Source organism: Carcharodon carcharias, chromosome 12, assembly GCF_017639515.1.
Source record: "Carcharodon carcharias isolate sCarCar2 chromosome 12, sCarCar2.pri, whole genome shotgun sequence".
Taxonomy (NCBI): domain Eukaryota; kingdom Metazoa; phylum Chordata; class Chondrichthyes; order Lamniformes; family Lamnidae; genus Carcharodon; species Carcharodon carcharias.
Genome location: NC_054478.1, coordinates 27307459 through 27379547, shown reverse-complemented (window position 1 = coordinate 27379547; position 72089 = coordinate 27307459).

Here is a 72089-nt window from a genome sequence, read left to right as displayed (position 1 = left end):
AGCAAATTTTTATGGTTTGCTTCTCTGGTTCAGATACACCTGAATCAAGAAACCACTCCGTTCGCTGTTTAAACATTTTGAATTTAGATAGAAGGTCGGCTGCATCCCAATTGAAACTGGAGAATTTTGTGGACATTTTTACAACATCCCTTTAACTTTCCTTCTCCTATAGTACCTTGGATGAACGTTGCTTTGGCACCTTTCATGCGCTTTTCTGAAGCTCCGCTATTATAATCGCAACCTTCTCTGGCTTGATTTTTATGATGGTTTTGCTTTTTTTTTTGTTTGCATCTCCCTCGCTCGCTTTCGATCCAGCCCACACCCCATTCACTCGCCTTTCCCGACCGAGCTAGCCCGGCGCTGGTCCTCTAGATGCGCTGTCCCGCTCACTAATTGACAGGGGCTGCAATCTCACCACGAGGGTTCCACCTGCTTACTGTCTCTTTACTCGGGCACTGTCCCGGCGCTGTGTCTTTAAAGATTTTCTGCACAGTCACCACGTTGCGGTTTCAAAGCTCTCTGATGCTTCGACTTTGCTGTGGTATGACCAAAACGTCAAGGGTTGCCTCATGCCGTATAGAATGATCAAAGGCTGTTCACCATGTCATACTGGTACTCAATCTTTGCTAGCAGGCTGAGCACCATGCCGTTTAGAAGGAACCACTGCTGTGCCCAGGTCATGATTTTATAATGAGACAGCAAGGCACCAATCACTCCAAAGGGATTGTGGAAACACATTGTGGGTTCATTTATCGAGGCTAGGCACATGCAAACGGATATACATGGATATAAGGCTTGAAGACATCAGAGCTGAAAGCAAAAGTGAAACTAAAGCTGATTGCACACACTTCCTTTCTAGTGTTGCAACACTACAGTCCGTTAGCGGCCTATTACAATTCAGGGTAGGAAGGAAAGTGGAGCAGCAGCCACAATCAGATCAGCCCTGATCTTACTGAATGGCAGAGCAGGCTTGAGGCGGCCAAATGGTCTAGTCCTGCTCCCAATTCATATGTTCATACGTATGTACATGGACTCTCTGTTACCTGCCATAATGAAGGTCTCCCGACAGATGATGGAATTAAGCAAAGAATTTTGACTTTGCCAACTTTGTTCTTACTTACATGATATAATCATGCCCCAGAGATGTGAAAGAAGACAAGAACAATCATAAAAAGACATACGTGCATTGATTTTAATCTTATTTAGGCTGTCGGGGTTGATTTATATCAGACAGGAACAAAATTTGTATTTGCGAGCTACGCAACATGGTTGCGAGAATTTGTCCCATGAAAATTCTGATGGATAATCATGTTGGCAGAACATTGGAGTGTGGATAATGGAGGTTACACCGCAGTAGTAATTTGTACAAGCTCAAAGATATTTGTATTGCTCTGTGGCTTTCAGCTTGTTAGGTCTAGTGAGCTGTGGAATAACATGATATGCTTTAATGAGTCTTTTACCCAAAAGAGATACCTCAATGCCATGCTTTGCTGTCACATTAGGCAGATGGCCTGTGAATGTATATGTACAAATAGGAAAAATGTGCACTATCAATAAAAGTCTTCTTGTCTTCATGCAGAAGAATGTATGAGCTAATGCTGTGAATAATTCAATTACAGTTAATGTTAAAATAACCTATTTAATATGTGCACGATTCTCAAAAGAATGCCCATCATTTCATGTGGCAAATTATGTACCCCGTCAGTCTAATTCCCACTTGCATGGGGGAGTCCAAAGCTAAATGTCAACAATACAAGTCACCAATAAATCCCATCAGGTGTTCAAGTGAAACACTCAGAACAATGAGAATGTGAATCTCGCTACCACAAAATGGAGTTGTGCCAATTAGCATGCATTTAAGAATAAATTCGATAGGTACATGAGGGAGAAAGAAATAGAAGAATATGTCGATAGGGTGAGATGGAGTAAGGTGGCAAGATGCTTGTGTGGTGCATAAATACCGGCATGGCCTGTTTCTCTGCTGTGAAATTCTAGGCAGCGCAACATAAGTCCATGTAATACTGCTGGCCATAAATGTAAGGATGGAGAAAAATAATAGTCTCGAGGAAAGGGCTTTTTATACTACTGCTAAATTATGGGGGCACATGATATCCTTCTTGGTCCCTGATATCAGTGCAGCTAAGATGATCTATTTAGATCTGAAGGTCTCACAACATTATTGGCTTAATGGAACAAATAAGGGTGAAAACATTGAGTGAGCGCGCAGGCTCTTCTTGTGCAGAAATTGCTGCATTTTGATGCCGTTAAATGTAATGCTATCAAAAAGTGATAGATGTTGAAGAACCATATGTGTTGTCAAAAATAATGGGGAGATCCAGTTTGACAGACAAGGACCAGGAGATATATTGGGCTACAGTGCCATGTGAGGAGGTTGAAAGAGCTGGAGATATTCCAAGTGAAAAGCACAATTAATTTATGATTTGTTTCAGGCTGCAGACTCAATCAGGTAAGTTGCAGAATTACAGGATATTGAGCAGCATATTACACTTACCTGTCAAATTAAAATGGAGCTGTGATCTGGTTAGCCATGAAGGCTGAAATAAGGATCTCAGGCTTGGGATATAGTGAATGTTTGAGTGCTAGCAAAGGTACCACTTATACAGTGCATTTGGTACAATTGCCATACTGTGTAGCTGTACATTTCACGGCTCACTGCTCCATCTATTCTTCTCAGTACAGGAGCTTCAGAAACTTTCCTATTAGTCTCTTATTTTCCAGTCCATTTATCCTGCTGCTATTTACCTGAGAGAAGCTGCAGGCGATATTATTCAAGTATTAAAGATACATCAGGGGAGAGATAAATTGAACTCGAATAATACGTTTGAGACCGCCGCAAACTTTAGGAACAGGGGGTAAAAACTAACATTAAGAAAATGGAGGGTGCGCAGACGGTTTATGTTTTAACAAAATTATATATAGGGAGGTGAACCAGACTGCTCAGGGGTGCAGTGAAGACAGATACTGTGAAAAAACTTTAGGGAAGAATTGCTTTAAAGAAAGAAAGAAAGAAAGAAGTCCATTTATATAGCAACTTTCACAGCCTCAGGGCCTCCCAAAGTACTTAATAGCCAATTAAGAATTTTTGAATTGTAGTCATTGTTGTAATGTAGAGAAAAAATTGGTGATTCAACGGCATTAATTCTTGATCTAAGCCAGATGGGCTTGTAAAGTCTTTTCGGCTCTTCCATTGACTATGTCAGGTGCATGTTCCCATAGAGAATGCTTCTTTATAAATCAGTACAGAGTTACATATATTTAAAACCCTCACTTGGTAACTTTCTTATTTTCCTTCTCCATCAAGTTTTGCTCCTATATTTTCCCATTGGGAGGGTCAGATGATTAAGCCAACACACATGTCTCCATGGAGATCATAATACACATTTAGCTAATCCACCCACAAGACATGCTAGAAACCTCAGCAGTTCTGGTAGCATCTGCGGAGAGAGAAAAGCGGACTTAATAAGCTTCAGAACCTGAATGTTGAAATAAAATGCGGGACCCGAGCCTGCACTTGCTAGCAGCAGGAAGAGTTTGGCACTTTTGATGGAGGTAGTCTCTGAATTGACCGCCTTTGGTCCTGACATCCACTTAAGGATGGGTGGGCACCTGGTACTGCAGACCCAGTCAGAGGGCTAGCAGGCCTGAAGCCTCGGCAGTCCCACCAGGAGAGGTGGGTGCTGCTGAAGATGGTATGGAGTGCCTCAAAATGGGGGTGCTCTCGGAGAGGTAGGAGGAATTATTGCTTTAAAAATTAACGGGGTCAAAGGCCAAAGGCCCTGTGGATTGGAAGGAAATAGGTTGAGGAGGGGGTGTGTTTGAGCTGAGGAGTGGCCTTTTTTTCCATTTCCAATGGCCCCCTCCAGGCTGCGCAGGGAGGCTTCCTTCATGGGATTGGCAGCCTTCCCATGCATTGGGAGTCCACTCCGCTACTGGCAAAATGCTGCCGGCCGCACTTAATGGCCCCTCACTGGGGATTTTAATATGTAGCTTGACTGCCTGCCTGTATTAAGTGGGCCAGGTCTGCCACCTGCCACCACAGGGAAACTTCCCCAATGACAGGGCAGCTGGGGAAATATCTCACTGTGGATCATCTCTATTTTATCAACGCCACCCGCTCCCCGCCCTACCTCCATTCCAGACACCCTGGAGGGGCCAGTAGCGTTTAGGCCATTGTTTCAGGTTCATGAACTTTCACCAGGATGTCCACAGTCTTTTGCTATTGCATCAGATATGCTTGACTGGTGTGGATAAAGACTACTTCAAGTGTTATTCCTCCTTCTTAAAAATTAAGCGCAACATTCAACTATCATATGGGAGGGAATATTCAGTTTTAATATACTGCTACCATTGGGTCAATAAAACAACTTAATTTCAATATTTGCGGGTTAGGCAATCTTATTGAATTCTCCAGGAAAAGAACCTAATCTTGTTTTATTGCTGAAGAATTGTAACTCTCGTTCTGAAGGGCACATCTCTGGAAATGCCTTCTCTCACATCTGCAGTTATCTCCATTGCGTTCCAAAGTACCATTCATGGATCCTCCTCTAATTGAGCTACTCACTGTGTGTGTTTCTCAGAAGTTAAGTTCATAGCAATATTGGTACAAAAATCTGAGGCACTGCCCACCCTAGCAGATGTGCAAAGTGCAGGAGCCAAGGAAAATTACAGAATACAGAGGGCACAGCTAACCATTAAATGAATACTTTACATCTGTCGATACCAAGGAAGAAGATGCTTCCCAAGCCATGATGAAAGAGGAGATAATTCAAACAGTAGAAGGGTTTAAAATTGGTAAGGAGATGGTATGGGTTAGGCTGTCTGTACTTAAAGTTGATAAGGGACAAGGACCAGATGAGATGTATCCAAGGATACTGAGGGAAGTGAGAGTGGAAATTTTGGAGGCACTAGCCATGATTTTTCTGTTTTCCTTGGACTCAGAGGTAGTGCCAGAGAACTGGAGAATCACAAATGTCACACCCTACAGGCCAGCCAGATTAACTCTGGTGGTGAGGAAACTTCTAGAAACAATAATTAGGGACAAAATTAACAGCCACGTGGACAAATGTGTGTTAGTTAAGGAAAGCCAGCATCTATTTCTTAAGGCAAAATCATGTTCAACTAACTTGTTGGAGTTTTTTGAAGAGGTGACAGAGAGGGTTCAAGAGGGCAATGCTGTTGATGTGGCGCACATGGGCTTCCAAAAGACATTTCACATGGTGCCGCACAACAGGCTTTTAAGCAAAGTTATAACTCATGGAATAAAAGGGAAAGTAGCAACATGGATACTAAATCGGCTGAGTGACAGGAAACAACAAATGGTGGTTAATGGATTTTTTCGGACTGGAGGAAGGTTTGTGGTGGATTTCCCCAGGGGTCAGTGTTGTGACCCTTGCTCTTCCTGATTTTTATATTAGTGATCTAAACTTTGGTGTAGACAGCACAATTTCAAAATGTGCATATAATATAAAACTTTGAAGCATTGTGAACTGTGAGGACGATAGTGTAGAACTTTAAAAGAACATAGACAAGCTGGTGGAATGGGCAGACATGTAGAAGATAAAGCTCAATGCAGAGAAAAATGACGTGATACATTTTGGCAGGAAGAACGCGGAGAGACAATATAAAATAAAGGGTCACTCTAAATGATGTGCAGGAGCAGAGGGAGCTGGGTGTATATTTGGATACGTTGTTACAGACAGGAGAGAGATAGGCAAACTGCAGTGATTTCCTCTCACCATCTGTCCATAAGCAGATGTTTTGAATTATTTTTAAAGTATGCAGTGGCATGTTTTGTGTGATCTAATTTACGAATAACCTGCTGAAAACTCGTGTTATGATTAACTTAGAAAGTTAGTTTATATCACATTTAAAACCCACTCCACCACACACACATACGCACACACACTCACACACACACACATACACACACACACAAAAACAGTTCAAGGACCACAGAAATGAATATTAGTCAAAACTAAATCAAAAATTTGAGCAATAGATGAAGCTAGCTGTTTCACGCTGCCACTATGCAGCAGCAACATGAGTGGTATTCACCACTAACAGGATGTTGCTGTCAAGCCAAAAAGACGTTCTGCCTATCACACAAATGAGCAATGCAGTATAGGAATTTTAGTGCCAGTGTGATGCTAGGTATGTAGGTCATACATCCCAAAGACAGGCGGACCATATGTAACAGTATGTCCCAGCTGCTGTTCACAGCAGGCAAGGTGCAGACTGTACCCAACCACCCATGCTTGCAAAACTCAAAACACGGTGCCCAACATTAGATGTGATTCCGCGTTTGGACAACATCTGCTAAATAATCCTCAGTGTGCTAAGAATTATGCTGAGAATGAATTTAAGTAAGCACACTGAGATGGGTTGACTCTGCAGACAATGGTAGGAAATCTTCCAGCAGAGACAGGCTTTGGAAGCTGACAGATGTTATCTAACTGCTTGCTCAGCTGGGCAGCTGGAGTTCTTTCCAGTCGATATTAAAACAGCAGTCTGGGGATTTCTCAGTTCATAAAGACATAGAGAGATGACAAAATGGTTAGTCTAGTCATGTGACCTTTTTTCTCCACAATCACTGCCAAAAGGGATGTTTATCCAGAGTCTGGAACTGGCTTTGATTTCAGGACTGATAATGTTCCAGTCATTAGTTGTTGAAAGAAGTTACCATCCATATTGATGGTCTGGTGTAGGGAAGCCATTGTCTAGGCAAACACATTGACTCTGCTAGGAAGGTGAGCTTATCAGATGCAAATGGCGTCCCTTTGGCTCCTTTCTGAAATGGGCTTAGGCAGTCCCAGGTGTGATACGAGTCTGTTAGCAGCTCTGCAGGCATAACAAGTTTTGAGGTGCAAGTCTCCTGCTTTTCATGATTAGAATAGGCCTGTACAATGAGCTGTGAGATACAACTGGCTGAGAAAAAAATATTTTGTTCTTGTAACTTCTGGGGGTAGCTCCCAGACAAAGGGCCAACCCCATGGCCATGTGACTTATAGCAGCCATCTTTTTGGATCAGCAGCAAATCCATTTTTTATTTTAACTTGTGATAAGAATAAAGTATTTGATTTCTTTTCATATCCCAGGGACCCAACAAAGTCATTGAAGGTGACAGGACAGATTGAGAGCACAATTAATAAAGCATACTGTATCCTAGGCTCTATTAACAGGGGCGTAGAGTACAATAGCAAGGAGGCTATGTTGAACTTGTAAAAGACACGAGTCCAGCCTCAATTGGAATAATGCATCCAGTTTTGTGCACCACACTTCAGGAAGGAGGTGAAGGCATTGGAGAGAGGGCAGAAAAGATTCATGAGAATGGTTCCAGGGTTGAGGAACTTCAGGTATGAAGATAGATTGGAGAAGTTGGGGCTGTTTTCCTTGGTGAAGAGAAGGCTGAGAGGAAATTTGTTAGAGGTATTCAAAATCAAGAGGGGATTGGACTGGGCAGATGGGAAGAAACTGTTCCCACTCATGAAAGTATCGAGAATGAGAGGGCACAGATTTAAAGTAATTTCCAAAATGAAGCAAAAGCAGTAAGAGGAAAAACTGTCCAGGCAGCAAGTGGTTAAGGCCTGGAGTATTCTGCCTGAGAGTTTGGCAGAGGCAGGTTGAACTGAAGCATTCAAAAGGGAATTAGACTGTTATTTGAAGAGGAAGAATGTGCAGGATTCTGGGGTGAAGGTGGGAGAATAGCACCAGATGAATTGCTCATTCGGACAGCCAGTGCAAACAGAATGGACCGAATGCCCTCCGACTGTACTGCAATAATTCTGTGATTCTTAGATACCTTCAAAGCGGAAAACCACAGCCTAAAACAAAAAGACAAAGTGCTATGGTTTTGAAACATAACCCAGATTTTATAGGTATATTAAAAAAGGAAAAAAGCATGGCTGTCTCTTATAATCACTTCACAATATTGAAGAGCTAATTTTACTTGTTCAGTAAAAATATTTATATTGTTTCAAATCCTTTCAGCAATAAGAACTGCTGTATGAAGAGGCCCAGTTTGCAAGAACTGGTAGATATAAAATGTTATATATAAAGCATGACTTCTTTTTGACGTGCAACATGGTAACTGCTATAATTTATCCAAGGACCCATCACCTTACTTTGTAATTAGGCACTATGTTTTGCCCCAACACAGACATTGCCATAGTGTCCATAAGTCGGTAGAAAATCCACTCTCGTTACTGCAATGCAATCCAAATGCAAACAAAAAACTGTTCCTTGCTGGAAAGGTTGAGTCCATCACCGTATAATGTTACAGAGGCAAAATGCTGTAGATGCCGGAAATCTGAAATCTGAACAGAAAATCCTGGAAATACTCATCAGCTCTGGTGACATCTGTGGAGACAGAAACAGAATTAACATTTCACATCAGTGAGTGATCTTTCAACAACAAAAACTTATATTTACACAGCACCTTTAACGTGATGAAATGTCGCAAGGTGCTTCACGGAGGCATATAAGGATCCATATAGGTCAGATGACCAAAACCTTTCTTTTCATTCATTCGCGGGATTGGGGCTTCGCTGGCTAGGCCAGCATTTATTGCCCATCCCTTGTTGCTCTTGAGAAGGTGGTGAGGAGCTGCCTCCTTGAACGGCTGCAGTCCATGTGGTAATGGGACACCCATAATGCTGTTAGGAAGAGAGTTCCTGGATTTGGATCCAGCGACAGTGAAGGAATGGCGATATATTTCCAAGTCAGGATGGTGAGTGACTTGGAGGGGAACTTTCAGGTGGTGGTGTTCCCATCTATCTGTTGCCCTTGTCCTTCTAGGTGGTAGTGGTCATGGGTGCTGTCTAAGGAGCCTTGGTGAATTCCTGCAGTGCATCTTGTAGATGGTACACACTGCTGCTATTTTGTGTTGGTGGTGGAGAGACTGAATGTTTGTCGATGTGGTGCCAAACAAGCAGACTGCTTTGTCCTGGACGGTGTCCAGCTTCTTCACTGTTGTAGGAGCTGCACTCATCCAGGCAAGTGGAGAGTATTCCACCACATTCTTGACTTGTGCCTGGTAGGTGGTGGACTGGCTTTGGGAAATCAGGAGGCGAGTTACTTGTCACATGAATCCTAGCCTCTGACCTGCTCTTGTAGCCACAGTATTTATATGGCTAGTCTAGTTTAGTTTCTGGTTAATGGTAACCCCCAAAATGTTGATACTGGGGGTGGGGGGGGTGTTCAGTGATGGTAATGCCATTGAACATCAAGGGGTGATGGTTGGATTCTCTCATGTTGGAAATGGTCATTGCCTGATACTTGTGTGGAGTGAATATTACTTGCCACTTGTCAGCCCAAACCTGGATATTGTCCAGGTCCTGCTGCATTTGGACATGGACTGCTTCAAAATCTGAGGAGTCATGAATGGTGCTGAACATTGTGCAATCATCAGCGAACATCCCCGCTTCTGACCTTATGATGGCAGGAAGGTTATTGATGAAGTAGCTGAACTTGGTTGGGCCTAGGACACTACCCTGAGGAACTCCTGCAGTGATGTCCTGGAGCTGAGATGACTGACCTCCAACAACCACAGACATCTTCCTTTATGTAGGTATGACTCCAACCAGCAGAGAGTTTTCCCCCTGATTCCCGTTGACTCCAGTTTTGCTCGGGCTCCTTGATGCCACACTCTGTCAAATGCTGCTTTGATGTCAAGGGCAGTCACTCTCACCTCACCTCAGGAGTTCAGCTCTTTTGTCCAAGGCTGTAATGAGGTCAGGAGCTGAGTTGCCCTGGCAGAACCCAAACAGGGCATCAGTGAGCAGGTTATTGCTAAGCACGCTTGATAGCACTGCTGATGACCCCTTCCATCACTTCACCGATTATTGAGAGTAGACTGATGGGGCTGTAATTGGCCGGGTTGGATTTGTCCTGCTTTTTGCGTACAGGAAACACCTGGGCAATTTCCCACATAACCAGGTACATGCCAGTGTTGTAGCTGTACTGGAACAGCTTGGCTAGAGGCATGGCAAGTTCTGGAGCACAGGTCTTCAGTGCTATTGCTGGATAATTGTCAGAGCCATCAGCAGCAGCACAATTGTACTTGAACACAACACCATTCATGACTGGATGTGGCAGGACTGCAGAGCTTAGATCTGATCAGTTGGTTGTGAGATCACTTAGCTCTGTCTATCACTTGCTGCTTGGTATGGAAGTAATCCTGTTTTATAACTTCACCAGGTTGACTCCGCATTTTGAGGTATGCCTGTTGTTGCTCCTGGCCCATAGCCTTTCTAGAATCCAGTACCTTCAGCCATTTCTTGCAAATTGAATTGGCTGAAGACTGGCATCTGTGATGCTGGAGACCTCCAGAGGAGACCGAGATGGATCATCCATTTGGTACTTCTGGCTGAAGATTGATACGAATGCTTCAGCCTTATCTTTTGCACTGCTGTGCTGGGCTCCTCTGTCACTGAGGATGGGACATTTGTAGAGCCACCTCCTCCAGTGAGTTCTTTAATTGGTCACCACCATTCACAATTGGATGTGGCAGGACTGCAGAGCTTAGATCTGATCCGTTGGTTGTGCGATTGCTTAGCCCTCTCTATCACTTGCTGCTTGGTATGGAAGTAATCCTGTTTTATAGCATCACCAGTTTGACACCTCATTTTTATGTATGCCTGTTGTTGCTCCTGGCATGCCCTCCTGCATCCTTCACTGATCTATGGTTGATCCCCTGGCTTGATGGTAATGGTAGAATGGGGGATATGCCAGGCCGTGAGGTTACAGTTTGTGTTCGAGTACAATTCTGCTGCTGCTGATGGCCCACAGTGCCTCATGGATGCCCAGTCTTGAGTTGCTAGATCTATTCGAAACCTATCCCATTTAGCACAGTGATAATGCCATGCAACACGATGGAGGGTATCCTCAATGTGAAGGCGGGACTTCATCTCCACAACGACTGTGCGGTGGTCACTCCTACCGATACTGTCATGGACAGATGCATCTGCGGCAGCCAATTTGGTGGGGTTGAGGTCAAGTATGTTTTTCCCTCTAGTTGGTTCCCTCACCACCTGCCACAGACCCAGTCTAGCACCTATGTCATTTAGGATTTGGCCAGCTCAGTCAGTAGTGGTGCTACTGAGTCACCTTTGGTGAAGGACATTGAATTCCCTCACCCAGAGAACATTCTGCCCCCTTGCCACCCTCAGTGCTTCCTCCAAGTGATGTTCAACATGGAGGAGCCCTGATTCATCAGCTGAGGGAGGGCGGTACATGGTGATCAGCAGGAGGTTTCCTTGCCCATGTTTGACCTGATGCCATGAGACTTCATGGGGTCCAGAGTTGATGTTGTGGACTCACAGGCCAACTGCCTCCCGACTGTATTCCACTGTGCTGCCACCTCTGCTGGGTCTGTCCTGCCAGTGGGACAGGACATACCTCCAAACTTATCAAAAGGTAGGTTTTAAGGAGCATATTAAAGGAAGAAAGTGAGGTGGAGAGTTGGGGAGGATCTAGACTCCCCAGCCAGAGGAAACATCATCCCTGCATCCAGTCTGTCCAGACCTGTCAGAATTTTATATGTTCCAATTAGATCCTCTATCATTTTTCTAAACTCAAGTGAATACAGGCCTAGTCGGCCAAATCTCTCCTCATATGACAATCCTGCCATCCCAGGAATCAGTCTGGTGAACCTTCACTGCACTCCCTCTTTGACAAGTGTACCCTTTCTTAGGTAAGAGTACTCCAATACTCTAGGTGTGGCCTCACCAAGGCCCTGTACTACTGCTATAGTGGGAGACCATCCTGGAGTGCATTGGAATAGTCATGTCTAGAGGTAGCAAAGGGAGATATGATGGATTCAGCAGTAGATGAGTTGGGCAATATTATGGAGGTGAAAATAAGTGGCCTTAGTTATGGCACAAATGTGAAGTCAGAAGCTGATCTCGGGATCAATTGAGACATCATTGTATTGAACTGGCTTAATGTCAGACTGTTGCCAGCAAGAGGGCTGGTGTCAGTCACCGGGGAGCAGAGTTTGGAGTGTGGACTGAAAATAAAGGCTTCAATTTACCCAATATTTAATTGGAGGAAATATCTATTCATCCAGTATTGGATATCAAAAAGAATCTGTTAATTAAGCAACGGTGGATGAGTCAGGAGAGGTAGAAATGGGTGTTGTAAGTGTACAAGTGAAAATTAATCCTGCGCCTTTAAATGATGTTGTCACGGGACAGCATGTAGATGAGAAATAAGAGGAAAGGCCAAGGCTCGATTCTTGTAGGACACCAGAGGTAACAGTGCAGTAGAAGGAAGAAGACATTGAAAGTGATTCTCTGACCACAATTAGGTAAGAATGGAACCAAGTGAGAGCAGTCCCACCCAGCTGGATAACTGTTGGAAGAGGATGGCGTGATCAACCTGTCAAAGGCTGCACAGAGGACTAGACGAATGAGGAACATGCTTCAGAACTTTCTATGGATTACAATTATCCCAGGCAATGCTTTTTATTTCATACAACGCCCTATCAATATTTTAGGACTTATTTTCTGCAAGTCCCTCCAAGATCGCTGCGTTCCTCTAATTCTTGGCTCATTCGCACCCACAATTTTAAATGCTGTACCATTATCGTCTGTGCCTTCAGCTACCTCGGTCCTAAACTCAGTTTATGGGCAGGATTTTCTGCCTGTCGGGCGGGCGGGCCTGATCCAATCTCCGGCGGGCGGGGAGACGATCCCCACCGGAGAAGCGGGCCCTGCCGCCATTTTACGTGGGCGGGCCAATTAAGACCCGCCCGGTGTGACATCCGGTGGGAAGCGCTATGCACTTCCTGTGCGGGCGGGGGGGATTCCCCAAAAGCGAGAGTGCTAAGTGCTGCCTCAGGCAGATCGCTTCCACGTTGAAAAATATTAAAAATAGCAAAAAGAAAATTCCCTAACATGTCCCCCTCATGTGACAATGTCACTTGAGATGGGGCATGTTCATAATTTACATAATAAGTTTATTAAACTTTTTTTAAACCCTACATAAAACCTCATCCCGCCGCTGGATGGGGTTTCATGTTTTCTCCATTTGCCGCTGGAGCTCCTGGCCTGCCAACCTTAAGGTTGGACGGGCAGGTCCTTTAATTGTTTAAATGATCCAGTCAATGGCCTCAATTGGCCATTGACAGGTCGGCAGGCCCGCAGCTGATTTTGCTGCACCCCCGCCTTCCTGAAAATTTGAATGGGGCGGGATGACATCGGGGGTTCCGCCCGACGTCACCATGTGTCATTTTACCCATCGGCGAGCAGGCTCCGCCTCCGCTCACCGACGGCAAAATTCTGCCCTATGTCTCCCTGAACTTCTCCGCCTCCCTATCTCCCACCTCTCCTAAGTTGCTCCTTCAAACCCAGCCCTTTGAAAACAAGGGTGGGATTTTCTGGCCCCGCCCAGCACCGGGGTCACTTGGTCCCACCGCAAGTCAACAGATTTTTGGCTGGACCGCTGAATCTCCTGCAGCGGGCTCTGCCACGACAGGGCCGAAAAATCCTGCCAAAGTTTTTGGTCACTTGTCCTAATTATGAGGGGTATAGACAGAGTAAATGTGAGTAGGCTCTTTCCACTTAGATTAGGAGAAATCAAACACGAGAGGACAAGGCTTTAGGGTGAAAGGGGAAAGGTTTAGGGGGAATATTAGGGGGAACTTCTTCACTCAGAGAGTGGTGAGAGTGTGGAACGAGCTGGCGTCTGACGAGGTAAATGTGGGCTCACTCTTAAGTTTTAAGAATAAATTGGATAGATACGTGGATGGGAGAGGTCTGAAGGGTTATGGACTAGGTGCAGGTCAATGGGACTAGCGGAATAATATTTCGGCACAGACTCGAAGGGCCGAATGGCCTGTTTTCTGTGCTGTAGTGTTCTATGTTTCTATGGTTCTAATATCTCTCTATGTGTCTCGGTATCAAAAATCATCTGGTAACACTACTATGAAGTACTTTAGGATGTTGTTACTATATTAAAGGTGCTAGACAGATGCAAGTTGTTGAGATGCATGAACTCAAAAGTCCAAATCAATAGGCTATAAAGATATTTAATGCCACAAATAAAGAAATCGTTCAAAGGATGAGTTTGAATAAGATACTAGTTTGTCTGAACAACTTATTTTCTATTCATAACTTGGAGAGTTAAAGAAGGCTAAAGCAATTATCATGTAGACCAGTTCAGTTTCGTGACCACAGGCTCCAGAAAGAGTGTTGCGATTATTCAGAAATATAAACCGTAATCTATAAACTGTTCGAAGATAATACTTTGTGTGACAACCAATTTACGTGATACGTTTATGAAAAGTTCAGTATCAAATTGCACAAAACTAATTTTACGCTTACCTTTCAATCTATTATTTTTATCATAGGCTTTAGGATAAACTATGATTGTGTGTCTCCTTTTGAGCCAAATGGAAAAAGTAAAAATCAATAATGTCATTTCATCACTGTTCATCACAAGTAGCAAAATGCCTTCGGTTTTGTTCAGTTCAATAAAAGATATTAGTCACTTCCAATTCTATGTTCAACTGGCGTCTTTCAAACATAGGTCAAATGATCCAAGATATTTCTGTGTCAAGGCAGCTGTTCTGTCTGTGTTCAAGGAGGGAATTGTAGGAACTTTTAAGAAAAAAGAAACCATCTATTGGGGTTGGGAAGTGGTATTGGTTCTTGAAGCATCTATTTTTCAGTAAGACAAGGGCAATGGGGACAAATGTCAGTGAGCAGTGCCCTATAACTGGTCTGCATCTGGGGTCAGTGTGTTTCAGTGGTGGCTGTCTGAAAGAGGTGTTAGGCTCCTTACTTATGGATATGCCTATGTCATGTTCCTGAAGGAAAACAGTGTCTGTAGTATGAAGCACATAATGGGTCTGCTTATCTAGTATTATCTGATCAATATGGAGTCTAACCAGTGGTTCTGAAACCTCCAATAAAAATGTAATTTTGTTTTCATCTACTTTCTTTACTGTCGAGCTGGAAGGTTGGTCACTGCCAGCTCCTGCCTGGTGTCCATCCTTCTCTTCGCTTTCCCTCTGAACTCAATCTCTTCACCCAGAATCACAGAATCACACAGTGCAGAAGAGGCCCTTCGGCCCATCGAGTCTGCACCAATACGTAACAAACACCTGACCTACCTACCTAATCCCATTTACCAGCACTTGGCCCATTGCCTTGAATGTTATAACGTGCCAAGTGCTCATCCAGGTACTTTTTAAAGGATGTGAGGCAACCCGCCTCCACCACCCTCCCAGGCAGCGCATTCCAGACCGTCACCACCCTCTGGGTAAAAAAGTTTTTCCTCACATCCCCCCTAAACGATCCTGCCCCTCACCTTGAACTTACCTCCACTTGTGACTGACCCTTCAATCAAGGAGAACAGCTGCCCCTTATCCACCCTGTCCATGCCCCTCATAATCTTGTACACCTCGATCAGGTCACCCTCAGTCTTCTCTGCTCCAACGAAAACAACCCAAGTCTATCCAACCTCTCTTCATAACTTAAATGTTTCATCCCAGGCAACATCTTGGTAAATCTCCTCTGCACCCCCTCCAGTGCAATCACATCCTTCCTATAATGTGGTGACCAGAACTGCACACAGTACTCCAGCTGTGGCCTCACCAAGGTTCTATACAACTCCAACATGACCTCCCTACTTTTGTAATCTATGCTTCATTTGATAAAGGCAAGTCTCTCATATGCCTTTTTCACCACCCCACTAACATGCCCCTCTGCCTTCAGAGATCTATGGACACAGACGCCAAGGTCCCTTTGTTCCTCAGTGTCATGCTGTTCATTGAATACTTCCTTGACAAATTACTCCTTCCAAAGTGTATCACCTCACACTTTTCAGGGTTAAATTCCATCTGCCACTTATCTGCCCATTTGACCATCCCGTCTATATCTTCCTGTAGCCCAAGACACTCAACCTCACTGTTAACCACCTGACCGATCTTTGTGTCATCCGCAAGCTTACTAATTCTACCCCCCACATAGTCATCTATGTCGCTTATATAAATGACAAATATTAGGGGACCCAGCACTGATCCCTGTGGTATGCCACTGGACACTGGCTTCCAGTCACTAAAGCATCCTTCTGTCATCACCCTCTGTCTCCTACAACTAAGCCAATTTTGAATCAACCTTATCAAATTACCCTGTATCCCATGCCTTCTTTATAAGTCCCCCATGTGGGACTATGTCAAAGGCTTTGCTGAAATCCATATAAACTACATCAACTGCACTACACGCCTCCTCAAAAAATTCAATCAAATTTGTTAGGCATGACCTCCCTCTGACAAAGCCATGCTGACTATCCCTGATCAAACCTTGCCTCTCCAAGTGGAGATAGATTCTCTCCTTCAGAATTTTCTCCAATAGTTTCCCTACCACTAATGTGAGACTCACTGGCCTGTAGTTCCCTGGCTTCTCTCTACAATTCTTCTTAAATAGCGGAAACACATTAGCTGTTCTCCAGTTCTCTGGCACCTCCCCCGTGCCCAGACAGGAATTAAAAATTTGGGTCAGAGCCCCTGCGATCTCTTCCCTTGCGTCCCTCAGCAGTCTGGGACACAAATCATCTGAACCTGGAGATTTGTCCACTTTTAAGCCTGCCAACATCTCCAGTACCTTGTCACTTCCTATATCAATTTGCTCAAGAACCTCACAGTGTCTCTCCCCGAGTTGCATACCTTCATCCTCATTCTCTTGGGTGAAGACAGATGTGAAGTAATCATTCAACATGCTACCAATGTCCTCTGGCTCCACCCATAGATTGCCCCCTTGGTCTCTAATAGGCCCTACTCTTTTCCTGGTTATCCTCTGCCCATTGATATACTTAAAGAATATCTTGGGATTTTCCCTACTTTTACCAACCCGAGCTTTCTCATATCCCCTCTTTGTTCTCCTAATTGCTTTCTTAAGCTCCACCCTGCACTTTCTGTACTCCACTAATGCCTCTGCTGATTAGTGCCCCTCGTACCTGCTAAAAGCCTTTCTTTTCTTTCTCATCTTATCCTGAATATCCCTGATCATCCATGGTTCCCTGGGCTAGTTAGTCCTTCCTATCACCCTAGAGGTGTATAGAACCTTGGTGACGGAACATTTTGAGGCTGTACCCTCCCAATTTCCTTTTTGAACACCTCCCCCCACCCCACCCCCCAACTGTTCCTCTGTAGATTTCCCCACAAGTAGCTGTTCCCAGTCTACCTTGGCCAGATCCTGCCTTATTTTACTAAAATCCACTCTCCCCCAATCCAAAACATTTTTATGCAACTTGTCTATTTCTTTGTCCATAACAAACTTAAATTGTACCAAGTTATGGTCGCTATCGCTAAAATGCTCCCCCACCAACACCTCAGCCACCTGTCCAGCTTCATTCCCCAGAATTAGGTCCAGCACTGCACCATCCCTTCTTGGATCCTCTACATGTTGACCTAAAAGGTTCTCCTGCACACATTTCAAGAAAGCCACTCCATCCAAGCCCTGAACATGATGTCTATCCCAATTAATGTTGGGAAAGTTGAAACCACCTAATGTAATTACCCTATTGTTATTGTTTTTACACACCTCCACAAATTGTGCACATATATGCTCCTCAGTTTCCCTCTGACCATCTGGGGGTCTATACTAAACACCTAACAATGTGTTTTTTTTATTCCTAAGCTCTACCCACAAAGCTTCGTTTGATGCCCCCTCCAAGATATCATCTCTTCTTACTGCAGTAACTGACTCCTTAGCTAATAATGCAATGCCTCCTCCTCTTTTAGCCCCTCCCCTGTCTCACGTGAAGATTCTATATCACGGAATGTTGAGCTGCCAATCCTGCCCCTCCGTCAATCATGTCTCAATGATGGCTACTATATCACAATTCCAGGTGTCAATCTTCACTGTTAATTCATCCATTTTGCCTGTAATACTCCTGACATTAAAGTAGAGGCCATCCAGCCTTGCCTTACTCCCTTGAAACTAAATGTAGCTGTACTCCCTTTCACTTGATTGTTTTACAATATTATGATGTGTCCCTATTCTGCTAACATTCTGTTTCCCCTTCCCCTGCCAGATTAGTTCAAACTCCTGCCAACAGCACTAGGAAACCCACCCACAATGATGTTAGTCCTGCTCTGGTTCAGAGGTAGACCGTCCCACTTGTACAGGTCCCACCTTCCCCAGAAATGGTCCCAGTGATCCAGGAATCTAAAACCCTCCTACTTGCATCAACTCTTAAGCCACGTATTCATCTGTGATATTCTCCTATTTCTGAGCTCACTAGCACGTGGCCCTGGGAGTAATCCAGAAATTACAGTCCGAGAGGTCTTGCTTTTTAGTCGACTGTCTAACTCCCTGAATTCTTGATGCAAGACCTCATCCCTCTTTCTACCTATGTCATTGGTACCAACATGTACCATGACCACTGCCTTATCACCCTCCCCCTTCAGGATACCCTGCAGCAGTTCAGTGACATCCCAGACCCTGGCACCAGGGAGGCAGCACATCATCCTGGAGTCAGGTTGACGGCCACAGTAGCGCCTATCTGTTCCCCTCACTATAGAATCCCCTCTTACTATTGCTCTTCCTCTCTTCCTCCCCTCCTGTACAGACAAGTTGCTTATGGTGCCAGAAGCTTGACTCTGTCTGCGCTCCCTGAAGGAACCAGCACCCTCATCAGCCTCCAAAATGGAATACCAATTTGCGAGCGAGACCCCAGGAGACTCCTGAACTTCCTGCCTTTTTCTTTTGGACTGTCTGGTGGTCATGCATTCCCTTCCTTCTTCAAGTCCCTTCAGCTGCGGTGTGACCACCTCTCTAAACGTGCTATCCACGATGCACTCAGACTCACGGATGCTCCACAGTGTCCCCAGTCACCGTTCCAGCTCTGAAACCTGAGCTTCCAGGAGCTGCAGTTGGACACACTTCCTGTACACATGCTGGTCCCGGGCACTGGAAATGTCCACTGCTTCCCACATGGAGCTTGAGGAGCACGCCACGGCTTTGAGCACTCCTGCCATGACTTATCCCTTCAAATTAAACCTTTTAAATCAATTACTCTAGGGATCTTCTTTCCTGATCCTCATTACTACAGAATATACAAACTATAAACCATAAAAAGACCTGAAACTATAAACTATAAAAGTAGTAAATACTTACCTAGTACTTAGCAGTGATTCCTTTCCCTTGTAGCCTCTACTGCTGTAGCAGGGCAAGACCACTCTGTGAAGATTTATGAAGTTGGATAGCAAAGAAAAGTTGCAAAGAGGACCTCTTCCCCTCTGCACCGAATTCCCACTGTGCACCAAATTGTCAATACCCACACACTCTGGCTGTGTCTCACTTATGATGAAGCCTCTCCCCTGCTCATGTCCAAGCACACCCCCATGACTTAACTGAAGGCCACTGCTGGGAGGGGCAGATGACTCAAAATGTATTCTGGAAAATGAAACAGCTGCCTTTGGAGGCATGACAGGCATTGATACTCGTCAGTATTTTTGTACTGAGGCCCAAGGTCTAATTTCTGTCAGCCTTTAGCTCTCCCTGTTTCTGCACATGCTGGGCACCCGCCATAAGTTTGCAGCCTGAAAGTAGGTCATGACAAAGTTATAGCTCATGGCTTCAATTAGTACTTTGCTTTTTGATAGATCAAACTCTCCTCCTCACCTCTCACCATGTTTATCAATCCCCCATGTCTAATTCCCTTCTGAACCAATTTATGTCATTTGTTTCACTACATCGTCCATGGAGTAATTTCTCATTTCTAACACCATTTTGGGTGAGAACAGTGGTATAACACTGACATCTGCCCTGGAATGTGGAATGTTTACCAGGTATGTTCTGTACGAAAAAGCAGGACAAATCCAATCCAGCCAATTACCGCCCCATCAGTCTATTCTCCACCATCAGTAAAGTGTTAGAAGAGGTCATCAACAGTGCTATCAAGTGGCACTTCCTTAGCAATAACCTGCTCACTGACGCCCAGTTTGGGCTCCGCCAGGGCCACTCAGCCCCTGACCTCATTACAGTCATAGTTCAAACATGGACAAAAGAGCTGAACTCCAGAGGTGACGTGAGAGGCCACATTTGACTGAGTGTGGCATCAAGGAGCCCTAGCAAAACTGGAACCAATGGGAATCAGGGGGAAACCTCACCACTGGTTGGAGTCATACCTAGCACAAAGGAAGATGGTTGTGGTTGTTGGAGGTCAATCATCTCAGCTCCAGGACATCACTGCAGGAGTTCCTCAGGGTAGTGTCCTTGGTTCAACCATCTTCAGCTGCTTCATCAATTACCTTCCTTCCATCATAAGGCCAGAAGTGGGGATGTTCACTGATGATTGCACAATGTTCAGCACCATTCACGACTCCTCAGATACTCAAGCAGTCTATGTCCAACTGCAGTATGACCTGGACAATATCCAGGTTTGGGCTGACAAGTGGCAAGTAACATTCATGCCACACAAGCACTAGGCAATGATCATTTCCGACAAAAGACAATCTAACCATCAGACATTCAGTGACATTATCATCACTGAATCCCCCACTATCAGCATCCTAGGAGTTACCATTAACCAGAAACTGAACTGTCTCATCATATAAATACTGTAGCTACAAGAGCAGGTGAGAGGCTATGAATCCTGCAGAGAGTAACTCACCTCCTGAATCCTCAAATCCTATCCACCATCCACAAGGCACAAGTCAGGAGTTTGATGGAATACTTTCCACTTGCCTGAATGAGTGTGGCTCCAACAACACACAAGAAGTGTGACACCATCAAGACAAAGCAACCCGCTTGATTGGCACCACATCCACAAACATTCACTCCATCCATCACTGAAGCATAATGGTAATAGTGTGTACTATCTACAAGATGCGCCGCAGGAACTCACCAAGCCTCCTTAGACAGCACCTTCCAAATGCACGACTACTACCATCTAGAAGGATAAGGGCAGCAGATATATGGGAAACCAACATCTTCAATTTCCCTCTGAGCCACTTAGCATCTTTAATTGGAAATATATTGCTGCTCCTTCACTGTTGCTTGGTGAAAATCCTGGAACTCCCTCCCCAACAGCACTGGGAGTGTACCTACATCACGTGGACTGCAGTGGTTCAAGAAGGTAGCTCACCACCACCTTCCCAAGGGCAATTAGGGATGGGCAATAAATGCAGGCCTAGTTAGTGAAACCCACATCCCACGATTGAATAAAAAAATTGCCTAATTTCTCTTCTTAGAACTAACTTTTTAATCTTAACGGTTGAACCCTTGCACAGGTACAGTATCCCAAATTCAGTTGCCTCAAAACCGGGATTGTCCAAAAACCAGACATTTTTCTCTCTGTCCTCAGAAAATGGTGAATGGAGGAAAAAAAAATGAAGAATTGCAAAATCTTTGAAATAAAACATGCGGGTGCTTACATAAGTCACATCCTTGAAATCATTGTAACCACTGAACGGTATTTTTGGTGTGCTCACTCCGAAGCCTGGATATTAAATACAGGGATTAAATGTAAGGAACGTGCCTCATCGAGATTATATCGCATGTTAATACAGGTGCCCAGGAGGGATTGCCAGCCTCGGAAATAAAATATGGTTCAGGCGGTTCAGAAACTTCAAAGTAAAATGAATATACGAACAGACAAACAAGGAGCAGGAGTAGGCCATTCAGCCCCTTTAGCCTGCTCCACCATTTAATAAGATCATGGCTGATCTGTTTGTAACCTTAAATCTGCATCCCACCTACCCCCTTGCTTAACAAGAATCCAACTACCTCTTCCTTAAAATTATTCAAAGTCTTGGCTTCCACTACATTTTCAGAAGAGAGCGCCAAAGACTCACAACCCTCTGTGACCTCAGCAGTCAGTGTAGAAATAGAGTTGGAGTTGAAAGCACGCATATAGTAGCTGCTGAGTACATTGTAAATAAACTTAATATTTTGATGCAAGAAGTGTGTGCATATCAACTCTTGCTTTACTATTAACAACTCACCCACCCTTACAACAAACTGGTGATGAGGATAAAACAGGTGTGAACAGAAGAAACCAAGTTAGAAAGAAATTGGCACTGTGCCTCACCCAGTGATTGTGAGAGTAGGCTCTGTTTGAATCAAAAAAAGAAATCACCTCTCAAAATGCTGCAATTTTGGGAGAATTGATCCTTTTAAACCAGCCACAGATGATTGATCTCAATACATAGAACACCTCATGTTCTTTTTTTTTTCCAAGCGAACGAGATGACAGGGGAAGAGAAGAGGTAAGGATCCTCTTGGGTACTTGTGGGATTAAAATCTACAGTTTGATTTCAAGTTTGACAGCAGCCAGTGCCCTAGATTCGAAGGATATTGATGAATTGATGAAGGGACATTTTCAACCAAAGCCCTCAGTCACGATGCAGAGTTTCAGGTTTAATTTGCAAAATAGAGGCCCCGGGTGAGACAATTGCGTGCTACGTGGCAAATTTGAAGCAGTTAACGGGATGTTGTGAATTCGATATGACTCTGAACAAGATGCTCAGAGATCGTTTAGTGTGCAGTGTGAAAGAAGACACTATTCAGACAAGATTACTGTCTGAAGTGAATCTGGATTTCAAGAAGGCACTATTGATTGCGCTGGCCATGGAAAGCACAGTAAGAGATTAAAAAAAAACATTTACAACGTGTGGAAAATGGTGCCATCCTCCACATTGGGCAGGAAACCCCAGCCGAAAAGGGTGCGAAAATGCAAGACTCCGCCAAGAGGCGGGAAACAGCTCCCGCTAGCCGAAGAATAAAGAAAAATAACTTAGCAGCAAAAGCTAACACTAATTTTAATAAAGGTGGAACAAAGCAGTCTTTTAGAGATTGGCAGGTTAAAAAAAATCAAATGCTACCATTCTCACAGAAATGGACACATGATGAGGCAGTGCAAGGAAAGATTCCAACAGGCTTGTAAACAAAAGAAGAAGCCCAATGAAATCTACAATGTAGAAGAGCCTGAAACAACAAATTCAGACATTAACTTGTTGTTTAATCTGAAAGTTGGAAAGACAGAATCAATATTTGTCACAGTGAAAGTAACTGGCAAATCTGTCAGAATGGAAATGGACAGGGGAGCATCCACTACAGTAACTGGGGAACATACCTTAAGGTATCTGAATAATGGTGAACATCAATTAAGTTTAGAAGAAACAGGTGCCAAGCTAAAAACACTTATGGTTGAAGACATTCACCCTGAATTAGCCAATTTTGCCCTAGAGGGCTTGGTCCTCTGCCTCTTAATGCCAACACTGGCAGCTTTTCCGATTGACTTCCATAATGGACAGTTACTTTGCTTATGCCTTTTACTTGAATGTCTTCACCCAGAATATCCAGAAGCAGCCGTTTCCAATCACGGCACGGCATTTACGAGTGCTGAGTTTCAGCGGTTTATCAGCCTCAGTGGTACCACTCATGTGAAAACTGCACCGTACCACTCTTCCTCAAATGGACTGGCCAAAAAGGTTCAAATGTTCAAGGCAGGCATGAGAAAGCTAACTGGTGATTCCTTAGCAACAAACTAGCATACTTTCTTTTTCATTACAAGAGCACCCCTCACACTACAACAGGTGTCTACTCCGGAAGAGGAGATTACTGACAAAGAATCTGAAGTTGTGGAACTGCGACATTCCACACATACCACACGTACCCGGAAACTACCTGAAAGACTGAACTTGTAAATTCCTTACTCAGTGTAAATAATATATTGTCTTGAAAAATTTGCACTTGTAAATATAATATATATAGCCAAGTTAAAGGTGGGGGGAGGAATGTAGTAATTATGGTTTTATTTAGTCTGTAATGTACCTTTAAGAATAATACATGTAAAGGAAGTTCGCATGATCTGTAGTGACCAATAGGATAGTAGCGCGAGCCACCTCTAGTGTCAGTGTAGATAAAGAGCTAGAGTTGAAAACATATGTACAATAGCTGCTGAGTACATTGTGATTAAACCTAATGTTTCCACCCAAGAAGTGTCTGCAGATCAACTATATCGTTAATAGTATCAACTTACAACAAACCCCTTATTTTCAAACAGTGACCCCTAATTCTAGATTCTCCCACAAGAGGAGACATCCTCTCCACATCCATCCTGTCAAGTCCCCTCTTAGTCTCCTAAACTCTAGTGGATACGTGTCTACCTGTCCAATCTTTCCTCATAAGACAACCTGCCCCTTCCAGGTATTAGTCTGGTAAACCTTCTCTGAACTGTTTCCAAAGCATTTACATCCTTCTATAAATAAGGTGACCAACACTCCAGATATGGTCTCAGTAGTGCTCTGTATAACTGATGCATAAACTCCCTACAATTCCCCTTGCAATAAATGACAACGATCTATTAGCTTTCCTAATTACTTGCTGTACCTGCAAATATGCCTTTTGCAATTCATGCACTATGACACCCAGATCCCTCGGCATCTCACAACTCTGCAATCTCTCACCATTTAGATAATATGCCTCTCTTTTATTCTTCCTGCCAAAATGGACAATTTCACATTTTCCCACATTATACTTCATTTACCAGATCTTTGCCCACTCACTGAACATATCTATATCTTTTTGTAGCCTCCTTATATCCTCTTCACAAATTACTTTCCTAATTATCATTGTGTCCTCAGTAAATTTGGCAACCATCTCTTCATCCAAGTCATTTATATAAATTGTAAACAGTTGAGGTCGCAGCACTGATCCCTGTGGCATTCCACTCATTACAGTTTGCCAACCTGAAAAAGTCCCATTTATGCCTACTTTCTGCTTCCAGTTAGCCAGCCAATTTTCTGTCCATGCCAATATGTTACCCCCCCCATACCATTAGCTTTTATTTTATTATACATGGTACTTTATCATATGCCTTCTGGAAATCTCAATCCAGTACATCCACTGGTTCCCTCTAACCACAGCACATGTTACTTCCTCAAAGAACTCCAATAAGTTGGTTAAACATGATTTCCCTTTCACAAAACCATGTTGACTCTGCCTAATTATCTTGAACCTATCCAAGTACCCTGCTATAGCTTCTTTAATAAAAGTTTCAAACATTTTCCCTACAACGGATTTTAAGTTAACTGGCCTCTAGTTCTAAAAACAAAAAAACTGCGGATGCTGGAAATCCAAAACAAAAACAGAATTACCTGGAAAAACTCAGCAGGTCTGGCAGCATCGGCAGAGAAGAAAAGAGTTGACGTTTCGAGTCCTCATGACCCTTTGACAGAACTTGAGTGAGTCCAAGAAAGGGGTGAAATATAAGCTGGTTTAAGGTGTGTGGAGGGGAGGGGGGGTTTAGGTGGGGGGAGAGATAGAGAAGTGGAGGGGGTTGGTGTGGTTGTAGGGACAAATAAGCAGTAATAGAAGCAGATCATCAAAAGATGTTACAAACAACAGAACAAAAGAACACATAGGTGTTAAAGTTGGTGATATTATCTAAATGAATGTGCTAATTAAGAATGGATGGTACGGCACTCAAGGTATAGCTCTAGTGGGGGTGGGGGAGCATAAAAGATTTAAAAATATTTAAAAATAATGGAAATAGGTGGGAAAAGAAAAATCTGTATAATTTATTGGAAAAAACAAAAAGAAGCGGGAAACAGACAGGGGGTGGGGATGGAGGAGAGAGCTCAAGACCTAAAGTTGTGGAATTCATTATTCAGTCCGGAAGGCTGTAAAGTGCCTAGTCGGAAGATGAGGTGTTGTTCCTCCAGTTTGCGTTGGGCTTCACTGGAACAATGCAGCAAGCCAAGGACAGACATGTGGGCAAGAGAGCAGGGTGGAGTGTTAAAATGGCAAGCGACAGGGAGGTTTGGGTCATTCTTGCGGACAGACCGCAGGTGTTCTGCAAAGCGGTCGCCCAGTTTACGTTTGGTCTCTCCAATGTAGAGGAGACCACATTGGGAGCAACGAATGCAGTAGACTAAGTTAGGAGAAATGCAAGTGAAATGCTGCTTCACTTGAAACGAGTGTTTGGGCCCTTGGACGGTGAGGAGAGAGGAAGTGAAGGGGCAGGTGTTGAATCTTTTGCGTGGGCATGTGGTGGTGCCATAGGACGGGGTTGAGGAGTAGGGGGTGATGGAGGAGTGGACCAGGGTGTCCCGGAGGGAACGATCCCTACGGAATGCTGATAGGGGGGGGTGAAGGGAAGATGTGTTTGGTGGTGGCATCATGCTGGAGTTGGCGGAAATGACGGAGGATGATCCTTTGAATGTGGAGGCTGGTGGGGTGATAAGTGAGGACAAGGGGGACCCTATCATGTTTCTGGGAGGGAGGAGAAGGCGTGAGGGCGGATGCGTGGGAGATGGGCCGGACACGGTTGAGCGCCCTGTCAACGACCGTGGGTGGAAAACCTCGGTTAAGGAAGAAGGAAGACATGTCAGAGGAACTGTTTTTGAAGGTAGCATCATCGGAACAGATGCGACGGAGGCGAAGGAACTGAGAGAATGGGATGGAGTCCTTACAGGAAGCGGGGTGTGAGGAGCTGTAGTTGAGGTAGCTGTGGGAGTCGGTAGGTTTGTAATGGATATTGGTGGACAGTCTATCACCAGAGATTGAGACAGAGAGGTCAAGGAAGGGAAGGGAAGTGTCAGAGATGAACCACGTGAAAATGATGGAGGGGTGGAGATTGGAAGGAAAATTAATAAAATTTTCCAAGTCCCGATGGGAGCATGAAGCACAGAAAATAGGAGCACAGTTAACGTTTCGAGTCTGAATGACCCTTCAACAGAATTAAGTAAAAATAGAAGAGAGGTGAAATATAAGCTGGTTTAAGGGGAGGGGTGACAAGAAGAGCTGGATAGAGGGCCCGTGATAGGTGGAGATAACCAAAAGATTTCACAGACAAAAGGACAAAGAGGAGTTGAAGGTGGTGATATTATCTAAAGGAATGTGCTAATTAAGGGTAGAAAGCAGGATGAGCAAGGTAAATAGCCCTGGTGGGGATGGTGTGGGGGGAAGGGATCAAAATAGGCTAAAAGGTAGAGATAACACAATGGATGGAAATACACTTAAAAATAATGGAAGTAGGTGGGAAAAGAAAAATCTATATAAATTATTGGAAAAAACAAAAAGGAGGGGGAAAATCGGAAAGGGGGTGGGGATGGAGGAAAGAGTTCATGATCTAAAATTGTTGAACTCAATATTCAATCCAGAAGGCTGTAGAGTGCCTAGTCGGAAGATGAGGTGCTGTTCCTCCAGTTTGCGTTGAGCTGATTATTTTTTATAATTATTGATAATTCATTTTATGATAGTTCCTCTAATGGACATTCAAAACTATGGACTGCATACAGAATGTGCAGAGATTCATCCTTTGTCACAGTGATATTTGTTACTAGAACTGGAGAATCAAAGTTAATGGGATTTGCATTTTCTCACAACAATAAGATGGTCCAAATGTGACACATGACAATCTCCAATAAGCAGCAATATTATAACGAACAGAAAACATGCTTGCTAATTAAGGAGATAACCTTCATATTCTTCTTTGAAATTGTGCCATGTAATCTTTCACATTCACCTGATTCAACAGATAGGGTGTCAGTTTAGTATCCCATCCTTTTAGACTGCACCTGTTAGGGCAGCAAACCCTCGCTATAGCAATGGAGTCAGTCTGTCTGTCATGTCTTACATCCGACCTCATTCTGAGAGCTGGCCACATTATGAACAATCTTTCTCCACTGATTTCTATTCTCCATTGCCCTCACTGCCTGTCCCATAGAGAAGCCATGCAACCTTCTGATATAAAAGCAAAAAACTGCGGATGCTGGAAATCCAAAACAAAAACAAAAATACCTGGAAAAACTCAGCAGGTCTGGCAGCATCTGCAGAGAGGAACACAGTTAATGTTTCGAGTCTGAATAACCCTTCAACAGAACTAAGTAAAAGTAGAAGAAAGGTGAAATATAAGCTGGTTTAATGGGGGTGGGGGGGGGGGGGGGGCGGGTGGGACGATGTCACAGACAAAAGGACAAAGAGGTGTTGAAGGTGGTGTTTTTATCTAAGGAATGTGCTAATTATGGGTAGAAAGCAGGACAAGCAAGGTATAGATAGCCCGAGTTGGGGTGGAGTGAAGGAATCGAAAAATCACCTTCTGATATTATCTATCCATGCCATCTTGGATCTTCCTTGTGTATGTTTTCCAGGTGCTTTGCCTTGCATTACCTCTTTTTTTCCAAATACTCCCCTTCTGGCTTGCATCACGTGCCCAAAGTATGTGAGCTCCCTTGATGTCACTGCCTCAAACAAATTCCTCTTAAAGCCAGCTTTCTTGGACACGCACTAGTTTGTCTGCTTGGCCGCCCATGACACAAGTAATATCCGCCTGAGGCCCTTTCATTTCAAATGCTCTTTTTTGAGCCCCGTCACTCTTCTTAATGGTCTAGATTTCACAGCCATACATTGTCACCAACCATAAGACTATAAGACCATAATATGTAGGAGCAGAAGTAGGCCATTCGACCCAACAAGTCTGCTCCGCCATTCAATGAGATCATGGCTGATCTGATAATCCTCAATTCCACTTTCGTGCCTTTTCCCCATAACCCTTGATTCCCTTACTGATTAAAGGACTTTCTATCTCAGCCTTGAATATATTGAATGACCCAGCTTCTACAGTCCTCTGCTGTAAACAATTTCACAGGTTGACTACCCTCTGAGAGAAGAAATTTCTCCTCAATTCTATTTTACATAAGCACCCCCTTACTCTGAGGTTATGCACTCCGCTGCGAGACTCTCCCACAAGGGGAAACAAGCTCTTAACCTCTCAGCAGCTACCCTGTCAAGCCACCTAAGAATCTAATATATTTCAATAAGGTTGCCTTTCATTCTTCTAAATTCCAATGAGTACAGGCCCAACCTACTCAATCTCTCCTCATAAGAAGTTCCCTCCATAACGGGATCAACCTAGTGAACCTTCTCTGGACTGCATCCAATGCCACTAAATCTTTCCTTAGGTAAGGGGACCAAAGTTATTCACAGCATTCTAGGTGTGGTCTAACTAGTGCCTTGCATAGTTTTAGCAAGACGTCCTATGTTTATAGTCCATACCCTTTGAAATAATGGCCAATGTTCCATTTGCCTTCCCTATTATCTGTTGAACTTGTATGTTAGCTTTTAGGGATTCATGCACAAGGACTCCCAAATCCTTCTGTGCTGCAGCCTTCTGCAGTCTTTCTCCATTTAAATAATATTCAGCTCCTCTATTCTTCCTGCCAAAGTGCATAACCTCACATTTTCCCACATTATATTCCATCTGCCAAGTTTTTGCCCATTCACTTAACCTATACAAAACCCCCTGTAGACTCCTTATGTCATCCTCACCACTTGCCTTCACCTATTTTTGCGTCATATGCAAACTTGGCGATAGTACATTGTGGGGTACCTTAGTGAAGGCCTTTTGGAAATCCATAGATATTACATCTACTGGTTTCCCTTTATCTATCCTGCTTGTTACCTTCTCAAAGAATCCTAATAAATGTGTCAGGCATGATGTCCCCCTTCATGAAGCCATGCTGACTCTGCTTGATTAGATTTTGTATTTCTAAATGCTCTACTATTACATCCTTTATAATAAACTCCAATATTTTCCAAATGACAGATTTAAAGCTAACTGGCCTACAATTACTTGTTTTTTTGTCTCCCTCCCTTTTTGAATAAGGGTGTTACATTGGCCGTTCTCCAATCCTCTGGGACTTTTCCAGAATCTAAGGATCCTTGGAAGATTACTACCAGTGCATGAATTATCTCTGTAGCTACTTCCTTTAATGTCCTGGGATGCAACCCATCAGGTCCAGGGGCTTATCTGCCTTTAGCCCCATTAATTTCCCCAGTACTTTTCTCTAGTGATAATTATTGTATTTATTTCCCGCCAGCCCATTTTTGCCCCTTGATAATTTTGTATTTTTGGAATGCTATTAGAATGTTCTACCTTGAAGACTGATGCAAAGTATTTATTCAACTCGTCTGCCATTTCCTGGTTCCTTATTATTATTTTCCCAGCCTCAATCTCTAAGGGGTCTATGCTCATTTTGACCTCTTTCTTCCTTTTTGTATATTTAAAGAGGCTCTTACTGCCTGTTTTTATATTACTTACTAGTTTATCCTCAAAGTTTATTTTCTCGCTCTTTATTTTTTGGTCAAATTTTGTTGGTTTTTAAAACTTTCCCAATCCTCTGGTTTACCACTCATCTTTGCTGCATTATATGTTTTTTCTTTCAATTTGATACTGTCCTTAACTTCCTTGGTTAACCATGGTTTGTTTATCCCCTTCCTTGAATCCTTCTTCCTTACTGGGATATATCTTTGTCTACTACACAAGGACTTTTAAAAAATGATTTTTTGTTGTAATTGAGGGGATGTGGCTGCTCCATACACAATGCCATGCCCCCTGTTAAGCCATGCCCGAATTTCTTTAGTAAACTCTACATCTTTTATGATGAGTTACCCAAGATAGTGGAGGGTATCAGGTTTGATTGTGTCTAAAGGCTGGAAGAAAACTTGAAGCGACAACCTGATGATTCAAAGGCAAGAGTAATACTAACTGAACTACAGCTACCACCTGCCTTGATGCTGGTGCACTACTGAGGGAACACTGGAAGATTACTGTAAAGTAGGAGATGTTGTTTTTCAGCTGAGACATGAAACCAAGACACAGATGAACTGGTTGGCCTAATTTCTGTTTTTAGAATCCAGCAAATGCCTATGTAACAACAATAATCACACTTCAAGGTAATTAGTTGTATATAAAGTATATTGGGGTAGCTTTGTTCTTTCTAAAGAGTTTTATTCATCAGCATCTGTGGTTTATAGGAGCTGGTTGGTCCATATCCAATCTAATCATTGGGACAGGGAAAATCAATATATACACCCAATGATTTTAAGAGAGTGTCATCAAGGAAAGCGATGTCAGCAAATAGGAAATGATCCTAAAATCTTTCTTTAGAACACTTGATGACTAAGGACACTTACAAAATGCTATATTCACTCATTGATCTGCAACTTTTCGAATAAACTATATTTCTTTCTCATGAATTGATGCTGTCACAACCTCAGTCAAGGGTTGTAGAAAGCTTATATGGAAATTGCAAGGAAACCAATACAGAAACTAAAATGGAAAAATCTAACAAACATAACAATTAAAACTCATGCTCAGAATTAAGAATCAAAATGCTTCAGAATGGTTTCAAGGCTATAAGGTTCGAATAATCTATTACTGTCTATATAATAGAAAGATTAATATTAAATATTTCTTCATTGTCACCTCAGCTATTTCCAGACTATTGGGTGTGAAACCACCCAGACATTAATTTATTATTGAGCGAATGATGCTGAATGCTGCACTCCCCTATATTTAATTACCGCTAGTGTCAAGTTGTCATCTAATCAGATGCTAGATGTAAATGGCTCCAATTCTGTTTTTCAGTGAACCTGTGAAAATAGGTTATTGATCTTAAAAATAAATACCACGGAATTCCATTGAAAGCTGAATTTCTAAATGTACCATCTGGTATGGTGCTGAAGCAAAATATGTGAAGTTTGATTCTTGGACTATGCCAGTTAATCTCAGCCAGGGTAAAATTCAGCTCAGGTCCCTGTCCTGAACTGTTGTCCAGTTACCTCTGCTGGCGAGCATACACCTGCTAACAGACATGTCAGGTGCTGGCGGAGCCAAACACAGCTTCCATCGCACTCATAGTTTGGCAGCACTCACTGCATAGCTCACACTTGAATGGTCACTTGGTCACTCACATAATCCTAGGGAACAGCTAGGCCTTTTGGCAGATACCTGGGAACAGATTGTCCACCCAAGCTCCTGGCTGCAGATCTTGGCAGAAACAGAGCAAGAATTTAGTGACCTTTTAACTTGCCAAAGCAGGAGCATTTTTTGAACATGTCTCCCAGATGAAGAGAGAAGGATTTAATTAATATTAATTAAACACAAGGGTTGTGTAAAACAAAACAATAAAAGGTGCCACTTCTCATTATAAGGAAGAACAATAGAATTTGAGGAAGGCATTCCAGTTTCATGGAAGGAGAGGTGACCTAACATATTTTGAACAAGTAGCTTTGCCCTTAAGTGACAGATATTTATTTATTATTTGACTCCATTTGTACAGTAAAAGATTATTACATATGGTTGTGGTTGTAATTTGTGACACAAAAATAAAATGCCTGGACTCTTTGTTTTAGTGAGAAAAATTCAATACAAAGAGATTGCAACAGACAATGGGATGAATAGAATGTGACAGATATTTGGAGAAAGAGAGTGTGACAGACAATGGGATAAAGCAAGAAGAAGTGGTTCAGTTTTGTTGAAAGTAAATATTAAATGTGGGTAGGATCCTGGGGAAGTTTGAGTTGGAAAGGAAATTGCACCTTGACTACAACAGACAGAATGCAGGAAGAATGAAGAGCTTTTAAGATAAGACCATAAGACATAGGAGCAGAAATAAGGCCATCGGGCCCATCAATTCTGCTGCGCCATTTAATCATGGCTGATAAGTTTCTCAACCCGACTCTCCCGCCTTCTCCCCGTAACCTTTGATCCCCTTACCAATCAAGAACCTATCTATCTCGGTCTTAAATACACTCAATGCCCTGGCCTCCACAGCCTTCTGTGGCAATGAATTCCATAGATTCACCAGTCTCAGGCTAAAGAAGTTCCTCCTCATCTCTGCTCTAAAAGGTTTTCCCTTTACTCTGAGGCTGTGCCCTCGGGTCCTAGTCTCTCCTACTAATGGAAACATCTTCCCCACGTCCACTCTATCCAGGCCTTTCAGTATTCTGTAAGTTTTAATCAGATGCCCCCTCATCGTTCTAAACTGCATCGAGTATAGACCCAGAGTCCTAAAACGTTCCTCATATGTTAAGTCTTTCATTCCTGGAATCGTTCTCGTGAACCTCCTCTGGACCCTCTCCAGGGCCAGCACATCCTTCCTGAGATATGGGGCCCAAAATTGCTCACAATATTCTAAATGTGGTCTGACCAGAGCCTTATAAAGCCTCAGCAGTACATCCCTGCTTTTATATTCTAATCCTCTCGAAATAAATGCCTATATTGCATTTGCCTTCCTAACTACCGACTCAACCTGCAAGTTAACCTTAAAAGAATCCTGAACTAGGACTCCCAAGTCCCTTTGCACTCCAGATTTCTGAATTCTCTCCCCATTTAGAAAATAGCCTATGCCTCTATTCTTCCTACCAAAGTGCATGACCTCACACTTCCCCAAATTCTATTCCATCTGCCACTTCTTTGCCCATTCCCCTAACCTGTCCAAATCCTTCTGCAGCCTCCCCGCCTCCTCAATACCACCTGTCCCTCCACCTGTCCTTGTATCATCTGCAAACTTAGCCAGAATGCCCTCAGTTCCTTCATCTAGATCATTAACGTATAAAGTGAAAAGTTGTGGTCCCAACACTGACCCCTGCAAAACTCCACTAGTCACCGGCTGCCATCCTGAGAAGGACCCCCTTATCCCCACTCTCTGCCTCCTGCCAGACAGCCAAGCTTCTACCCATGCTAACATCTAACACCATGGGCTCTTATCTTACTGAGCAGCCTCCTGTGCGGCACCTTGTCAAAGGCCTTCTGGAAGTCCAAGTAGATAGCATCCATTGGCTCTCCTTTGTCTAACCTGCTCGTTACCTCCTCAGAGAATTCTAACAGATTTGTCAGGCATAACCTCCCCAAGATGAAACTATGCTGACTTTGCCCTATTTTATCGTACACTTCCAAGTATTCTGAAATCGCAGCCTTAATAACGAACTCTAAAATCTTACCAACAATGAAGGTCAGGCTAATCGGCCTGTAATTTATACTTAGAGCTTCGAAGGTAAAAGAGTTGGAAGTTGAGAGTTATTAATTAGAAAAATAACATTGGCGGGAGGAGCACCAACAGATTTTTTTTATTCATTCATGGGGTGTGGGCATCACTAACTGTGCCAGCAATTATTGTGCATTCCTAATTGCCCTTATTCAGATCATTTAAGAGTCAACCACATTGTTGGTGGGTCTGAAGTCACATGTAGGCCAGACCAGGTAAGGACGGCAGGTTTCTTTCCCTAAAGGACATTAATGAATTCGGTGGGTTTTCATGACAATAGGTTTGTGGTTATCATCAGACTTTTAATTGCAGATTTTTGTTGAAGTCAAATTTCACCACCTGCCGTGGTTCCCTGTGTTTCTGAAACACTTTTCCCGTGATAATACTGCTATGCCATTGCCTCCCTTTCACATTATACTGGTTTTATTAAAGAAATTGAATGTGGAAAATATGACATTGAGTTACAGATGGGATATGTACGGGGGCGACAGCAGAAAGGGCGTATGTTGTCACTCTCAGTGTAGGGCTGGATAGATGACAGCTGTGTTACAGACCCCAGAGGAAGAAAAACTTACCTTTAGCAATGAAGATCGGGTCTCGGAGACTGGGAACTACAAGTCCCAGTTGGCCTTAGCAGTGTCAGCACCTGCGCCAGCCCTGGAAAGGCCACACACGCGCAAGTCATTCCTTCTTGCGACCTTTGGCCTCTGTGCAGGTGCCGGCTGGAGAACAGCTGCACGTGTGCAGTTGGGGCATATTCTCATCGTCAGGCTGGGAACTGGCCCTGCACAAATGCGCACTTTGTTCCTTGCTTTTTGTTGATTTATAGCTAACCCTTGAACCTGCTCAGAAGGAAGAGAAGTCCCCAAAAGTGAAACAGCGCGAAAAGGGAGTCAGATGACACAGAAGAAAAACACCATTACACAGAGAGGCACAGAAGAAGCTGGACACGAGAGTGGGAACGGCAGAGGGCAGAGTTCCCACAAGAAATGCACAAAGTCCCAGAAATCCCAGGGAGAGGGATAGAAGAAAGTCCCAAGAAGACAGTGAAGTCAAGGGAAAAGAAAAGGAATCTGTACAAGGTTCTGTTCAGTGGAATTGAAAGTAAGGAGCAGAGGAAAAAGCTCTGAATTAATGAGAGAAAGCAACAGGGAGCAGAATCAAGGCAAAGTGGGTTTGTGAGAAGCCAGAAGATCCAAGGAGACAGAAAAAGGTTGGTGAATCCTTTCTATGGGCATGTGAATCAGTGGTGTTCTGTTGGTATGGCTGAACATCTGAGAGATAGACCACGGAAAGTGAAGCTTGAATGCATGTGGTTATCCATGGGAAAGGGATATCAGAAGGAGAGGCTGAAACCCTGAAGATGGATCCTTGTGGAAGATGACCAAGTGAAAATATTGTTTGGGAAAAGATTCCAAAGCGAGTTCTTTGACTGTTGAGATTAGAAGCCCTTGGGAGAAATGTGGAGTTCCATGAGACAGGTTGGCTCATGGAGTGACAAGCGTCTGGGGGGAGTTGATGAGAGATCCATAGCATCTGCTTTTGGGTGCCTTCTGTCACTTGATCTTGGAGTGTGGCGTGCCTGACCACAGATCGTCTATTGGTTTACATGGGCCAGGATTTTTATCTTGTTTGGCGGATGCCCCGGGAGCAATCGCGAAGCAGATCGCCGACTGCGATCGGTGGACAATTGGAGAAAGAGAGTGTGATAGACAATTGGAGAAAGAGAGTGTGACAGACATCGATTTCATGCTGGCTGGCCAATTAACGGCCAGCCAGAGTGAAACACACACTGCAGCGCTCAACACTGCCGGGGTGGGGGAGGGAGGAGGGCGAGTGTGGAAGTTTGCGCATGTGTGAAAGCTCGCTGAGGCACAGAGCTGCCTCCAGGCACTGAAGATTTAAATAAAGAACTTAACAATGTTAAAAACGTGCCCCCTCGTGTGACTCTGTCACATGAGCAGGGACCTTTTACAATTTAAATTAAAACGTTTTAATTTAATTTTTAATTGCTGCTGGAAACCTCATCCCGCCCGTGGATGAGGTTTCCTAAAAAATCCAAAGGCTGCTTGGCCTTTTGGCCTGGCTGCCAACCATTAGGCTGGGCGGGCAGTGAAAATTTTTGGTCAATTATAACTTTAACGGCCTTAATAGGCCTGTTAATTGTCGGCGGGCGAGCTGCTGGCTCCCGCGCATGCCCCCTGAACGAAATGTTCATTTTATACTCAAGTGAGTCGGGCATGCGTCTGCCCACCTGCTCAGCACAAATTTCTGCCCATGGACTGTATACTTACTGTGAACATTAGAGTACAAGATAGAATTTTGTAACTTGCGTTATTCTTACGAACCTGTAAAGGCATGGTTGCGGTGAAAGAGTAGTGTAATATGGTAAATCGTTTTCTTGTTTAATAAATGTTTAATTCCTTTGTTAAAAGTTGATCAGCAGACTTTGTGGCCAGGATTTTCCCCTGGGTGATTTGGGGGCGGGGCCTGCTCGCCAAGGGGAAAATAACGCGGGATGATGTTGGGAGGAACCCCCGACGTCATCGCGGGTCATTTAATTTGTTAGGAAGGCGGGCGGACAGTGAAATTGAGGTCATTGACAGGCTAGTTAAGATAATTAAAGACCTGCCTGTCCAACCTTGAGGCTGGTGGGCAGGCCAGGAGCCCCAGGGGGCTTCAGATTATTCATGAAACTTCATCCACTGACGGGATGATGTTTCATGTCCGTTTCTTTTAAAAATGTAATATATTTTAAGCATTTATTATTAACATGTCCCATCTCGTGTGACATTGTCAGATGAGGGGGACATGTTAATAATTTTAATATTTTTCTATTCTTAGACTTTACTTACCTCTCACGAATCTCCCTGAGACAGGACTTTGCCTCAGGGAGCAGTGTGCTCTCTCGTACGCATGCACGAAAGAGTGCACATTGACAAATGGGGATTCCCTCCCCACCCCGGAACAGGAAGCGCATAGCAAAATGCGGCGGGCCCCCTTTCGGTGGCGGGGGTCGGCTGTCTGCCCGCCGCTGAGCCGGTGGGGTCCGCACGCCATCCGAGGGCAAAACTCTGCCCTGTGACTCTGTTCAGTAGCCACCCTCCATGTTTCTAAACAAAAGACAAAAGTTAGGATTGATCCAGCAAGTCTGATGATGACCACAAAACCATTGCTGATCGTCGGAAAAACTCACCAGGCTCGCTAACGTCCTTTAGGGAAGGAAATCTGCTGTCCTTACCTGGTCTGGCCTACATGTAATTCCAGACTCACAGCAATGTGGTTGACCCTTAAAATATGTCCTCTGAACAAGGGTAATTAGGGATAGAAAATAAATGCTGGCCTAGCCTGCAATGCCCAAAAACCTGACTTGTCCAGTTGTACCAAGAGCTGGCATCATAATAACTGACAGTCAATAAATAACTTTTGAAATGCAGCAACCAATATGTGCAGCGCAAGGTGTCACAAACAGCAATGAGATTAATGACAAGATGATTTATTGGTGTTAGTTGAAGGGAATATGTTAGCCAGAATGTCAGAAGATTTCTTTTTAAAAAATTGGAAGCTTTGATGTTCACCTGACTAGCTAGGCAGAGTCTGAACTTAACATCTCATCCAAATGACAGATTCTCTGACAAAATAGCACTCCCTCAGTACTAGCCTCAGTATCCACTCTGATTATACTACAATCTTCTTATGTTACTACATTGATTATACTTAAAAAACTTCACTTTTAAAGTGCTTTAAGATGTCCTGTGGTTGTGAATGGCACAAAATAAATTCAAGTCTTTATTTATTTATTATGCAATAAATTGAGGCCACAGCCAATCTACCAATACTTTGTGAGTGGTTGGGACATAAAAGCGATTTGATCATAAGAATACTTTCTGGTTTCTCTAAGTCAGCATTCATATTAGACAAACACATGCTGCTACCATCTTTTTATAATAAAGGTTAAGTAAAGCAGTTCAATTAACCTCCCTCTAAGTGACAACAGGAGAAGAGAAATGTGTATTTCTTGAGCCTTTACGTTTTTATGCACAAGTTTTATTATCTAGTGGATGTAATCTGAATGTACCTAGAATGTACTCTGGGTGGGGGACTTCAATGTCCATCATCAAGAGTGGCTCGGTAGCTCCGCTTCTGATTGAGCTGGCCGAGTCCTAAAGGACATAGCTGCTAGACTGGGTCTGCGGCAGGTGGTGAGGGAACCAACAAGAGAGATAAACATACTCAACCTCATCCTCACCAACCTGCCTGCTGCAGATCCATCTGTACATGACAGTATCAGTAGGAGTGACCACTCAGTCATTGTGGAGACAAAGTCCCGGCTTTACATTAAGGATACCCTCCATCGTGTTGTATGTCATCACCACCATGCTAAATGGGATAGATTTTGAACAGAGGTAGCAACTCAAGACTGGGCATCCATGAGGCACTGTGGGCCATCAGCAGCATCAGAATTGTACTCCAACACAATCTGTAACCTCATGACTCAGCATAAGCCCCACTCTACCATTACCATCAAGCCAGGGGATCAACCCTGGTTCAATGAAGAGTGCAGGAGGGCATGCCAGGAGCAGCATCAGGCACACTTCAAAATGAGGTGTCAATCTGGTGAAGCTATAACACAGGGCTGCTTGCATGCCAAACAGCATAATCAGCAAGTGATAGACAGGGCTAAGCGATCCCACAACCAACGGATCAGATCTAAGCTCTGATGTCCTGCAAATCCAGCCATGAAAGGTGGTGGATAATTAAACAACTCATTGGAGGAGGAGGCTCCATAAATCTCCCCATCCTCAATGATGGAAGAGACAAGCACATCAGTGCAAAAGAATAAGGCCTGAAGCATTTGCAACAATCTTTAGCCAGAAGTGCCAAGTGAATGATCCATCTCAGTCTCCTCCAGAGGTCCTCACCATCACAGATGTCAGTCTTCAGCCAATTCGATTCACTCCACCTGATTTCAAGGAACAGCTGAACGCACTGGATACTGCAAAGGCTATGGGCCCTGACAATCTTCTGGCAATTGTACTGAAGACTTGTGCTCCAGAATTTGCCGTGCCCCTAGCCAAGTGATTCCAGTACAGCTACAACACTGGCATCCACCCGGTGGAAAATTGCCTAGGTATGTCTTGTACACAAAAAGCTGGACAAATTTAACCCTGCCAATTACCAGCTCATCGGTCTATTCTCGATCATCAGTAAAGTAATGGATGGGGTCATCAACAGTGCTATCAAGCAGTACTGGCTTAGCAATAACCTGCTCACTGATTGTTATGACTGATGCAGTTGGTAAAGCGGAGTTATTTTTAAAAATCCCAGAGGGAAACTTTAAACAATTGTCATAATCAATAATTTTAAGTGTTATGTTTGAGATGTGATTCTAAACTCAGGACTCAGACCACTAGTTTGAGGTTTTACATTAAACTAAATGAAACATTTTATTAATTGACACTGATTAAAATATTTGTACACATGGTTACAAATTGCTACTATCATAACTTTTAACAAATTCCCAAACAAATCTCCATTAAGACAACAACAACCCATAAACTTAACCAAAACACCAGGCAAAGCATTTTCACCTTACAAATTCAAAATGAGGTTCTTTTCACTGTGGAGCCAGTTGGATGCTTGCAGCCACCTTTTGATCTTATACCGCCTCTGCCTGCACACCCAAAAACTACTGAAGTTATACCTATCAGCCTCATTGAATGTTAATTCTCATTGTATTAGCAACCTCTTTGAACTTTACCTTTTAACAATGAAACTCCTTTCATAAAACCAATTTCATTAGTAATATGACTTGGTAGCTGCTAGAAAGGCTTCAGGTTTTCACCCCACTTGAATGCTCTCTTGAAAAAATGCAAATGCTCACTATCTCTCTGTTTACATTTCAAACTAGTACATCAAAGCAGCCGGACTGGCTAACTTTCATCCAATTAGTGCAGAAGCACAAACTAAGCCTCTATTTTAAAATATTTTCCAAATTATTAAATATATTAGTAGCTTCATGACACTGATGCCCAGTTTGGGTTCCACCAAAGCCACTTAGCTCCTAACCTCATTACAGCCTTGGTTCAAACATGGACAAAAGAGCTGAACACCCAAACTGAGGTGAGAGTGACTGCCCTTGGCATCAAAGCGGCAGAGTATGGCATCAAGGAACCCAAGCAAAATTGCAAGTGACTGTAAGCTTTTAATCATCAAAAGAAGCTGGGGAATAGGAATGTGCTTGACATGCTAATGAGTAAACATGGATGCTGGCTTAGCATGTAAGGTGTGAGGGAATTTGCATTTATTTTAAATTAAGGAACTGTTGGACTTCAGATGATTGTTAGCCTGTTTACAACTAGCCAGATAAGCAAGGCTAAGGAGTGTGTTTACTTTTTCCCAAATGTTACTGACAATATTGACAACATAAATGTTTTTACATTATGAGGAAGATACAGTTTCAAAGACACATGGAACCATAGGACTTACATATTAACGAGAGAGAAACATATAAAAAGGAGAATGAAAGAGCATGTGAGAGAAGGCCATATAAGATATAACAGGAGTGTGTGAAACAACCTTCAAGAAGCCTTCAGTCATTTATGGATAAGTCTGCTGTGTAAATTAACTGAAAGTGAGGAAACCATTTGGAATTCCACTATCAAGTGGGTCCTGTGTTAGCTTGCTGATTTTGTTTTAAATTTAAAATCTATTTTGGACTGTTGCCTTAAAAGGGGTGTGTAACTGGGAGTCAGTTCAATTAGGCATTTTAGGATATGTTATAGTAGTAAGTAATTGTAGTCTTATGTATATGCTTAAAATCTTTTATTTTATTAATAAATATTTTAATTTAATTTTTTTTAAAAATCTCTAAAGGTCTTGGTGGACTCATTACTTCTGAATTCAGTGCACACACCTTCTCATAATAAATACACATTTCAAAGCCATTGTGATAGCACAACCAAGTTTCCCTTGTGAATTTGGTCCACCTGGCATACATCATCTGCCACATTATACCAATAGTTACAAAAGAGGGCTGTGGTCCTGCAGTCATAATTTAGGGAGCTAGGTAAGAATTTAGCGAGCAATCAAAAATAGTAACCTCATTACTGTTACCCCATGCAAGTGAGTATAGAAATAGAAGGATGGAGCAGATGAATACATGGCTGAGAGATGTTGCAGGAGGGAGGGCCTTTGATTCTTGGGACATTGGAATCAGTATTGGGGGGGATGGGACCTATATAGGCTAGATGGGTTGCATCTAAACAGAGATGGGATTCATTTCATTGTGGGGCAATTTGCTAGTGCTATTGGGGAGGGTTTGAACTAGCTTGTGTGGGAACCAGGAGATAATACTTGAGAGGGCCACCAAGGTGCAAATAATATAAAGAGAGACAGATAGCACTAGAATAGGAAATAGTAAGCTATTAAGCTGGATTCAGTATAAGAAGGAAAGTAATAAAGTCTAAATTAGGGTTAAAGTGAATGTATATAAATGCACTGAGAATCTGCAGTAAGTAGTTGGCAAATGAGATTGGTCAGCTGCAGACATAAATGGCCACATGGAAATATGATACGGACAACTGGCTAAAAGAAAGGACTGTTTGTTAAATATTCCTGGATACAAGGTGTTGAGGAAAAATAGGAAAGGGAGGAAATGAAAAAGCGTGGCAGTTTTGATTAAGGATTGCTGGAGAGAGAGGATGTCACAGAGGAGGCAAGGATGGTGTTGTAATATGCCTTTAAGGGATATCAGCATGACATCACTAAAAGGAAAATGTGCCATGTGATCCAGTCTTGGTTTCATTTTTGCTTTGAGCAGAGCAAATACACACAACGCTGCTGCTGTCATGTTTTAAACCTATGTATAATTGTTTTCATGTGTCTAGTCTTAATAAATGAACCCAGAATGTGTTTACCCAATCCTTTATGAGTGATTGGTGCCTTGTGTCTTGTACAGTTAATAAGCCCATGGCATATCATTACAATAACATGACAGATGGAATCTATTTGGCTAGATCTAAGGAACAAAAAAGATGCAATTACATTGCTCGGTGCAGTCTGTAGGCCATCATCTAGTGGAAAAGATGTAGAGGAATACATTTGTAATTACAAAGTAGTTATAACAGGGGGCTTTAATGATCCACATAGATACTGGGATAGTAGTAGTGTAAAGAGCGGAGGGGGGGAGCCGTAAGAAATAGGACTTCTAGGAATGCTGTTTTTTAGAATTGTATGGAACTCACGAGCTGGCACAACAGTTACTTCTCTCTCTCTCTCTCTCTCTCTCTCTCTTTCTCTCTCTCCCCAAAATATCATAAACAATTCTAAGGAGTCAGGGACCAAGATAAGATAAAGCTCACAAAGATTGCACTCCCCACACTGAGGTCACTAGACTGTGCAAAGATTCTTGAACCAATAGCAGGAAGCATTCTGTTGCCTGCCATACCACCTTTAGCAAACTACCCTCAGCATGAGGTAAACTAAAACGTGACCCCAAGCCAGCATAACAAACAGTGGGGAAGGTGACCACCCTCACAACATGGGTACCCACCTTATATCCATTGGTCAGAAGGGTTTGAACAGGTGATCCACACCAGCTCCCAGAAATAGGTATATTGACAAGTGCTCAGAGCCAGGGGGCAGTCTGCATCAAGTGGCAGTCTTTGTCAGCCATGTTCAGATGGAAGATAGACCAGGAAAGATGGAGAAAGCATTCCCAAACACTCTGACTAGACAGCAGTATGCTGCCATTATGCAACATACTCAGCGCCAACTGTCCATTCATCCTTTGGGATCAATGAATCACTCTGATTCATCCACCCTCATGGGTTGTATATTTTTCCTGCCTATTTGGCAAATGCATCATATATAAAATGTTACTTATTAATAAACTATCTAACAATTACTTCCAAACTTGACTGCCTGTCTTAGGTATCTGTGGCTCCCAAACCCAAAAATCTAAGAGATTGGTGTCAGGGGTGGGATCCACAGTAGTTAAGGTGCCATTGGCTTGCAATTTGAGAAGCAACAATCTTAGGTTATTGTTAGACGTGTGTGAAGTAGTCATTATGTGAAGCCAGGAGTCACAACGGAATTGGCATTTGCTAGGGAACAACTGATGGAGAGTCTGACTAAAAAAAACAAGCGCAGCTGGAGCGAGAGCTATTCTGGGAGCTGTAGTCAAGTGTGACGGAGGTTACAAGTGTATTTTTGATAGGCTTTCTAAAGAGGTTCAGAAAGGAAAGATTAAGTTGAAAAATGTAGTTCTGCAGCGCATATGAGTTTGCCTAACAGCTGAAAAGAAAGTACAAGAAATTAAGGGAACGGGTGTATAAAATGCAAAAGGAAAGTGTTGGCTGAAAGGAGAACATTGTCTGCACTGGACTGCTGTGTTTGGCTGCAGTAGAAATTGGAGATTGGTGGCCGAGGGTGTTTAAGGGTTAAATTAAAGCTTAAATTCTATCTAAAGTATAGTCCTTCTTTAATTTGGCAATTAACTAAAAGCTGCTGTTAGGGTTGGAAGAAGGCGAATTTTAGACCGGAGAGGAAAGGTCAGTGAGAGCAGTATAAAAGGGCACAAAAAACAGCGGTCAAGACTGGAAAGGAGAGGTGTACCCTCAGGAACTTCAAGTGGTGGAGTTTGAAGTGATGTTGCAATTCAAAAAGTGACGCGACGCAGGGGAGGCAGTCGATTGGTAAGTAGGATCATGTAAGCACTTCTACTTCTACTTTTTCTACTAATTAAACTGCTGCATTAACTTAACCAAAATAAGGTGGGGATTTTGGACTGTAGTGGGAGTGCTTGGAGTGGAATAAGGCTCCCAGTGCAGTTAGTATTTTTTAAAGCGAGTAACTAATGAGCTTAATCTAAAGGGAAGTCATGGCAACAGAGCTCACACCCATGATATGCTCCTCCTGCACTATGTGGGAAGTCATGGACACTTCCAGTGTCCCTGGCGACCGAGTGTGCAGGGAGTGTGTCCAGCTGCAGCTACTGACTAACCGTATTTCGGAGCTGGAGCTGCGGGTGGATTCACTGTGGAGCATCCGCGATCCTGAGATTGTTGTGAGCAGTACGTTCAGTGAGGTGGTCACACCACAGGTAAAGACTGAACAGGCAGAAAGGCAGAGGAGAGGAAGGCAAGAAGTGCAGGAGACCCTTGTGGCCGCCCCTCTCTCTAACAGATATACTGTTTTGGATGCTGCTGGGGGAGACAACTTCTTAGGGGAAAGCAGCAGGAGCCAAGTCCATGGCACCACAGGTGGCTCTGCAGCACAAAAGGGGAGGAAGAAGAGTGGCAGGGCTATAGTGATAGGGGATTCAATAGTAAAGAGAACAGACAGGCATTTCTGTGGCTGCAGAAGAGACTCCAGGATGGTATGTTGGCTCCCTGGTGCCAGGGCCAAGGGTATTTCGGAAGGGCTGTAGGACATCCTGAAGGGGGAGGGCAACCAGCCAGTGGTGGTAGTACACATTTATATCAATGACATAGGTAAAAAAAAGGGGTGAGATCCTACAAGCTGAATATAGGGAGTTGGGATGTAAATTAAAAAATAGGACCTCAAAGGTAGTAGTCTCAAGATTACTATCAGAGCCGTGTGTTAGCGAGAGTAGAAATAACAGGATATATCGGATGAAGAGCTGAAGAAATGGTGTACAGGGGAGAGATTCAGATTCCTGGGACATTGGAACTGGTTCTGGGGAAGGTCGGACCATTACAAACAAGACGGGTTGCATCTGGACAGGACCGGGACAATGTCCTCGGGGGGGTGTTTCATAGCGCTGTCGGGGAGGGTTTAAGCTAGAATTAAAGGGGGATGGGAACCCAAGCAGAGAGATATAGGATGGGGAAACAAGGATATAAATAAAAGACAGACAAGTAAGGAGCAAAAGTGGAAGGCAGAAAAAACAAGGGTAAAAAAATGGGGTCATAGTGCCAAAAAAAACTAAGATGACTAACAAGGTTAAAAAGGCAAGTCTAAAAACATTGTATTTTAATGATCGGAGCTTTCACAACAAGCTAGATGAATTAAGAGTGCAAATAGATATAAACCATTATGAGGTAGTTGCAATTAAGAATACATGGCTGCAGGGTGACCAAGGATTGCAACTGAATATCCAGGGGTATTCAATATTTCGGAAGGACAGACACATAGGGAAAGGAGGTGGGGTATCATTGTTAGTTAAGGTGGAAAAAAAATGCAATAGTGAGGAAGTATATTAGCTCGGAAAATCATGATATGGAATCACTTTGGATGGAGATAAGAAACACCAAGGGGAAGAAAATGTTGGCTGGGGTTGTCTATAGGCCCCCAAACAGTAACAGAGATGTAACAGAAGGCATTAAATAGGAAATTAGAGATGCATGCAATAAGGGTACAACTGTAATCATGGGTGACTTTACTCTACATATAGATTGGACAAACCAAACTAGCAATAATACTGTGGAGGAAGATTTCTTGGAGTGTGTATGTGATGTTTTTTTAGACCAATATGGTGAGAAACCAACTGGAAAACAGGCTATCCTAGACAGGGTATTGTGTAATGAGAAAGGATTAATTAACAATCTTGTTTCACGGGGTCCCTTGGGGAAGACCGACCATAAAATGATAGAATTGTTCATTAAGATGAAGAATGAAGAAGTTGAATCCGAAACTAGGGTCCTGAATCTAACTAAAGGGAACTATGAGGGTATGAGGTGTGAGTTGGCAATGATGGATTGGGGCACCTTACTAAAAGGGCTGACGGTGAATAGGCAGTAGCTGATATTTAAGGAATGTATGCATGAATTACAACAATTATTCATTCTTGTCTGGTGCAAAAATAAAACAGGGAAGGTGGCTCAACCATTGATTACAAAATAAATTAGGGATAGTATTAGATCCAAAGAGAAGACATTTAAAATTGCCAGATAAAGCAGCAAGCCTGTGAATTGAGAGCAGTTTAGAATTTAGCAAAAGTGGACAAACAGATTGATTAAGAAGGGGAAAATGGAGTATGAGAGTAAACTTGCAGGGAACATAATAACTGACTGTCAAAGCTTCTACAAATATGTGAAGAGAACAAAGATTAGCAAAGGCAAATGTAGGTCACTTACAGTCAGAAACAGGGGAAATTATAAAGGGGAACAAAGAAATGGCAGAAGAATTGAACACATATTTTGGTTCTGTCTTCACAAAAGAGGACACAAATAATTTCCCAGAAAAGTTAGGGAACCAAGGGTCTTGTGAGAGGGAGGAATTGAAGACAGTAAGTATTAATGAAAACAATGGTGCAAGAGAAATTAATGGAGTTAAAGGCTGAAAAATCCCCAGGGCCTGAGAATCTACATCCCAGAGTATTAAAGGAAGTAGCCCTGGAAATATTGTGTACATTGGTGGTCATCTTCCAAAATTCTTTAGACTCTGGAGCAGTTCCTATAGATTGGAGGATGGCCAATGTAACACCACTTTTTAACAAAAGGAGGGAGAGAAAAAACAAAGAATTACAGACCAGTTAGCCTAATATCAGTCGTGGGAAAAATGCTAGAGTCTGTTATAAAAGCTGTGGTAACAGAACACTTGGAAGGCATTAACAGATATAGACAATATCAGCGTGGGTTTATGAAAGGGAAATCATGCTTAACTAATCTACTGGAGTCTTTTGAGGATGTAACTAGTAGAATAGATAAGGGAGAACCAGTGGATGTGGTGTATTTGGATTTCAAGAATGTTTCTGATAAGGTCCCACATAAGAGGCTAGTGGACAAAAATAAATCACATGGGATTGGGGGTGATATTCTGGCATGGATTGAGAATTGGTTGTCAGGCCAGAAACAGAGAATGGGAATAAATTGGTCTTTTTCCAGATGGCAGATGGTGATTAGTGATGTACCGCAGGAATCAGTGCTTGGGCCCTGGCTATTCACGATATATATAAATAACTTGGATGAGGAAACCAAATCCAGTATTTCCAAGTTTGCTGATGACACAAAACTGGGCTGGGTTGTAAGTTGTGAGAAGGATGCAAGGAGGCTTCAGGGTGATTTAGACAAATTGTATGTGTGGGTAAACAGTGTAACATGTATAAGTGAGAAGTTATATACTTTGGTGGGAAAAACAGAAAGGCAGAGTATTATTTAAATGATGACATATTGGGAAATTTGGATGTACAAAGGTATGGGGAGGCGATGGTGTAGTGGTATTGTTGCTGGACTAATAATCCAGAGACCCAGGGTATTGCTCTGGGGACCCAGGTTTGAATCCTGCCATGGCAGATGGTGGATCTTGAATTCAATATAATCATCTAATGATGAGTGTGAAACCATTGATGATTGTTGTAAAAACCCATCTGGTTCACTAATGTCTTTTGGAGAAGGAAATCTGCCACCCTTACCAGGTCTGGCCTACATTTGACTTCAGGCCCACAGCAATGTAGTTGGCCCTTGAACAAGGACAATTAGGGATAAATGCTAGCCAGTGAAGCACACATCCAATGAATGAAAAAAAAAAGTGCCTCTGCCAGGCCTGACTTTGGATCACCCTGAGTTGCGCCTGAGTGCTGGCACCACAGGCCCAGAGCCCCTCCCATCACATGAACCATCCCTGACACCAACCACCCACCTGCCAAATCTGGACCACTATGAAGGAGGAGAGTGCCAGCCAGTGCTGTTACTCTCTCGTGGTCTCATGTTATCACATGCACAGTGGTACAGGGTGTATCTGCAGACACCAAAGATGCTTGGGGATCGGCAAGAGGAGATATTGAGCGGTCTTCTTAGCCGCCGCTTGGAGGAATCCAGGACAATTGGTGTCTTGGAAGCCCATGTCCTAGACACAGGATGAGAAGTCAAATTCCAGGGCATTAACAGAAAATCCAGGATGGTTGATTAACCTGCGTGCATAATTCACTTAAGATCTAAGCTGAATATAGAAAGCTCATAGGGAAATCGAGAAAGCAAATAAGAAAAGCAAAAGAGAGAGTATGAGAAGAGACTGGCAGCTAACATAAAAGGGAATCCGAGAATCTTCCGTCAGCATATAAATAAGAAGAGGGTGATAAGAAGAAAGATCAGGCCATTAGGGACCAAAGAAGTAATTTAAGTGTAGAGGCAGGGAGCATGGCAGATGTACTAGGTTAATATTTTGCATCCATCTTTACCAAAGAAAAAGACGTTTGTCCAGGTCATGGTGAAAAAGGAGGCAATTGAGACACTTCAAGGGTTTAAAATTGATAAGGAGGAAATATTGGCTAGGCTGTCTATGCTAAACGTTGATAAGGCAGCTGGACTGGATGAGATGCGTCCAAGAATATTGAGGAAAGTGAGAGTGGAAATTGCAGAGGCACCGGCCATAATTTTCCAATTTTCCTCAGACTCAAAAGTGGTGCCAAAGAAGTGGAGAATTGCACAAGCTACATACACCCTTTCTCAAGAAAGGGTGTGAGGATAATCCCCGCAACTATAGGACTGTCAGTTTAACTTCAGTGGTAGGGAAGCTTTTAGAAGCAATACGTTGGGAAAAAATTAATAATCAATTGGATAAATGAGGATTAATTAAGGAAAGACAGAATGGATTTTTAAGGGCAAGTCATGTTTAACTAACTTGTTTGAGTTTTTGATGAAGCACCAAACAGAATTGATGAGGTTAATGTTATTGATGTGGTGTACATGGACTTGTAAAGGCAATTGATATCAAACTGCACAGCGGATTTGCGAGCAAAGTTAGAGCTTATGGAATTAAAGGGACAGTAGCAACATGGGTACTAAACTAGCCGAATAAGAGAAAGCAACGACTAATGGTGAACAGCTGTATTATTGGACTGGGGCAAGGTTTGTAGTGGAGTTCCCCAGGGATCGGTGTTCGGACCCCTGCTCTTTTGGATATATATTAATGACCTAGATCTTGGTGTACAGGGAAAAATTTCAAAATTGTCGATGATACGAAACTTGTAAGTTTGTGAACCATGAGGTGGGTGGTTTGTAATTTTGAAAGGTGATAGACAGGTTGGTGGAATGGGCAGACAAGTGGCAGATAAAATTTAATGCAGAGAAGTGTGAAGCGATCATTTTGGTGGGAAGAACATAGATAGACAATATAAAATAAAGGATACAATTCTAAAGGGAGTGCAGGAGCAGATGCACCTGGATATACATGTGCATAAATCAGTGAAGGGGTCCAGATAGGTTGAGAGCGGTTAATAAAGCATACAGCATCTGGGTTTTATCAATAGCGGCATAGAGCACAATATCAAGGAAGTTATGTTGACCTGTATAAAACATTGGTTCAGCCTCAAATGGAGTATTGCATCCAGTTTTGGGCCCCACACTTTAGGATAGGTGAGAAGGCATTAGGGAGGGCACAGGAAAGATTCACGAGAATGGTTTCACGTGTGAGGAACTTCAGTTATGTGGATAGATTGGAGAAGTTGGGACTGTGTTCCTTGGAGAAGAGAAGGTTGAGAGGAGGTTTGATAGAGGTATTCAAAATCATGAGGGGTCTGGATGGAGTAGATAGTGAGGAACTGTTCCCATTGGTGGAAAGATCGAGTCCAGAGGGCACAGATTCAAGGTAATTGGCAAAATGTAGCAAAAGATGACATGAGGGAAAAGCTTTTCACGCAGCAAGTGGTTAGGATCTGGAATGTACTGCCTGAACGTGTGGTGGAGGCAGGGTCAACTGGGCATTTAAAAAGGAATTTAGATCATAGTCTGAAGAGCAAAAGATGCCGGGCTGCAGGGAGAAGGCAGGGGAGTGGCACGAGGTGAATTGCTCCTTCAGGGGGTCAGCACAGACATGATGGGCCAAATGGCTTCCTTCTGTGCTGTAACCATTCTATATGATTCATTACTATTAGCATCAAATTTAGATGCCTTAAAGCACTGGTAGATTGCTTACACAGTCTCAAAGGAGTTTACTTGTCACAGAGATTAATCTAATTGGACATAAAACAACTGAAGCAAATATAAAATTACTTTCCCAGGCCACTTTCAGATGCTGAATAGAAAATGGATATTGGAAAGAAATGTTCCCCTCCAAATTGCACACCATCCAAATTTAGAATTATATCATTTTTTTTTATCTCCACTGGGCCAGTGTCCTAGAATTCCATACCTAGCAGTGCAGTCAGAGTACCTTCACCACATGAAGTGCAGCAATTCGGGAAGGCACCTCACCACCTCCCCAAGGGAAATTAGGGACACAGAGTAAATATCAACCATGGCAGTGATCTCCCAAAAGTATTTTTTAATAAAAAGATTTTCAAATGGATTAATAGAAAATCACCAACAAAGTCTGTGAGCAGGAGCTGCTGGAGCATGCATGTTCCTTCAGGGATGGAGAGGAGCAAGTGTCCAAAGAACAGAGTGACAAAGGAGGAATCAGTTGAAGGAAGAGAGATAATAAAATACTTCTGAGACAAGATTGAATATCAAGGTGATAATTCTTGTGCAGAGAAGTTCCAAAATGAGAGAACTGCACCCATGTACTTGAACTGCGTAAGGCATTGCGGAAATGAAATTTAAATGATTTCATAAAATCGTGAGTCCAGATAAATAATCCGCCAGTGATTTGGGGTGCTTCAGGGTACCTGAGATTGATGTTAGTAGCTATTTTGTGCCGAGCTCATCTACCCAATATGAATGCCGTGTTTCAGACAAACCAGAAAATATTCTGATTGTTGAGTCGCTTTGGTGCCTAACCCTGTACTTTAAAGGGAACAGAGTATTGTACTGGGAATTGGAGCTGCACTCAGTTCCTGGAATGAGAAATTAATTGCTTTGAATATTGTGATGGAGCATCATCACTCTCGCCATTGTAAAACGATTACAGTGCTAAGTCTGCGGTACCTTTTGCATTAAGGCTTTTTTGATTGTGTTGCTGTTAGTTTAACTTAAATGGGCTACAGGCTGAGAGGCTTATTTTGGTTTAGTAATTTTGATGGAGGATGTTCTCTGAGGGATTAATTATTTGAGGTTTTCGATTTGTTATTTTACCTTTAACAGCACTCCAGAACATCTGTATATCTCTGATAAACAACCTACCAAAGGCCTCAATAAAAATGCTTTTGTTTTATGCTTATTTTCAAATCAAGGACTTAGAAAACAAACAATTCCCTTAGGCCTGGTAACAGACTGAACAAACTTTTCTTCTAATATAAAAGCACAAAATGGTTGGAAACTCAGCGAGACAGGCAGCATCAGTGGGGAAGAGAAACAGAGGGTAGAATTTTCTGCCTATCGGGTGGGCGGGCCCAACCCAATCTCCGGCGGGCGAGGAGCCGATCCCCGCCGGATAAGCAGGCCCCGCCGCCATTTTAAGTGGGCGGTCCAATTAAGGCCCGCCCAGTGTGACGCCCGGCGGGAAGTGCTATGTGCTTCCTGTGTGGTTGCGGGGGGGGGATTCCCCAAAAGCGAGAGTGCGCTCTTTCGTGCAAGCGCAGGAAACAGCGCACATCTCCCTGAGGCAAAGTGCTGCCTCATGGAGATCGCTTACACTTCTAAAAAGATTAAAAATAGAAAAAAAAATCCCCATCGTGTCCCCCTCATGTGACAATGACATGAGATGGGACATGTGCATAATTTACATTATAACTTTATTAAAATTTTTACAACCCTGCACGAAATCTCATCCCGCCGCTGGATGAAGTTTCATGTTTTATCTAGTTGCCGCCGGGGCTCCTGGCCTGCCCGTCAACCTTAAGGGTGGACGGGCGGGTCCTTTAATTGTTTTAATGATCCTGTCAATGACGTCAATTGGCCACTGACAGGTCGGCGGGTGCACAGCTGATTTTGCTGCACCCCCGCCTTCCTGAAAATTTAAATGGACCGGGATGACATCAGGGGTTCCGCCCGACATCATCCCGCGTCATTTTACGCATCGGCGAGCAGACCCCGCCCCCCTGCCCACCGACGGCAAAATTCTGCCCAGGGTTTCTCAGAATGATAACATATTGCTGGACGAGCAATCAAGAGGTCTGGACTAATGATTTATGAGCCATGAATTCAAATCCCACCCTGGTAGTTGGGGAATTTTAATTCTGTTAATTAAATAAACCAGGAATAAAAAGTTAGTATTAACCATGATTATTGTAAAAGCCCATCTGGATTCCCTTAATGTTGTCCTTACCTCGTTTGGCCTATATGTAACTCCGGACCCATTGCAGCATGATTGATTTATAATTGCCCCTGACATGGCCTGGCAAACCACTGACTTGCCAAGAAGCCAGCTCACCACTACCTTCCCAAGGACAATTAGTGGGTGGACAATAAATGCTGACTTTGCAGTGACACCCACAAATCAAGAATGAATTGAAAAAAATCAATAACCTATGTGCTTCTAACATATGCCTTTTCTGCAGAACATTCAGCAGACTTAGCACTGTAATCATTTTACAATGGCGAGAGTGATGATGCACCATCACAATATTCAAAGCAATTAATTTCTCATTCCAGGAACTGAGTGCAGCTCCAATTCCCAGTACAATACTCTGTTCCCTTTAAAGTACAGGGTTAGGCACCAAAGCGACTCAACAATCAGAATATTTTCCGGTTTGTCTGAAACACGGCATTCATATTGGGTAGATGAGCTCACCACAAAATAGCAGTATTTTGCTTTGTTTCCCTATTCTTTTCTCTTCCGCTTGTTATAGGGGATGATTGCCTGCTCACCTTCTGGACTCCAGATACCTGTCACCGCATCTTCCTGTTAGTAATTCCTGTTTTTGCTCGCTTTTGAGTTGGGCAGTGAAGATTAAAATTACCAGGCAGCTTCACCAATTGGAGTTGCTTTTTAGAGAGGGGCTAGGTAGGTAGCATGCAGAGGTGGGAAGTTGGAGATTGAATATGTACTCTAGGGTAGAAGGGACTAGGACTAGCCAGGCTTTATTAATGTTATACTTTAGTTTGCTGAAATGTTTTGTCTGACTTTAGCTGTAGCTAAGGCCCTTCCATGAAATATAAATATATATAAATATTTACATAGATATTGTGTATATAAGTGATGTAAATATTACAGTGACAGCATCCAGCAAAAATGCCACATCCTCCAGGTCCTTTGCCAGGTCCTGCCCTAAGCTTACATATTCAAATTAGTACATCTTGTGTCTTTGCATCAGAATATCTCTTATACAATATGGTCAGTGAACCAGGTCAACAACAGTAGACAAGCCTGATGGATTCCGATCTTCAGTTTGACCATTCAACATAGTCTATTGGTCATCTCCTTGACTAATAGAAATGACAGTTAGGCAATTCCTGTAAAGGGCAGCCAATCTGCAATGCAGGTTTAAATCCAAGGTGGGAAGCTGGAAAGCTACCCTGTCTCCAGATCATGTTTCCTTCATTATCATCTTCAGCGTTATGATTACAGAATGAAATGCTGAACAAAAGGATTTTAAAAATTATTTTAATTATTCTTTCCCAGGATGTGGGCATGGCTGGCTAGGCCAGCATTTGTTGCCCATCCATAATTGCCCTTTAGAAGGTGGTGGTGAGCCTCCTTCTTCAACTGCTGCAGTCCATGTGGTGGAGGTACAGTCATAGTGCTGATAGGAAGTGAGTTCTAGGATTTTGAACCAGCAACCAACTGAGAATCAGCATCAACTTGTGACAGATTAGAATTATGCCTATAGCCTGAGGGCAATAGAAGCTTGAATGAAGAAGACATACCATTGAGTAAGCAAATATAGTTTATTCAAAAAAAATAAATATGAAGAATGAGTTCATTGTATTGAAATAATTTTGGAGGGAGAGTCATGCACTGGGAGGTGTGAAAATGAGAGTGTGTGAGACTAACATACAAAGTAATATCGCTGACAGTCAGATGAAGTAGAAAACATCTGCTGCATGTTTTAGATGCAATGTACAAGAAGAATACAAGTTAGCAACTGGAAGTGCAGAGTTACCAGTTGTGGAATAATAAGAGGTATACGTATGGTGGAATAGAATAGTGTAAGAAGCTTGCACTCAAATGGATAGATGCTATGTGGCTACAGATGATTGGATAGATCCAAATTGGAAAAATTAAGGTCATGCTGAAGGCTAAAATTGAGAAGATGGAAGACTGTCTATAAATCCTTGAATGGGCGGAAAACTTTAGGTAGAGCATTGATAGAAATGGGAAGATCACACAGGCAAGCTCCTGTAGCATGTTGATTATAATTATTGATTGACATGGTGACTAAAATGGCAATATACTCACTGGGCCTAGTTACAGGAAGCTGTACTTATTTTCATTTATCTATTTAGTATTAGTTACAGTTTCATAATAGAAGCTACAAATTTCTTGAACTGTTCCCCTCTTCAGTTGTGATTTTCGCATTCTTTAAAAGAAGTGGAAAATATGTATTCCTTTTCTACAGGTATGTCACTCAAGGCTCATTCAAGCATAGTGCCCTTGCATTAAAAAAAGTACTTGTTGCAAAGACTGATCACTAGGACTGGCTGGATTTCAATAATTATCTGACTATTTGATATGCTTCAAATGAAAAGACGGGGATAAATTGATATTTGTGCAGCAAGGGCTTTCAAAGAAGCAATAACAGCAACAAGTTTTTGCTTATCAATGAGGCCAGCGATACACTGGAAATTGCAAGCACTCTGTAAATATATTAATAATTGCTGCATCAACATTGTGACGTTATCATTTAGAATCATAACATTTACTCCATGAAAGTCTCAAATATGTTCCCATAATGTACAAATGTAATACTATGCTATATCTTGCTGAAGACAACATTGTTTCTAAATGTACTAACATTCTAAAACACACATTCTAAAAGCCTGCTGCTTGACTTACACCTTCTGATCTAAGATTGGTAAAAGCCTACACAATGAATATGACCCGTTTACCTGCATTTATTTATAATTCTTATTAATTAAAAGGAAAGGGCCTTGATATTCAAAATGTAAAGGTAAGTTCCTCGCAGTCCACAGTGAACAATCTAATCAAAGGGATTTAAGTGCTTATAAAAGTCTAGCCCAAGAAACAGTTCCACAACCCAACAAGCCCTTGTGTTAGTATCTAACAGGTTCTGTTGATGGGTGTTAAATACCCAGTAGTTTAAGGTAATAAGGTGAACAGGTGTTAGGTATTGATGAGTCAATTATACTCAGATGTGCATCTCAAGAATAATCAGCCAGCACTGGGGAGATGGTGTTAGAGTGGAAAAGTAAGTTCTGTGGTAAGCAATAAACAGTCTCCACCAAAGCACCCTAGTCTCAGTGTCTTCTTCACAACCAGGCTTGCGAGTTGCCTCTGACAATGGTAGAAGCGAGTGGTTGATGAAAGTGAAGATTGGAGACTAAGATTTACTTCAAGACAGTAGGTTAGAACTGGAGGTTTTTTTTAAGAGAAGACTGTACTTGAAGACTCTTTGAAGAACGATGACAGAAACCAGGTATAAGATGACAGGATATGATTTTCCACCACTGTTTTGTGACTCGTAACTGTATGAACAATGGAAAAATAAAATCGAAGCATGGACACGATTTACCATCCCTTCTGAAAAGAAAGTAGGGGATAGCTTTGGCATTTTCACTTCCTGCCAGGAGCAAGATCAGCTGCAAAGTGTTTTCAGAACTAAACGCTCAGGAACTGGACAATGAAGAATGTTTGATCTTTCTCTTAAAATTCACAGATAAAATTGATATGAAAGATGATTTATTGAAAGCCTTTGAGGCTTGGTCAGGCTTTGATAAATTTAGAAAAATGGATGAGTCTTCCAGAGAGGAATACATCATGGATTTTAACCTACTATATATGACATTGCAGCGATTATATTTGGAAATTCCTACGTCAGTACTTGCCTTTAAATTATTGGACTATACCAGGATATCAAACATGGAGAGGTTCTTGGTTTTAACCGGAGTTAGATTCAAACAGAGATAAACAAATCTTTGAAGCCTTAAAAAAAAAATTCTGGGAAGCGATTCATTTCAAGCTGCTTTTATGGCACAAAAGGGCTCTTCAGCAGTGACATCAAAGACAGAGGATACAATGCTAGCAGCATTTCGCAACCATGTGCATATAGGGCCCAAACACCTCTACGAAGGAAGAATTACAAACAAAAAGTACGAGGATAGAGACCCTTTTGGAAGCTATAACAGGCGGCGGGAGTTGGGTAATTGTGGAAGGAGAATGGATCCCAGGAATAACCAAAGAGTGGTTAACAGGTGCTTCAAATGAGACTCTAAGTATCATTATGTATTGAATTGCCCAAAAATGAAAAACAGGATTTTTGAGACAACACATGACATGGAAGGCAAGGAAGATGATACTAACCAATCAGAAGTACCCTAGTCACAGATTCATTCAACTGTACAGTTCTAGTTATGTAGAGTGGACTGGTTAAATTGCTCCATGGATTCTTTATGTAAGGTAAAGTCAATGAATATGACAGCTCTACTTGTTTCAGGTTCAGTGATGATAACACATTGAAATCACTAAAAAGAATAGTAATTCCATATAATAGCGGGGGGAAATTACATTATCAATACTGATATTGTGTTAAGTGAAATACCTTTACTGTTAAGTAAGCTTTCAATGAAAAAGACCCGAATGAAGTTGGACATGGAGCAGGATAAAGTGATTGTCTTTGGGAGATCTGTAGACTTACAATTTAAACAGCGGGGACATTACTTTATTCCTTTAAGACCAATCGTCTCTAGACAGAATTTTAAAAAGGTATTAAAGGCAGCTGGGAACAGTGATTTAAAAGAGTCGAAGCAAATTATTATAAAACTACATTGACAATTTGCACATCCCTCTGGCCATAAGATGAAGATTCTGTTAAAGATTGCAGGGGTACTGGATGAACAATACGCTATACTTGTCAAGGATGTTAGTGAAAAATGTGATATTTGTAACGAGTGCGGGAGAACGCCATCACGGCCAGTAGTAAATTTTCCAATGGAAATAGATGCAGCTATGGACCTCAAGGTATAGGATAAAGAAAAATATATTTTTCTTCTACATATTGTAGATGTAGCGACTGGATTTAGTCTGTCAATGGTAATTTATAGTAAAGACAAAAAGAGTAATTATTGATAAAATAATGGAAAGATGGTTAGGAATGGGGGTGGGAGTGCCAGCTAAATTCCCAACAGACAATGGAGAACAATATGCCAATGATGAATTCAGAAGAATGTGTGAAAACTTTAATATTGTAGCAATGCACACAGCAGCAAAAAGTCCTGTTAGCAAAGGGATATGTGAGAGAAATCATGCTGTGATTGATGAAATGCTCTGGAAAATTTTACCTGGCTAACCGAATTGGAAATTGACAACTGATCTAGCGGGAGCAATGCATGCAAGAAAAACACGCTCCAGATGGTTGGGGGCTACAGTCCCTATCAATTAGTTCATGGCAGGAATCCAAAGTTACCTTCAATAATATGGGACCATTCCCCGGCTTTAGAGAGGACTACCATTAGTCCTATTTTTTACAGAACATTTGAATGCCATGGATGCAGGGAGGAGAGCATTTATTAAGGCAGAGGTTTCAGAAAAAAAATCAGGAGAGCTTTGAGGAATCAAATCAGGCCACCAGAAATGAGTTTTACGCCTGGGATGTGGCATATTATAAAAGAAAAGGGCCGAAAGAATGGAGAGGCCTAGGAAATGTTATAGGCACTGGTGGCAAAACAATAATCTTGCAACATGGTAACCAAACTGTTAGAGTACATTCCACGTGGCTTACTGGCACCGATTACACGTTGACAGAACCCAAACAGAAAATGGAAACTGAAGATGCTTCATGCACTTGGCACACACACATATATACCTGACCTGTACAAACAAGAGATTGTGGCAGATAACGAGTTAACTGGTAGTAGACCAAGTGATGGCAGAGATTAGGATAGGGGCTTTTTTCACAAAGATCAACGACCAAAAGTTGGAAGTAGGGTGGCATATATGCCAGAAGGGACTAGTGAGTGGACAGAATCCACCATGGTAGGAATTGCTGGAAGAGTCACAGGGAAATACAAAAAAACTAGCTGAAAGTGCAAGACAAGGGGCAGAATATCAGATCTATGAACTGGCAGAAGGAAGTAAAAATGTGGAAAATCGGGAAATGTAGTCTAAGTTCAGACAGTGGACCTAATGGTGATCACAGACCAAGGAAAAGATCAAGAGCTTGTGAAAAGAAGTCTAATCACAGGACAGACAGGTTAAGTAGTAGCAATCCAGTTAAGGCCAAGAGATCTAGTAGAGGACGTAGTTTAACAAAAGCAAGGACTAAAGAACAGGTGAGGAACAACACAAGATGTAGGAACCACTTTGATGGAGAAGCTCTAGTGACTACTAACAAGTTAGATGGTAGATTGGTAAAAGAGGCAAAACAAAAAGAACTTGACAGTTGGAGAGAGTTTGGCATTTACACAGAAATGCCAGACAAAGGATAGCTAGCGTTGTCCCACAGGTGGCTACATATAGAGAAAGTACTTCCCAATGATACGTATAAAGTTAAAGCCAGAATTGTAACCCGGGGATTTGAGGAACAACTGGCTAAGCAGGAAGTTAGAGTACACTCCTCAACAGCAGGAAAAGTAAGTTTGAGGATTTTCCTAGCACTTTTAGTGCTAATGTAAATCCATTGATGTCAAAGCAGTATTTTTGCAAGGGGAGCAATTTTAAATAAATATTCTTGAGACCTCGAAAAGAAGCTGGAGATATTATGGAGGCTAAAGAAGCATGTTTAAGGGCTAAACAATTCATCTAGGGTATGATAGTTTTCAGTTCGGCCCTTCCGGCTAAAAGCTGGCTATATTCAGCTAAAAGCAGACCCAGCAATATTTTATGGGTACTATGAAGGGAAACAAGCAGACATTTTCTTAATGCATGTAGATGATTTCCTGTGGCGGAGGGATCTGCAGCATTTGAGAAATTTTTGATAGATTAAATTATAAAGACATTCAAAATTGGAAGCTGGGCTCTTGGAGCTTTTTAGTACAGGGTTGGGCAATAGACAGACTAAGTTAGGAATAACCCTGAATCAACAGTCTTACTCAGGGAATGTTAATGCGATCCTGATAACTCAGGCCAGATCTTCACAAAAGGAAGACAGTACAACCAAGGAAGAAGCAGGTCAACTGAGAAACTTAACTGGGCAATCAAACTGGTTATGCACAAAAACTGGACCAGATGCATGCTATGATGTATTAGAATTGCGCACCGTGCTATGGCGCTATGGGGGAGTGCTAAAAGCAAATAAGACACCGAAGAGATTAAGATTAGAAGAACGTACGGTCAGATTTCCCAACCTTGGTGACCCAGAAGAGTTGAAATTAGTCATTTTTAGTGATGCCTTACACGGTAACCTTCCCGATGGTTATTTGAATACAGCAGGATTCATTATTTTTTAAGTAGGAAGAAACCAATAAATGTTGTCCAATAGTCTAATCAAAGAAATTAAAGAGAATAGTCAAAAGCACCTTAGCTGTAGAGATACTTGTGCTGGTGGAAGCGACAGATATGGCTCTGTGTTTATTGAGTATTTTAATGGAACTCTTAGATAAGAGGCAACTGAGGAAAAATGCCCATAGAGTGCTATGTAGGTAACCGTCCTCTCTGGGACAATGTCCATTCAGTAAAGAGTGTCATGGAAAAGAGGTTGAGAAATGATCTCTCGAGTATAAAAGAGATGTTGGAATGGAAGGAGATTTCCAAAATAAAATGGGTCAACACAAGTCACCAGTTGTCAGATTGTTTCACAAAAAGAATTACTTGTCCAAAGAAATTATTGGATATGTTCAAAAAGGGATGCTTTGTATTATAATGCATTATGAAAATACAAACATTTTCATATTGTAACGCTTCTAATTTTTTTCTGTTTTCAAGATGGGGGGTATATGGAGAATTTTTTTATCGATTGATTGTACAATAAAATAACATGTATTATCATTTTGCATTTTTTCTTATGAATTGTTTTTGTTTGCATATCAATTTAATTTAAAGTCAAAAAAGAGGAATCTGTTTATCTCTAATAGGTTCTGTTGATGAATATTAAATACACGGTAGTTTGAGATAATAAGGTAAACAGGGGTTAAGTATTGATTAGTCAATTGTACTCAGATGTGTATATAAAGAAGAGCCGGCCAGCACTAGGGAGATGATGTTAGAGTGGAGAAGTAAGCTCTGTGGTGAGCAATAGACAGTCTCTACCAAAGCATCCTAGTCTCAGTGTTTTCTTCACAACCAGGAGTTTTCTCTAATACTGTGAATTCAACAGATTATATGTAATCCAATTTATGCTTGATTTAATCCAATTTCCTAACCTCCTTTAGGAAATAATTAATTACAGGTAAATCTTACAAGAAGTTCAAACTCGTTTAAATTTGTAACATCCCATATGATGTAATGCAACAGATCTCCAGGATAATATTTAATATATTCATTTACGTTTTTCAATGTTGAGCAGTTGCATTCATATGAAATATATCTGTTCCCAACAGTGCAAGAACACATGTAAGTATTACCAGCTGATTTACAGGCAGAATCTTCCGCTCTGAAATCCAAATTCAGTAATGGGCGCAGAAGCACGAATGATGCCTGTTAGGTGGTGGGACAGCTGAACATGCACTATCTTGCCCTGTTCAGCTATTATGTATGCACCCGGGTGGAGCATGGCAAGTCTGTTTTGGGGGTGGGCAGGAAGTCACCATCCCCATCACTACCTCATGGGCTTAAAGGACCGCCTGCCCTGACAGCTTCCCTCCCTTCCCCTCTAAGCCTGCCTCCCAGGTCCAGCTTCTGCTCCACCCTTCCACCCTACTACTCCCTCTTCCAGCTTTCGCACAGCTTGTGCTACCGGCACCTCATATGAATGAAGTTATGAGCGGTCCCCAAGAAGGCAAAAGCAGCATCCACTAACTTCAAAGTCAAGAAAGAAGTGAAGCTCACCAGGTGCACACCACTTACATACAGTCATAAAACTGAACGTTCTAATTTCCTGCTGGGAGGGAACTTAATTTGGAGGGGGAGCTTCATTCCAGCGAAGTGGTCTTTTAATAAGTATGCATGACATGTTTATGCATGCAGGGGGGCTTCATAACGTTGTTTGTCGGGGAGCTCATTTAACCCACCTTTGAAGTCCCAAGAACAGAATTCCAAAATTTCATCCCGATGTTGGGAAATTTATTTTTGGCCTCACGCCAAATTAAGTTCCCTGCCTGCAATGCTTCCTCCTGCTGGCGGGGCTGGAAGATTCGGCCTTCAAGGTGTGTTTTCAAACTCAACGACTACTTGGCTTGTGTCATCTTCCCCCAAACTCTTTTCAGTTTCGTTGTTCTATTGTACAATGGGCATTGACTTTCCATGAAACAAGAAAATGAATGTAGCCATGACTGCGGAATTGGAGCTTACTTCTCCTGACACGAGCTGCAAGGTCCTATTGTGTCATTTAGCATTGCACACGTGAACAGATCTCCCCCATTGGCAACAGATACACTCTCCAGGCTTCTTTACACTCACAGATTTGTACATAACTGGTTAAAGATGGAGCTTCTCCACCAGAATTAATCTTTTAAACAGTCACAAAGCATCATGATTGCCATCAGGGTTCTCTTGTTCCGCCCATTTTACTAACTTTTTGTTTCAATGATCAATGATGATTACATTGGTGGGATTGCTAGATTTAAGGAGTTAATTGAGCCAACAGCATAAAAGAAGCTGATTAAACTTTAGTGGAGAAATAGTCAATAACACAATGGTACACAGGCAATAATAGTTTATGTTAGTTCAGTAACCCTTTTAGGCCAATACTCCCAATTATATGAAGACAAATATTGCAAGAGATGCAAAACTAGTTTATCTGTACCAGAAAGAGACTGACTGAATGAAAATCTGTTTATTAGCTATAAGGCTGCTACATAAAATGAAGATCTGCCAGTCTTGCTGGGACATGGAACTACTGTGCTCTAATTTGCCACTTTAGCTTACATGGTTAAGGTTGTAAAAGTTTGATTGATGCCACAATAAAAGGCCTGGAGGCTTGTATGATTGAACATAAACAGTTCATTGCTAACCTATAGCTATATACATACCCAAGGTACTGCCACACATGGGTGCTGGTTCTTTCCAGAGTCTACTATCATGTGGCTCCCTACAGCATACCATGGGTGAAACTGTTCTCCAGTCTCACATTAACCCCTGCTCTGCCAAACACCCTTATACTACAATAGCATGCTTCTACCCCTCAAAGGCACACCATAACATCCCCCTTTCTTTTTCAAAAATACTTTCCCCCTTCAAAGTACAACTATTTACAATACAATCTTTACTTGCTACCCCTTCTCACCTGCTTAAGTCCCTGACTTTATAAATTCAAACAGTCTTGAGACTTGACGATTCTTCCAGATCTCAATGTGTCACCATAAAACCATGAGACGTAGGAACAGAAGTAGGCCATTCAGCCCATCGAGACTGCCATCAGCTCTCTGTCTTCCATTAGTTAGCAAATCCTCTATCCATGCTAATATACTGCCCCCAACGCCAAGGGCTCTTATTTTATTAAGTAGCCTTATGGGAATTACCTTATCAACTGCCTTTTGGAAATCCAAATATATTACAACTGTTGGCTCCCCTCTAGCTATCTGGTTTGTTACCTCCTCAAAGAATTCTAATAAATTAATCAGACATGATTTCCCCTTCATGAAGCCATGCTAACTCTGCTTGATTATATTATGTATTTCTAAATGCTCTGCTATTACATCCTTTCTAATAGAGTCTAACATTTTCCCAATGACAGATGTTAAGCTAAGTGCCCTATAGTTACCTGCTTTTGGTCCCCCTCCCTTTTTGAATAAGGGTGTTATATTGGCAGTTTTCCAATCCTCTGGTACTTTTCCAGAGCCTAAGGATTCTTGGAAGATTATGACCAGTGCAACCATTATCCCTGTAGTTACTTCCTTTAATACCCTAGGATCCATGGATATAGAAAAACTGGTGTGCTTCCTTGGTGTCCTGGCTACCATTTATCTGGAGGTTATGAAAGGCATTGTATGAAATGCATGTCTTTTTTCCCTCCTTCCTCTTGTGTAATGATTTGTAATTATATTTGAGTCCATTGGAGGGAGCTAATTATTTATGTGATATTGTTATTCGGTGATCTCTTGGCTGGTGAATTTGAGTCTGCAGGTTAGAGACTGCACTGGGGTACAAGAACAAAAACAAAAAAAAACATTCTAAGTACAAATCTATGATCTCTCAGCATGCAGTCCCACATAATTCCATATGCCAACAGATATCATGTCGAACCTTCTTGAAGTTTAATGCCCTTCTAATTGAGTGCTTTGTCATCAACACTACAATGTGAAGATGCTCAGCGTTATGTATGTGTGTACCTTCCTTTCAGATGTGAAATGGTTGCAATGATGATAAATTTAGCAGTGGAAGGAGCCATACCCAATTTGTGTTTGTGTTCTGACCACTGTTCAATGCGTTGAGCTGATTTTTTTAGACTTCCAAGGTCAAACAGTCATTAGACCCCTTGCATATATTAATGAGGGTCAAATGCATGACACCCTCTGTTTTCTAATGACAAGACCAGGTGCTGGGAGTTGTCCATTCAAATTTTTTCATTGGCCGCCAAGGCCTAAGAAATGGTTGCAGTGAACAGGTCAGTTTAAAAATAAAAGAAAAATTGAAAATGCCAATGGGATCAGGAATGTCCTTATCATTTCACAGTCCTTTCTGTTGCTCCCTCCACCCCCACCATCGCCAATGTTGCTTCAACATCCCCCCACCCCCCCTCGCAGCCAACCCCAACTGGGACTTAACCTCAGGCCGCTACCTTCCAGTCAAGTGGATTGATAATGGGTGAGTTACCAGAAGTGCAAGAGGTGTCGATAGTTCACACAAATAATGTGCTTGACGACCAATTTCGGACTGGCTTCAAGCCTCCCATTCGAAGACACTCTGTTGGTCAATTATAAGGCCAAGAAGGCCCAATAACCATAAACTATTCCCAGTTCTTACACTCCTCATATCATGAGACACAACTAGCTGTGTAACTTGGCCTGAATGAGTTTGGAGCCGTATATTAGACAGTCACACCCTACAATATCCAATTATTTCAGAAAAGTAGAGCAGCATTGCTAATTCATCCAGTTGCTGACGTTGGCCGTGTTCTTTTGTGTGAACGATTGAATGGTTGAAGAAAGTACTGAGAAATTGTCCTGTCTCACCCCACTCTCCATCACTTCTATCCCCATAATTCAAGTTCATTAAACTAGACCACAAGTGAATAAATGGAAGCCACAGTGAATCAGCTGGAACACCAGTATAACATGAAGAAGGAATTATAGATACAAGCAATAATACTAAGCTTTCGTCCCAGAGCGAAATTGGTTCACTCTTATAGAATCGAGAATATTACTGCTCTGAAACAAAATATTTGACCTGGCATAGGGATGCTTTTTTGTACACCTTGCTCTTTCCTTATTGCCCTGCAAATATTTCCTTCTCAAGTCTATCGGCGGGATTTTCCGCACCCACCCGCTGACCCCATCTTCCGGTCCCGCCACAAGACAATGGGCTTCTGGTTGTGGCACCACCTCGCCCGTGGTGGGTCCCACCCGTGACTGGGCCAGAAAATCCCAGCATATACCTCTTTGAAAGTCTGCTTCCTCTACACTTCCAGTAAGTGCAGGATAACAACTCACTTCATAGAAAAATAATTTGCCTGGTCTTCTCTCTGGTTCTTTTACCAGTTACCTTAAGCCTGTATCCTTTGGTCCTGCATCCTCCTGCCATTTGAAATGGTTTCTCCTTATTTACTCTATCAAAACCTCTCATAATACTGAACAGCTCTGTTAAGTCTCCTCACTGATTCACTGCTCCATTCCATTTGCAGCTAGTATTTTGGAACAAAACCTATTTTAAAATATTTGACGCCCTCAGAAAATATTTCACAGGGCTCACCCAAGCTGGAATGTAATCTGAAGGACTTCACAATGTAGTAAAGACTGAAAGTATTCTCAGTGAAAAATGGAAGTTGTCGACCAATGCAATGCTCTGACTTAATTTAAATCCCAAATATGTTTGAGTAATAAGGTTGGAGCCTAGAGCATTAGAAAGGCAGAATTTTATGGGAAAGGTTTCTCCTCTCAATCAGCAAAGATGAAGAGATGGTTGCATGTTGGGAGCAAAACAAAAAAAAATGGCTGCCATAAGCTGCCTTATAAACAAGTTTGCAATTAATTTGGGTCTCTAATGCAGAAAGAGAATCCCAGGGCACTTCACAGAGGCATAATCAGACAAAAAATGAAAAGAGGTCATTGCCTGCTATTGGTTCCTGGAAATGGGGGATTGCTGTTTGGTTCATTAAATAAATACCACCGTGACTAAATATGCAAATTCCAAATTCCATTTCATTGCCTCTCTACAAATGTGTGTTGATGCACATCTGCTTTAATGTGGTCTTGTGGCACAGTGGTAGTGCCCCTACCTCTGGGCCAGAAGCTGTGAGTTCCAATCCTACTTCAGGGCTTGATGTTCATAAAAGGTGTGCTCATAATGTGGCCAGGCAGGCTGATTATCAGCCTGTAAATCCTTCCACAGTGCCTGAGGGTCGGTGGTATGAGTGGGACAGCTTCCACATCAGCCACACTGCAGAAGGCGATGGCAAACCACTGCAGAAGGCAATGGCAAACCACTGCAGGAGGCAATGGCAAACCACTGCAGGACCAATCCAATGGAAACTCCATGGTTGCCAATGCCCTCTGAGGGCATGATAGCAGGACGAGGATGCTTCAATGTAACAACAACTTGCATTTAGGTCAAAGATAAAAGCAAAATGCTGGAAATCTGGAGTAAAAACAGAAAATGCTGGAAAAGCTCAGCAGGTCTGGCAGCATCGACTCAAAGCATTAACCCTGTTTCTCTCTCCACGGATGCTGCCATGCGTGGGGAGAGAAACAGGGTTAACGTTTTGAGTCAATATTGCCAGGCTGGCTGAGTTTTTTTTCCCAGCATTTTATGTTATTATTGCATTTAAATCAATTCATTGGGCAGAAAAATGTTGCACAATCCTTCACAGGTGCTGATTCCAAAAAAAGGAGATATTAGGAGGGGTGCTCAAGAAATTGTGGAAAAGATGGTCTTTAAGGAGGGTTTCAGAGGAGAGAGATACAGGGATGTTTAATGAGGGAATTCCAGGGATTAGGGAATGATGGCTGAAGGCATGACTGCCAGTGGTGAAGCAATGGACCGGGTGGGAATGCACCAAAGTGAGAGGAATAGAAATTTCTGGATGGATTTTTTAAGTAGAAAAGGTTGATTCCATAACCAGCGCCTTAAGAATTTGTACTCTTATAATTTTCATTGGATAAGCTAACTCTATTTTTCAAAAGGAAAGAGGACAACTGAAAAGGAATTACAATTATTTCTCACACTGATGGGTGTTTGTAATTGGAAATGATAACACCATGACCTTAAAAAGGTGACTAAGCATGAAAGAAGGTTCCATTTTTTTCACTGAAACATATTCTGTCAGATCCTATATCGCAGAGGTCGCTAGGATACTTTAGTACAATGTAATAGAGATGATCAAGGAAAGAATTAACCTGAATGCTGTATTGAAAGTCACCTTTCAGACAAAACTTCATGGAATTCACTCTTTTGATGAGAACATAGCCTGAACAACAGCCATTTTCCATTCGCTGCATAGTTTATATGTCCTGCCTCATTGGTTTCTTTTCAATGTCATTCTGCTTTACTGACAATTGCAAATTTAATTCATCTATTTTTCTAAAGTACCTCTCACTTCAAATGAAATCAGACCAGGTACGTTTATTGCGCACAGTGACTACAGTCACGCTGGATTAAAAAGATTAAACATAGCCGGCTGAACATTTTCCATCATGAGGTTCCTTCAGTGCAGTCACTTTTTTTTTAGCCATCAGCTATCATCTGGAAACAGACCTTCACAACTTTAGCCTTCAAAGCACTACTATCTTTGAGATTTGTGCCAGGATTGTACTACAGAACTCTACCAGACTGAAGCGTGATCTGCTTGATGATAACCCTGGTAATTCAGTGGACCGTATGATATCATTGCTCTTTGTGTATTCTGGTCAAGTGCATAGAGGTCATTGGCCAGGTTGGCAGAGGGTAACCTTTATTTCCCAAGATCAGCCTGCCTCCTGCTTTTCTCATGCATGCCATACAAGTGTCAGGCAATAACCATCTCCAACAAGAGAGTCCAACCATCTCTCCTTGATATTCAATGGCATCAACACCACTAAATCACCCCTTTATCAACATCCTGGGGGGTTACCATTGACCAGAAACTTAAATGGACACACCATACAAACTATGGCTACAAGAGTAGATCAGAGGCTGGGAATTCCATGGTGAATAACTCAACTCCTGATTCCCCAAAGCCCGTCCACCATTTACAAGGCACAAGTTAGGAGTGTGAAGGAATCTCCCAACTACCTGGAAAGTTACGGCTCCAACAACACTCAAGAAGTTCTCAAATCCATCCAGGACAAAGCAGCCCACTTGATTGTCACTCCATCACCTTAAACATTCACTCCCTCTACTGCCAGATGCACAGTGGCAGTAGTGTGTGCCATCTGCAAGGTGCACTCAGGGCCCGGGAGACGGGTGTGCAGACAGTGCCAAATACCCGGGCCAGGGGACTTGAGGGGGCCAGGCTCAGTGCTGTAAATGGAGTTTCTCATCACCCAGCCTGAGCAGTCAGAACTGCAGACCTAAAAATCCGGCTTAAAAACATAATCAGAATCGTCAGCCTGATAGTTCTGATTTTTTTTTTTGAAAGCTGGTCTGTGAGGTCAATTTCACTGAGTTGCTGCGCTGCTACATCTGACCTTTGGGCATCTTCGTGGTTCTGATTTTTCTTGAAAAGCCTGTCAGAAAACCACAAAGCTGCCTGAAGGTCAGCAGCAGCAGTTCTTATCTGGAGCAATTGTCATGAGAGATCTCTCGGTTGAATATTTGCATGGCAAATGGTAAGTCAAATCCCTGTAATAATTTTCGAGCCAATTGGATACTCTCATGGTGGGGGATGTTTTGGTGGGTGGTGGGGGGAATGGGGTGGGGGTTTGGGGGTTGGTGGGGATATTGGGTAAGGTTGGTAGGTGGGTGGGGTGAGGGCATGAGGGCAGGTGATGAGGTTGGGGGTTTGGGTGGGGTCTGAGAGGGTGTGTGGAGGGTGGGGGTAGTGGGGTTATTTTTAAGGTTTATGCCACAAAATTAAATATTGTAAACTTCTCAAAATTATTTTTTTAAGTCAACACATAAACAGTAGTTTAACACATAAATAGTAGTCTAAATTTTCACTATACCCTAAAATAGATAGGCACAATTCTGATGACATGCAGTGTTGATGTACCAGAGGCTTGAGAATCTTGGGCCTCATCAAAATAAATGTAACAAACTATAAACTGGGTCTGATGCAAAACAGGGTGTTGGCTCATATCATCTGTTTTATTACTCTGGCAAAGTCTAAGAATGAAATCCCTATTTGTCACTAGGAGATTACGTAAAGAAAGGTTTTACAAATCCCTACACAAACCTAGGTTCACCCAGATATGTGATAAATTCACAGTATACAACACAATTTGTATGACAGCTTCTGGGGGAAGGGGAAACAATCCAGTTCTTAAGTTAGGGCCATATTGAATTTTTGTACCATGTATCATCCTTTGAAAAATTCAATCTACATCTTTCCTAAGTTGCTGGTAGATGTCTGAATGACAAATATTGGTGATAGGGTAATTAATGTTAATGGGGGAAGGTTCCATTTATGGTATATTGAAGGTTAATGTGAGATAAGTCAGAATAGTAAGGTTGTATTAGCCACAGAGTCAAATTGATTTGTAAATGTAGTGATTTCTTTGTAGTCACTTTCCTAACATCAGTTGATTGCTCTGTGATCAATTATCCTTAGAGAATCAGCATTGGGTCTTCAATTTCACCATTGCTGCAGTCACTCTGCCTACTGCATGCTGGTATATTGAAAGAAAGACAAAGCTTACAATAATATGGTATCTTTCATGATGTCCCAAATTGCAGCCAATTTAGTACTTTTGAGTTATAGTTTAGACAATGTTATCAAATGGCAGAGCAGGCTCGAGAGGCCAAATGGCATATTCCTGCTCCTAATACATACATTTGCATATCATTCTGAATGGATGAGATGAGCTGGATTAGATGGCCTTTGTCATCCATAATTATCTTATGAACAGAGCATTGGATCATGGCAGGAGTTCTGTTTATTTTGTTGCTAATGAAAGTTTACTGTGTGCTTTCTGGAGTGAGATTGCCAGGACAGGAGTGCGTAATGGGCTCATAATGAATCAGTAATCTGTTTTACATTGCACATGATTCTCAAGAGTCTTTTCCATTGACTTCAATGTTGTCCTTTTGTCTGCTTACCTATTATCTCACTTCATCTTGGTGCTTTTTATGAGTTTTTTTGAGGTGCTGAAATATTGTAATAAAGTTGTGCCGCATAGTAGATATTGAAAATATTGTTACAGACAGGAGGGTGTTGAATTTAAACAGTCTGATTTCTCCTCTCACCACCCGTCCATAAACAGAAAGGTGCTTTATTTTTGATTTCCTTCTTTATAGGTGATGTCATATGTTCCCCATCCCTCAGTTATGGAATGATTAAATCCTCTTTTAATAACCCCACAGCAAACTTGAGATAGGGTGAAATCAGGGGGTTAGTTTATTTTACAGACACTCAAAACGCAGGGATGGGATTTCGCTACATAACCCCTGGTATATTCATACAATGAAAGAGGCACAGGGCAAAGACCACAGATGAAATAAGAATTATTTTGGGAGTCCGGAGTCCAGAATCAAAAAGTCCAATGGTGTATTCCTTCAAGAGGTTAGCAAGTTGAAGCTGATGCTGGATAATCCACTTATCCAGTAGAAGTGGCTTCCATGATGAGATGGGCCCATAAGGATGAAGTAGTTTTGTAGGTGCTGGTACAGGAGTTCAGACATTCTTATAGAAACAGGGTGGATGAGGGCCAGGCAATTTAAACTTGGACAGAGCTCTGGTTTTGCTGTTGTTTTGGTTGATGGAAAATGGCAGACTCCCACTTTTAGCTTCACGAGGCAATGTTACAGATTCTAGCAGATTGAGGGGGTGGGGTTGTCATGTGACACAACTCCCACTTCTTCCCCTTTGTTTGGACAAAGAATGTATATTCCTGGTCTGGAATCTTGAGATGGTTAATGTTTCATCCATTAATAAGTTCAACAGAGGTTTCAGGGTCCCTTTGTCCTCACAGGCAGACTGTTTCCATTGGGCCTGACCTCAGAAATGTAAATGGCCTTTGTATAACTCCTTGCAATTTGATCTTGACTGTCAAAAGGGGCATGAGCACCTCTTTGGAGATTACAAGGTTGCTGCTGTTTCTGAAGGCCAGAAATTCCTTTTGTGTGAGTCATAGCTGGTCCTGGTTTCAGTAATTTTAAAGCCTTTGTCCAGTTTATTTTTAAAATAATTTTATAGACTAGCCATGTTTTAGCTCCCTGGCAATATATTGTAGTAAAAGCCTTCAGACCAACTGATCTCAATAAACACAGATGCATACAATGGTGAATCATTCAGGCTTTGTCCTCTGGCTTCTTAAAAGTTGTGTCACACAGAGATATGTGAGGGCCCTAATGCTTCTCACTGACAGTGAAGACTTATGTTGTTCAATCATTCCACTTTGTTGCTCAGGAGTCATTTGACATTTCTACCCTGTGAGTTTAATGCTATAATAGAATCCAATTACAACACTTGTATGAAACAATTATTTTGGATAATATTATGAGCCCTGGGAGGACAAAGTCTTCCACTCCTGCAGAATGGAAAAAGATCTTGTGCAATTTATCTAAGTTGCAAATATACAGGGCTGGATTTTGGCATCGGCGAAAAGGGGGCGGGGCCCACTCGCCGGCACACAAAACACAAAATGATGCGAGATGGCATCGGGGGCAACCCCTGATGTCATCCCACCCCAGCTGTGCACCCGCCGACCTATCCATAGCCAATTGAGGCCACTGACAGGATAGTTAAAACCATTAAGGTTGGTGGGCAGGACAGGAGCCCCGGCGGTGAATAGATAAAACATGAAACCTCATCTACCGGCAGGATGAGGTTTCATGTAGGGTTTTAAAAAGCGTAATAATGTTTTAGTGAAATTTATTAACATGTCTCATCTCGTGTGACATTGTCACATGAGGGGGACATGTTAAGAATTTTTTTTTCTATTCTTAACTTGTGTACAGCTGTCAGCGATCTCCCTGAGGTAGCACTTAGCCTCAGGGAGATGAGTGCGCTCTTTTGTGCGCATGCGTGAAAGAGTGCACTCTCGCATTTGGGGAATCCGCCCCCCCGCCCCCCACCTCCCCAGGAAGCGCATAGCGCTTCCCGCCGGGCGTCACGCTGGGTGGGCCTTAATTGGACGCCCACTTAAAATGGCAGCAGGGCCCGCTTCTCCGGCGGGGATCGGCTCCCCGCCCGCCGGAGATTGGGTTGGGCCCGCCCGCCCAACAGGCAGAAAATTCTGACCATAATGCTTCCCCCAAATATAAATTTGCTGTCACTGTGTCCATGTGGTCCAATGTGCAGAGGATGTCACTGAGGGCTGAGGCAATCACTGAAATCAGTGTTATCATCTGCACAGTGTTATGAGTAACTAATAGAATATTTTCAGTCAAATTAACAATATTTCACAATGCTATTAAAGTTAAATTTGTATTCTATTGTTTGTTTAATAGTCACGGTGAGATCACCTATAGAGTGCACACAAATTAACATGGCACTATATCGATGCTGCTCTTGATATTAATGACCCACACTGCATAAATATCGGATGTTATTTGTAACCAGATGCCAACAATGAGCATCCTTATTTTACTAGGGCTTTTCTGTGATTGTTTGATGAATCTTGAAAGGGAAAAAATATCATGCATGATTGATTGGGAGGGTTAAGGGAATGTGGAACAAGGGGCCCAGAAACAGGAGCAGCATGAGGGCCCAAGATATCCCTCCCTGGCCCTGGATGCATGACAGCACCTCATCAAGGTTCCTTTGATAGCATCTTACAAATCTGGAGAATAACAGAGGCAGCTTTATGGAAACACCACCTGCAAGTTCCTCTCCAAGGCACACACTAGCCTGACATGGAACTATATGGTACTTTTTCAATATTGCTGGGTTAAAATCCTGGAACTCCTTCCCGAAAAGTGGATGAACTTCAGTGGTTCAAAAACATGGCTCATCACCACCTTCTGAAGGGTAATTAGGGATGGGTAGTATATGCTA